Source organism: Copadichromis virginalis, linkage group LG5, assembly GCF_057382275.1.
Source record: "Copadichromis virginalis isolate Kocher_CV1m ecotype Utaka linkage group LG5, C_Virginalis_male_GT1.1, whole genome shotgun sequence".
NCBI classification, from domain to species: Eukaryota; Metazoa; Chordata; class Actinopteri; order Cichliformes; family Cichlidae; genus Copadichromis; species Copadichromis virginalis.
In genome coordinates this window covers 7,564,122-7,625,069 of record NC_140622.1, presented here as the reverse complement: position 1 = coordinate 7,625,069, position 60,948 = coordinate 7,564,122, and the positions used below count along the sequence as shown (strand labels likewise).

General features: G+C 42.4%; 1 protein-coding gene across 3 annotated transcripts; it reads right to left on the bottom strand.

Annotated features, from left to right (window-relative positions):
- Positions 1 to 17,122: 17,122 nt before the first annotated feature.
- On the bottom strand, positions 17,123 to 49,574 carry blacat1 (BLACAT1 overlapping LEMD1 locus). Of its 3 annotated transcripts, XM_085455686.1 has the most exons (3): positions 49,118 to 49,574; positions 47,367 to 47,512; positions 17,123 to 26,386 (listed from the first exon to the last, which is right to left on the bottom strand). In XM_085455686.1, exon 3 carries the CDS (start codon positions 26,353 to 26,355, stop codon positions 26,221 to 26,223), a length of 135 nt encoding a protein of 44 aa, XP_085311812.1. In that variant the 5' UTR covers positions 26,356 to 26,386; positions 47,367 to 47,512; positions 49,118 to 49,574; the 3' UTR covers positions 17,123 to 26,220. The 3 variants fall into 3 exon arrangements, with proteins under 3 accessions (XP_085311812.1, XP_085311813.1, XP_085311814.1); XM_085455687.1 differs by lacking the exon at positions 47,367 to 47,512; XM_085455688.1 differs by lacking the exons at positions 47,367 to 47,512; positions 49,118 to 49,574 and adding an exon at positions 45,489 to 46,041.
- Between the last annotated feature and the right edge of the window lie 11,374 nt (positions 49,575 to 60,948).

Sequence of the window (60,948 nt, the reverse complement as noted above, 5' to 3'; positions counted from 1 at the left end):
GGTCACTACCCACAGCTTGTGGTGAGGGTAGGAACCCTTTATATTCCTCACTGTAGCCAACACCTCCCTTCGTTTTTCCTCACAAGAGCCCAAGATTCTTGAACTCCTCCACTTGAGCCAACAACCCATTCCCAACCCGGAGTGGGCATAGCAGCCTTTTGCGCCCAAGAACTCGGGCCTCGTATTTGGAGGTTCTTATTCTCGTCATCTGCAGCTTCACACTCAACTGTAAAATGATGAAGTTGATTGAAGAATGAAATAAAGTAGAGCACATAGATCAAAGGTGGATGTGCAGAATGATACCTGTCCCCTGGACAATATAACAAACATTCACAAGCTAATTGAAAAGAGTTGTTGTAGTAATTTTAGTAATCACCAGCATCATTGAGTCTTATTTCTACTTGTTTTTTTTCTATTAGTGGTGCTGATTGAGTCTGGTGACTCACATGACTCACAAAGAACCAAATCTAAATCTCGTGATGAGATAGTTGCACATGACATGTAAAGAAAACCTTATTCATCCACACACATTAGGCATATGCTGTTTTGCGTGCCTCCCAGAATCTCTGGAAGGTGGTGGAGACAGTGGATAACTTCTTCATTGTGCGTTATCTGGTTGTTTTTCTGAACACAGCAAAATAACACAGAATAATGGAGTTACCCTGCAAGTTCAGGCTTAAATAGAGGGCAGTAATAATTGCTGTGTGGGCCAGTGCAACAACATTATGGTTATTGCTAAAGTATGTCTGTCATATGGCCATCGTCGTCATCATCTCTAAAAGCCAACATGCAATTCCTGTGGAAAGCTGTGGACCTTGCAAACTCAGAACAGTGGACCTGCATGCTGCCGGTGTGGGTAAGGAGACACATTCCACACTGGAAGAAAGAGGGCTGTTTTTGGCCGGTACACAGCAAATCCAGCATGTCCAAATTAACACTGTCAGATTTGATTTCAACACTATTAAAGTGTCTATATGGGTCCACACCTACGGTGGCCCCTAGAGACAAAGCACGTACAAACTCCAAAACACTTGCAAACTCCAAAACACATGCAAATTCCAAAACACATGCAAACGCCAAAACACTTGCAAACTAAAAAACACATGCAAACTCCAAAACACGTACAAACTAAAAAACACATGCAAACTCCAAAACACGTACAAATTCCAAAACACATGCAAATTCCAAAACACGTACAAACTCCAAAACACTTGCAAAATCCAAAACACTTGCAAACTAAAAAACACATGCAAATTCCAAAACACAACGGAAGTGCTCCAGGACGCTAGGGGCAGTGTTGAGCTTTTGTTACCTAGTAACTACACAAGCCAGGAAGTACCAATGACCGGATTTGGGGTTTGCAGCCTTAGAGGCCGAATTTTAAGGCCGATTACGTCACAGCGACAAGAGAAGGCTTTCCCAATTCAAAGGCTGCTCGAAATGCGGCCCTCAAATGCGTCCATAATTTCCCTGAATTTTAAGGATGGGTCGGTGTAGCCTTCATGGCCCAACATATCCCAGACTTCATAGTGCGGTGGTGGTGTGGATAATTTTGCCGAAAAAAAACGGTGGAAGCGGAGCGGAGGAAGAGTAAACTTTCAGAAGTAAGTACTGAATATTATGTCACTTATTTATGCGCAAATATTTTTTTTAATGAAGAACATTAAACCATTATTGTTGGCCACATGTCGGGAAAGTTATGTGACATTAGTCATGTCTGTACTCTCAGAATTAACTTGGTTTTAAAGCCTTTACTTTAAAATATATATATATAGTCGACCTTAATCTTACAGAGATTGTGATAATTTGTGGATAATTAAAGTCAGTCATATATCCACAAACACAACAAGCTGAAAGTCAGTGATGCTGCTCGGTTTGCAGTCCTGAATATCACGGCACAAGCAGGATTCACTGCACTGTTAATGTTAGCTATGTTACATTGCTGCCTCTGTTCGGTGGTGTCGAGCCAAACGGACTTTAACGTGTGTTTGAACGAGCTGACGGTTCACTCGTTAAGCTGAAAGAAAGATGCTTTAATCACAGGAGTCACACATGTGTCCACTGTACCATCTGGGAACTCCTCTTGTTTCGTAATAACACAAACACTAAATCCTCCTTCTTTTGTGCTGTTTTGTAGCAGTGTGTACACCTGAGACTGTCACCTGTCTGTCTGTCCTGCACTCGCTCTCTGTTTCTTTCTCTCTGATTGTGGAATAAAAGTCTGAACATGTATTTATAAGTCACACTTGTGTTTGAATCCTGCAGCTTATCACACATTTGATTTCCATGTGTGACAACTGCAAGTGTCCAGAGTGAGGACAGACTGAGGGACCCACTGCTGCACATCATCTGTGAGGCTTTGCACCCCTGATGATCCACCAGGACAAACTCAGCAGTGTGTGAGGAAGAGGAGGAGGAAGAGCCAGCAGCAGCTGACAGATGGAGAGAATAGACAGACTGTTCCCTGTTTGTGAAGGACTGCTAGAAAAGTTTAACATAACTAATTGTCTGTCCTGAATCAGTCTTATTAGGTAATGTTCAAATAATTTGATCATCCCAGTGTTTTCAGTGTGGGAGAAAGTACTCAGGGCCTTCAAGTTACACACTATGAAAGGCAGCAACAAGTTTAATATTCAGAAACCTAAAGTATGTATCAGCAGCAGAATGGAGCTAAAAATAAATGTTTGTTTCAGTTCTATGAAGCTTTGAGTATTTTGGATTAGTAGTACTGCTGTGTTTGTTGCATCATATTGCTGTAATTGCTTATATGCTTTATATATTCTGAGGTAAGTTGATCTATAGTGTTACATCCTATTCTATAAGGATGTTATGTGTTTGTAGACTTTCTGCCCAGTTTGACCCATTTAGCAGAAGTCAGCCTGTTTAAGGCTCTGATATCTATTCTGTATGACTTAAAGCAGTTATGACATGGTCTGATTTTCTCACCCAATAAAGGAATATTTCATATATCAGTCTACTCTTCATTTTATCAGAAACAGTTATCACAGCTTGTACATTTTCTTTTTATAAATATATGTAAGCAATGAGCCAAATTTAGTAATGCCAACATGAAGGAACAACATTTGTCTCTTATATATGATACACCTATATATGCACTGTCAAAGATACTTGTCTTTGAGTGAAGATTTAAGGTGATAAGACATATAAATAACTGCAACTTGAATCTGTACTGAAGCTCAGTATTTGACACAGAGTTCATGTTCACTGCTGTAATAGCTAATAATGATTAATATAATAACTATAATATTGGCCATATTATATTTACATTACCAAAGTGATATGACTTTAGTCTCATGAACAACATCAGCTAATTCTTATTTACTAATTAATCTTGAAATAACTGTTCAGTACAGAAATGAAGCCCAAAAATCATGTTTTACTGTCCTGTGGTCTCAGCCTCAGATACTTATCAAATCACACAAAGCTCTTGTAGAAACAAACAAACGAACAAAATATGTTCTCCTTCATTTCTGTCAAACCAAGTTGTATGACACGTTTTCAGCGGTTAGTATCATGGTTGCTAGGCAACCTGGGAAGCGCGACGGAGACTAGACCGTCCCATACAGACAAACTTGCCGTTTATTTTGCAAATCGAGCTCAACACTGCCCCTAGCGTCCTGGAGCACTTCCGTTGTGTTTTGGAATTTGCATGTGTTTTTGAGTTTGCAAGTGTTTTGGAATTTGTACGTGTTTTTTAGTTTGCAAGCGTTTTAGATTTTGCAAGTGTTTTGGAATTTGTACGTGTTTTGGAATTTGTACGTGTTTTGGAATTTGTACGTGTTTTGGAATTTGTACGTGTTTTGGAATTTGTACCTGTTTTGGAATTTGCATGTGTTTTGGAGTTTGCAAGTGTTTTGGAATTTGCAAGTGTTTTTTAGTTTGCAAGTGTTTTGGAATTTGTACCTGTTTTGGAATTTGCATGTGTTTTTTAGTTTGCAAGTGTTTTGGGTTTTGCAAGTGTTTTGGAGTTTGCAAGTGTTTTGGGTTTTGCAAGTGTTTTTTAGTTTGCAAGTGTTTTGGAATTTGTACGAGTTTTGGAATTTGCATGTGTTTTGGAGTTTGCATGTGTTTTGGAATTTGCATGTGTTTTGGAGTTTGTACGTGCTTTGTCTCTAGGGGCCACCGTAGTAACAGTATACATGTTCTCACTTTCATTAGAATTTTGTTTATCAAAAGGTCTGACATGGTAAATGCAAATAACAGCATTCTCATCACTTATTTCTTCAATACAATATGCATGTCCTTCATTCATCCCTTTGTGGAACTTCAACGCACTTCTTCTCTCCCCCACATTCAAACCTCACAAGCATATCCTGTGTGGAGATTGAAAAAAAATTAGTTGACACTAATTAATATGGAACTCCAAAGTGTTCAAAATTAAATAAATAAATAGGTCAAGATGAAATAAATAACTATGTGAATAAATAAGACACAGATATGTAATGTGAGAATGATATTGTGAAATCATGGAACACATTTTGAAAAAAATGCTCATTATTGTGAAATATATTGCATTCTGCTATATACATTTACTTATTATTGTGAAATATTATTTCATGGTCATTATTTTTCACAATAACAGAGATTATTCCTGAGGCATTTTATTTATTTCCAGCCGTTTATATTCCAAAATGTCCTTTTTTCAAAGTCAGTCTTTATTTCAAAATCCCGTTTTTCCCGATGGCCTATTTATTTCATAATGCGACTTTTCAGCAGAATGACTTTGTCTGTCAATCAAGAGAGACAGGGCGGAGCCAGTTGTGTGATTGGTTGCTCCTTTATTCAGACATAAGTAATAGCACATGAATTGTCGATTTAGGTTTAATGGTGCAATGCGTCTCCTATGCAGCTGGCGGCAGTATGCAGCTCAAAATAAACTTAAGGCACCGACAAATGCAAAACACTGGGCGCGAATAACGTTACAGGTGTATCAATTCTTGTGAAGGGCATGGCTGCAGGAAACAAGTCCGTTTCTGAGTTACTCAGAGAACTTGCTAACCGCTTAGATTGAACGTCTTCACCTCAGTCTGAGTATTGCAGCAGTGTACTGGAGATGAAGTGGTCCCTGGTCCAAGTTCTCATCACAACCGCACAGTATTAACGTTAGCAAATGCTAACGCTATCACAGCTAGCGCCACTCCACGAAACGCTGTTCAGGGTAAGCAACGATATGTTATTATTGCTTGGTTAGTCTGTCTGTCTGCCAAATATGAGCTTTTTAAACAGTTTAGTCACAGATTTTTTTTAATACTGTTTTTTATCATAGCAAAGAATTCTATAAATTAGGTGAGAGAAAATAATTGTCTTCTGGGTTAATGTCTGTATTACTATTTACATTGTTGTAGGTAATAGTTATTCATGACTGTTTTAAAGTGGCTTATCTTCTGTGCTAATATGGAAGACAAGTAATCTATGTGAAAGAAAAGAAAGCAATTTTAGTTCAACGTAGTGATTCTGTAAGTGGGTATAATTTGAAAATGCTTTTACTAGTACAGTGGATGTTCTTTAAATATTTAACATTTAAAGTGTGTGTCACTTTACAGACTCCAACTTCAGCTTTGGTTTGGTCTCAGAGTTGTAGGTCATAACACAAACAAGTCGTCAAGTCAAGCAGCTGAGGAAAGGGCTTAAGGAGACCATGGTATGGCCGCTTCTGACAGAAAGATCAGACATCATTCCTCTTTTCTTACCAAGGGAATCAGAGACTGCTCCCTGTTGTGAGGTAAGGTCAGGTCACATCTTTTAACATCTGAATAGTAAAAGGTATTTGGTTAATTTATGAAGGATGAACATTAATTGTTGACACAAAACACCAATATACTGTTTTGTATGCTTGGGTTAGTTGAACAGCTGGGTTACATTTAATAAAAATACACCTAATGTTGCTGATGCTCTTAAGACTACAAGATAAGTAAAGCTATAAAATGACTGTGGCCTGCCACAGAAGATGAAGATGAGGAAGAAGAGGAATGCTCTCGAGGCTAAATGCAGAGTGGCAGGTTACCTTCGGTCCTTCATTGAAAATGGTAAGTCTGCTGCGATAGGTATTTTGCCATTGGTTTTCTCTGATTATACTTTGGTAAATTACATACAGTCCAGTGATCTTGGGTCATTAACAAAGTACACTATAGTAGAGCTGGGCGATATGAGATTTTTTCATATCACGATATTTTTTATTTTTTTTATAAAAGGACAAGAGCGGTGAGGTCTATCACAATAGTTTAATTTTTCTATTGAGAAAAAGTTATTTCGCAATACATATCGTTATATCGCCCAGCTCTACACTATAGTATAATTTTGTTTTGTTATTTGCTCCATGCAATACATAAGAGTGGTGGCATTATCAGTTGCACTAGAATTGTATGTAGACTACTTTTAGCTTTGTTAACATAAAAATATCTATAAAAGCTACAACAGCAATTTGAGTGGGGCAAAAATGTCTGGTGCCCTGTATGTAAGTGGTCATCTTTTATGGTATTTCTCCATAAAAGATTCAAAATAATGAATATAGGATGTCATTATAGTTTAAAACAATCTTCTGTTGCAGCATCTTGTGCACAACAAAAAGCCCTCATCAAGTTTTGGACAGGATGGGAAGTCTTGCTGAGAAATGACTGTGGAAGTGGTCAACAGCAATCTTCCAAAGGCTTCCACCGGTTTTGATGTACTACGTCTTCCTGCACACTACTGTACCTATGAGTCATTTCTAATGGACATTCAGGTGTGTCTCAACTCTGACTCAGGTTTTGGTCTGGTTTACGATTGATTCCATAACCACATGGTAAAATTAGACCATTTCTTCTTTCTTGCATCACATTACTGTACTCAGTGTTCAAAGAAACGGACAATCTAGTGAGTTCTAGTTCTTTTTAATACACTTGACAGTGAAAAATACACACTACAGGTGAGCATTTATGGCTTTTTTTAATATAAACTGATGAAGAGTTCAGATATCAAAATCAGTTGTTCACTGTACATTATAAATTACACAGTATGTTTTGTTTATACTCGCTACTGATACAAAAAAAATTTCTAGAAAAAATTATTTGAATTAAGATGTTACACTACTGTACTGTGTTCATTGTATTAAATCTGCTCAGAGTTGACATGTACTGTATATCCAACCAAGAGATGAATATCATTAAAGTGACAGCTGTATAAAACAAATCCTGTTTTATAGCCACTCACTGTTTTGTTGAAAATGAAATTGGTTATGCTGTTTTGAGTCAGTATTAGCTACAAAGCTGTAGAAATTAAAAAAAAAAAAAAAAATCCTCCTGACATAGAAACTGATTAAATGTAATAATGTCTTTCTACAAGTGATTTTGAAGTATTGGTAGCACAGCAGGGTCTTGTTCATTCAGTGCATCTGGGAGCTGAATCTCAGGAATGGTGATCTCATTTGATGGGCGGCGATTATGTTGTCCTGTCCAGTCCACACCATAATCCTCATCAACCTGAAAGAGCATGCACATGTTTTAAATCTAAACTGAAGAGGTGTTTCCTGCAGCTGTTCCTAGATGGACTTATTGAGTCTGCCAGGGCCTATGTGAGTTGCTTAGGCATTGGCTACCAACTAATTATTCATTCACCCATTCTAGGTCAGGATTGGTTCTCTTCAGGTATAACAAATTTAACTTTGTTTAAAGTATTGCCATCTATACCTGACAGGTGGGATAAAAGAGAATGGCTTGGGAGACACACAGCAAATCTCAAAGTTTTCCAATTAATGCTGAAAGAACCAAGGATGTAAATGTATTCTTGTTTTAGCTTTACCGAAGACACCAGAGAAAGTATATCTATAATGCTGCTGAAATAGACAAAACCATTTCAATAAACTCGCTATTTAACATCAACCTTGTTGTGCGTTATCAGAGAACAATCAACTGCAAACAGCAATGAAACATTCAACTATGTACTATTTAAAGCACTAATGACCCTGTTGTCTAACAAGATGTGATAAGTAAGTAGACTGTGGAAAGCTGGTGGGTCTACTCTCTGTGTAAAAGGTTCCTACAGGCTCCACTGACCCCAGTCTCCGAGTTAACACACTAACAGCTAACACTGCTAAACGTGTCTCAACGCCGAGATGGCGCCGATAGCTTTAGCCGTAGCTGCCCCACTTAGTTTAGACAGTAACAAAAAAAAGTAAGCGATAATAATTCATTGTCAAACGTCATAATTAAGGTCAACATCTAAACAATGCTGTGTACAGAATCACACAGGTGCTCAATTACAGCATAAACTTACCTTAGACCATCCTCCGTCATTTTCCTCCTAATTGTGCTCGGAGACACAGAAAACGTATCGGCAATTACCCCGATGGTTATCCCGGACAGCACTAAAGTCCTGAGTGCTGCACCGGGATTTCTAGACGTGGACGGCCAACATTTGAAGACTGTTCTTCCTCGGCGTATTCCAAACGAACACGGTGCTGAATTGATCTTAAACCTTCGACAATGCTGTCATCGATGCTAACGTCTTGAAGAGCAATTATCATCCAGGCATTTTAGTACATCATCTAAACGACTCAAAACAGTATCTACAGGTAAATGATCCCTCTCTATCTGATTTGCTTAAATGAGCAGAACTGGCTGAAGTTCACACCAGTCCGCCATCCTCCGTGACTTTTGACCTAGCACGCTGTTGCTAGCTGCAATAGCCGTCCGCGGAGCCGGTATCCAGGAAAACTAGTCGATGGTAAACGATAAGCCAATAGGTGCAAAGGTCCAGCCCACTTACATTGATTGACAGACAAAGTCATTCTGCTGAAAAGTCGCATTATGAAATAAATAGGCCATCGGGAAAAACGGGATTTTGAAATAAAGACTGACTTTGAAAAAAGGACATTTTGGAATATAAACGGCTGGAAATAAATAAAATGCCTCAGGAATAATCTCTGTTATTGTGAAAAATAATGACCATGAAATAATATTTCACAATAATAAGTAAATGTATATAGCAGAATGCAATATATTTCACAATAATGAGCATTTTTTTCAAAATGTGTTCCATGATTTCACAATATCATTCTCACATTACATATCTGTGTCTTATTTATTCACGTAGTTATTTATTTCATCTTGACCTATTTATTTATTTAATTTTGAACACTTTGGAGTTCCATAAATTAATGGCACAAATAATCCAGTAAACAATTGCAGCACAGAAAAAAAAAATCCTCTTTGAGCCATTACTTGTGTAAAGTATTTTCCCAAAAGACAAGGACACAGACAACAGGTAATACTGAAATGTAAATGTAAAACCTCAACCTTTTTCATTTTTACCTAAACCGTGTGCACAAAACTCTGGAGGGATCTATGCTAACGTAGAATCCAGTCAGGATGTCTGCTACTTTTTTTTTTTTTTTTTTTTGCCTGTCCTGTTTGGCTCTTTTGCCATCAGAATTGTTGTCTAAAGGCAAAGAAAGATGCCCAACGGATTTACTTTACCAAATTGACCATCCCAGCCTTGCCGTAATGGTCCATTTGATTCACCTTTTATTGTTTATTTTATTTTCACTTACTGAATACGGGACAGACTTGACTGGGGGAAAGAAGGGGAGAAAGAAAGAGGGAAAGAGAAACAGCTGAGAAGAGGGACGGGGGAGAAGGGCAAAAGACAAAAACCAACAGAACGGGCAGAAAAAAAATGCATATATCGATCACCTGGGTCACCTGCTGAGAAAGAAAAAAGAAAACAAGCAGAAGAGAACAAGAGTAATAGAATAAACAACATCACAATGATATATGGGAATATGACAGTAAATACTAAATATTAAACATTATTGTGCGGCACATAAGATCAACAGAACACAGTGTGCTTTGAGGTAGGAGCCAAAAAGGGTGTAGTTTGTGGGTGTGATCACCCGTGTGTACACCTGTGAGCATGGACGCGCTTGTTTTTAAAAGGTTCCTTCATGTAATGATCTGCTAGAGGGTGTGGGGGGGCCACAGCCCCGTCCTCCAGGGCATGAAGCAGGTATGGAGGAGATCAAAACTCCAGACATCCAGAGGCCCCCAGAACACAAGAGACCAAGGAAGACCAACAGAGGGGCAGCCGCGCCACTGTCCCAGAAAGAGCTGAGGAGAGTCCCAGATGAGGGCTCACTCAGCAGCCGCGGCGCAGAAGCCAGGGGGAGTTGCAGTGACGCGCCCGTGAGCGCCGCCGGCAGCCAGCCGTGCCTGAGTGACCGAGCCCCAGGCCGAGAGGCCGAGGGCACCCCACCTCCGAAGTGGCCCGAGCGAGCCCCAGGCTCCAGTCCCCGATAAGCGGCTGCCAAGGAGTGAGCCAGTGTGTACCTCGACGCCCATCCCCGGACACAAAGAACCACCAACGCACCGATGTCTGAGGGAGTTCGCCACTGGCAGGGGAAGTGGTGGTAGGGGGAGATAGGCCTCCAAACCTTGGAGGGCCTGAGATGTCCCCAGAGAGGTGGCGCCTGACACCCAACCTGACATATAGACACAGACATACAGGCACACACAGATACAAACATCCATTCCCACCCTCATGCTCTCATATGCACTCACTCCACACTCAACCAACGTGGAGACAGACATAAAGAGACGCTGTACACACGATCACACTCCCCAAGCGTACTCTACGAACCGGGTCTAGGTGCCCTCCCCCCCTGGAGGGGGGAACTGCACCCAGACCCAGGTGGTGTTACCCTTTTCCCTGTGGTGGGGGGAGGCAGACCGCCCCGACTCCGCAGCAGCAGGAAGGCCCCACACTCCAGACCGCAGTCGGACGGCCAACTCCTCCTCTTAGCCCCCCCGCTCCAGCAGGTCGCAGAGAATGGGGGTGAGAGAAGACTCCAAACCTCCCTCCACCCGCTCATTGTAGTGTTGATGCATGTGTGTTCTAAGGTGCATTTAAAACCCAGGAGGGCATGGAGCTACCTGCCAGAGAGCAGCAGGTAAGCGCATGGTCCCTGCTGATAGCCCTCAATGTCTACGTGTATTTAAAATTGAGAGGTGGGCAACGACGCCAGGGGTGAGGTGTACACCCTGATGGTACTTTGGATTCCGTGTATCGTGCCCACCCCCAAGATCCTATATGTATGTGTAATGAGAGTGTGAGTAATGTGAATGTCTAAGTTGTGGGATAAAATTGAGGCAGAGGCAGCCAGAAGGGGACAGAGGGGGGGGGGTAGCCTCCTCTGCACCCTGGTGACATACCCCTACTCCAAGGCCCTGCATGTGTGGGTGGTTGTGGTGGAGCGGGAAGAGGGAGGCAGCTGGAGATGGGGAGGGAAGGAAGGGAGGGGCAAGTGACCCCTCCCTGGGGCCAGCTCCCCCGCTGACCCCAGTAGGCACCCCCATACTCCGCGACCCGCCAGGGAAAGGGGGCCCAGGCCCATCCAGACCGGGGCCCAGTGCAGCAGCGCCTCCCGGCCCCACAGAGCCCGGGACAGTCCACCCAACCCCACCACAGAGAAAACTGCACCCACCCCACCATCCACTCATCTTCCAGACTACATAAGACAATAAACACCCAGGCTGAGATCTTCCTCCACCTCTCCTGTATCTCCCCCTCCTGCAGAGGGAGCTCCTGAGGAGAGGAAAGCTCCTGCAAGATGTGACAATCTTCCCCACCAGTTGAAGAGCCCCCCAGGTGGCTCGATGCACCGGCGGCACCCTGTTCCAGGGCTGGGCCCCCATGCACCCACCCGCCCACAACCCCGGCAACACACCAACCAGGACCCAAGCCCCCGAGGCCCGGTCCGGGTCCCAGCCCAGAGACGGAGCGCCCCAGAACCTCACGCCCATCCCGGACCCACCCAGGGGCAGCCAGGCTACCAGGTCAGTAACCCACGTAGGACGTCTGCTACTGCTGTTTGCTCGGTTTTTTTGTTTTTGTTTTTATGGGAGATCCTTTTCAGGCTTCAAGTAGCACCATTATACCAACATTTCACATTCTAGACATTGTTTTAGGTGTATTTGACCAAAAATGTGACTGAAAATTCACATGCAAGCTTTTTTCAAGGTTGTGATATTTGCCTGCAAACAATACCTTTCAGCTAGCTAAAACAGAATATTATGCTATCACCGAGCAACATGGCTAATGCCTTTCACACAGCTTTGTCTCAGCTCCAAAGAGCCACAGAAGTAAAAGCTCATAATAATAATTGAAACAATCTTTGAAAAAATGACTTACCAACCATGGCAAACAACTCAAATATGTAGAGCAAAATGTTCTGAAACGGCTTCACTTCAGCTTTGATTGGAGCCGTGCTGGGGGCGGAGTCTGTGAATTTACTCTATTAGTGTCATAGCCCCTGTAGGAGTTCAGAGTTAAGAGGTCAAGAGTTAATGTTTCCATTGTAACACCTCCAGATTTGACAGAGAAACACTCATTTTTAACACTCGATTTTAACTACTATCATTTTACACCTCAGAGTTACATTAAAAGAATGTGACTCTACTTAGAGTAAAATTAACTCTAAGACTACTAACACCAAAACATTTAACACTTTTGAATTTGCTGTGTACAAAGATGTGGCACAAAATACAAACATCACATAAACACAATAAAAATAAGCACTGCAGTTGAACATGCATGTTTGTTTTTTTCTGTGTAGATAATGTGAAAAATTACTTTCTATGGCTTTTCCAACATTGTCAGTTAACCAGCTCTGTAGCATTTTAGGGTTGTGCATATGCTCTGTAACATCAGCGCTACAGAGCATATGCACTCAATATCTAATAAAACATTATCTACAAGTGTTCCTTGTCCTATCTTGTCACTAGTTTTACTAGCAGAGTTACCAGTGCAAACAAGCATGTAATCTTCAGATTTTTTATGCGGCCAAGCAAGCTGTCTGGCTGGCAGAGAGGAATTGATTTTGTGAGGAAATGTCACTGCAGAGCGTCACTTGAAAGAACTCGGGTCGCATACAAAGTGGAACCGGATGTTCCGCTGACATAGCATATTATTATCACTTACATAGTGTTTGTTAAAGTGCAGCCCCACACCCAGGAGACACAGGGATGGATGTTAACAACAGAGCCACCTCCCCCAAACTGCACAGTATTGACTGTTCTCCCTCGAGTCAACAAAGAACTCATATCCCAGCAATTTAAGTTGCTCTCACAGGCTGTCTTTGATGTTTTTTTTCGTCTTGTTTTTGTTTGTAATGTTTTTCTTTCCCTCCCGTTCTCTCTGTGCTGCTGGGTGGGTGGAGGTGGAGAAGTAATGTGATGCAGAGAAGCGACCGGAGCGAGACGGCGCGCCGAGAGAAAGCCCAGGTTCACACCAGGGTGGCTTACACTGCTGCTTTGCTCACACACATGAACACACAAACACCTGCACATGTGCACACACACACACACACACATGGATATTCACTAATGCACATGCAATACGAGGAGCATACACACACACACACACATTCAGAGCAGTTTACGAGTTGTGCACCTCAATACCAGCTGCAGTACAGCCCATCTGTGAAAAGGTAAATTGAATTTTACAGGCACAAAGCTGACTCCCCTGCGGTCTTTAGAAAAAAAACCCACTTTGTGAGTCTAAAGCTTTTCTAAAGCTTTCGTCTCTTCATCGCTTTCTCCTCCCCCCTCCCCTTGTATCCTTTTCTCCTCCTTCCTTTCTCTGTGGGGAAAATAAAGGTGTGAGAAACACTGATCAATATGCTCATTAAAGAGTTGTGTCTTTGGGAGGCCTGCGAAGGGTCTGCACACAAAGAGCAAGGAGGCAAATGTGGTGCTGAAAAGTCTTGTATACCACCACAGCGGCATCCAGAAACTGAACAGCATTGCTTTTTCTTGATCACAAAGAACGAACAGAGAGTGGAAAACAAACCCTTTTTCTCCCTCGTCTTCGTTTTTCTCAACTTTTCCCTCCTCCTCCTCCTGCTCTCCTCCCGCTGCCTCTTTGCTTACTCTGAGATGTAGTTAAAGCACTTTTCTTCTTCCTGGGCAGAGGATTTTCCAATCTGTCCATGTCTCTATTATTAGATACTCCCATACATAGCCTGTGTTTCTGTGTTGAATTAACACAAACAGCTATGCAGCTAGTCACTCTGCCCACACAATTAACCCCCCCACACACACGGAGGTACTGAGAAAATGCAGTTTGATACGTTACATTCTAATTAACTACAGCACTACCACCTCCGCTGTTCTCCCACATGTGTGTGCGTGACTGTGCGCCTGTACATGTCAGGCATAAGGGATAGACACTGACAGGTGGAATGAAATTGCCAGCATGAGGTATCCGTCTGTGCAGGTTCCACCATATGCATTTGAAAAAAAACTCTGCAAGGTTTTCATGCCAAATGATAGTGAGAGATTGACACAGTTCCACCTGGCAGCACGGTCTACAATTGAGGTGGGAAAGGTACGAACAGGGGTGGAGAGCTTGTTACAATGTCTCACTCAATGTGAAGAGCTGTTTGGCTGAAATGTCTTCTGAGAACAGAGTAAAAATAGCACATGAGTCAAATGTTTGTTAGAGAGAAGTAGCTCATCTCAAATAGAGACTTTTTTTTTTAAAAAGCCACTTTAAAAAAAAAAATTGTGCACTGCTGAGGACTTTGAATGAATAGTTGGCTCATTCATATTTGTGCAAGGAGTAAAACCAGACTGCCTTTCTATTTTCTGTCAGTGTGTTCATGTTCGGTGCTACTGCCAGAAAGAAACCAGTTTAGCTTAGCCTAGCATAAACAATGCTAGCCGAGCCTAGTCGCCAAAAAACACCGCAAAACTACCACAAAACTGCTTAATAAAAATACATTATTACTGTGCTTTAAGGAGATTTTTCAGGTGTCAATACTTCATTTGAGTATTTATTTTTCTGACAACTTTTTACTATATTTTAACATGAATATATATGTATGTTCTAATCCTTATATTTTTAAAGCACACCTGTCCTATACACAGGGGCTGGAGTGAAGCGGAATGGCATTTTTGTCCCTAAGTTGTGGTTGTGATACTTTAGCATTTAGCTAGTGTCTGAGAAGAGGAGCTAACCTAAAGGGAGTAACGTTTTTTTTTATGTGTCAAGTAATTTAAATGCAACATTTCTAACAGTAAGAAAGACAGATACAATAAGCAAATCCGGATAAAGCAGCAACAGAGTGTGGCAGGAACTGGACCTGAAATTACAAACGAGTTAGCATTTTGCTCTTTGGTTTCTCTCTACTAAAATTCTCAAAATTTGTGGGTTGAATTGGGTTTTGGTTTTTGGGTTGTTGTTTTTTTAAGATACCAGGATATCTTTTGGGTTGACTTGCAAAAAATCATCATCCCAAACCATTAAGCCTGGACACCATCCATTAAGTTGTTCTGAATGATTGTTTTTAATGTGTTTTAATGTGATTTTATTGTTTTAGCTTCTAACAAGGGTTTTAGCCTTTAAAACAGGAAAGCGTTATTTCTAGCCTGATGTCACTGGTATCTTTCAGAAGAACCGTTTCTTACAAGCCACCATGTGCTCTCATCCAAGTTAAACACATGGAAGGTTTTTGGAATGATGTGTTTGACGGTGCTCTATACAACTGCCATCATCAAAACAAGAAAATATATGTCTTCAAGAAGAAGGTTTATCCTGTAGTGTTGCAGAGACTTGGAGAATTAATGTCAGGAGTGACTGAAGATGCCCTGGCTGCATGTGATGGTTAAAATCTTTATTACTTACCTTGTGAGCATGCGGTGTCCCTTACTTTCTCAGTCAGATCTGCCACCCTCTGGGACACCACAGTCTAACAGGTGATGTCACAGCGCTCTGTCTTTTACATACAGTTCATGCCAGCATGTACCTTGGTAGACACTGTAGGTGTCGGGGTGCTGAAGAAGTATCATTCACTCCATGCTACAATTAAAAATTGTGTTTTATTAACCATAATCGCAGTCTTCATGTGCTCTTAGTCACTTGGGGCTCAGCAAGCTTAAGAGAAAACAGGAACTCAAAAAAAGATTGGCACGGGTCGTGAGAAAGGAGGCTGATGGAAATTCAGGGTTTTGCAGAATTGTGCAATATGGTGATAAGGTTGCATTAGCATAAGACATGTTTGTGGCTTTTAAGGACAAAGGGTTATGTGCAAACTTTCGATGGCTGGCAGTTGATGTCGGAGTTGATTTTGGCTGGCATTAAAAGCGCTACTGAGTTTCATTACTGAAAAAAAAGTGAAGAGCATCTACACAGCGCTGTGTTTTTTCACCTTTTCCTCTTTAATCACATGCAAATTTATAACTTTCTGTTTCCTTGAGAAGAGGCTGCAGACACTTAACGTTATTCAAAATTCACCAAAGTCACCCATGTGATTCAGGAAACAAAAAATGACTACGAGTACACGTTAATGTATTTCTCACTTATGGTAAAAACTGCAAACCATTGCTACACCCTTGGGGCGCAAATTCGTTTGCTCAGAGCCGTGAGTACTGAAGCATTACTGTGAGGACTGGGAGGAGAGCTCTGTTCGTGCCTCTGGTTCCCATAGTTGGACCGGCCAGCTCTGGTTGCCTGGGTTACTGTATCCCTTGCGGATGGTCATCTTGCTGTTGCTATGCTAATGAGAGAATATCAAAGCCACAAGCAGCAGCGGCTGCCTGTCGAGTTTACGTGAGAGAGTTTGTGCGTGTGTGTGGTTTATTTACAGTCTGACACCTCAGAGGTCGCTGAGAGGCCAGAGCCTTTAACTTAAAATGTCATACCAATTAAGAATTTGTGAAATTAAGCAGGCAATATCAAACTTTGCATTTTATTCATTAGACATGGAGCTGCTCCTAATGGGGTTGCTCTCTCTGGCTCGTCTCTGCTCTCACCTCCCCTACTGACTCTTCCTTTTACTCGCTGCTGTTTCATTATTTACATCCCCATCTCTGGCTCTTTTTTGGCACAGTTTATCAGTTTAATCAGCTTGCGTGGGGATAGCAGGAGGAGGAGGAGGTGGGGGAGGATGTGAAGATGGGAGGTGGGTAATGCATCTTTATTAGGCTCCCAACATCAGCCCAGGAGACGAGTCTCTGCTATCACTGTCAATTAGCAGGGGGAGACGCTCAGAGGGGTGGGGGTGGGGTGGACTGCAAATGGCAGGCTTCTCTTTATTAATATCTGGAAACAAGCACACAGCATTCAGACGTACAGAAAGAAGCTTCGTCTTTATTAAAACACACTTAGTGCAGCAGTGCAAACCATACAGCAGAATGTCATCAGGCAGTGTAAGGTACAGTTGCAGAGCTTCAGGTTTCATTTACTGAGAGAATTAAGAAAAAAAGAGGGGGTGCAGGGATGGCTTGACTTTATTCGGCACAGGGACAGATATTACATTATCATTTCATCATGGCTTCCTGGCAATATGGCTTTTTCAATCAGCGAATACAGACATTATTTATTCATCGATGCATTTTTAAAAAGGCACACAAGATACAGCGTAGCCATTCTCCACAGAGTTGACACAATCAAATATACATGAATATAATATTAGTGTGAGATTGTTGGGTGGGGGGTGGGGGGTGTTAAATGAAACTTTATTCAAATGGAGAACAAGGAGAGGAAATGGGGAAAGGGATTAGAGCGCCGCATTTACCCGTCTACATTTATCTCTGCACTCGGGTTCGATTTTGTCCGGAGCTGCTCCTGCGTGTGTGTCCCTTTCTGTTAGCCTGAGTGAGTCTGCCTGCGTGTGTGTGTGGTCTGGCAGTATATCCTTGCTTTAAGGCAAGTGTCTCTTTAATGAGGCTTTGCTGCAAAAGGAGCTCCCTAGGACTCTTGACGTGTTCTGCATTTCAAACCAGTAGCACACTCTCTCCTCCATCACACACACACACACACCCTTCATCACAGGTTAATGTGTGTGTTGTGCCAAAGCATTGATTGGTGGATTTCCGTCAATGACGGACAACCTTTCTGAAGCTGTGCGCTGCCTCTCAGCTGCTTTTCCCTTGTACTCGTTCGTTCTCTCGGCTTTTTTCCTCCCTCCTCCGTCTCTCGCCGCAGCACTCTCTGACCTCATGTTTATGTATCTCACTATGTCGCGCTCTTCATCAGAGCTGCTCTGTCAAAGGTCCCTTCCCCATCTTTTCTCTCCTCTCTCTGCCTTGCTTGTTTTTCCGCTGCAAAGGCACTGGGATATGAATAATATAAGAAAGAAGCAGATAGCATTGCTCACCCTCAGACAAACAGGCTGCTCCACGTGTTGTTAGGAGACAGAGGGCAGAGAAATCTGACGGGGGTGAAAGAATTTGTAAGGTGCTACAAACGAATTCCTGTCAAAGACAACTGAGGCTCCCGCGGGCAAAGAAGCGGCTGACGGACGGATTCTGCGATTGCTCTGGCCGCGTACTGGACTGAAGGCACAGGCTTTGTGTCAGTTTAGACAAACTGTATCGCCAGATTAGTAAATGAATAGGCTCCAACGGGTGGATTTGCAGTCAGGAGCTCAAAGCTAGAGCTTCCCAAGCAAAGAATCAACCGGCTATTCGTCACTGATTTGGAGCTGTGATGAACTCTGGTTTTCCAGTCAGGGCAAGTTTCTCTCGCGCTTGATTGTTTTTCAAGGAGGATGAAGTGTTCAAGAGCAGATCAGCTCATTAGCGGCCATGCTGAATTGCTCTTAATGAATGCTATCAGCCGCTAATGAAAAGTATTGTTCTCGAGCGCAGCTAAATCAAAAGGTGTTTAAAGCGCACGCTCGCTGCTCTCACACGCACTTCATCAACGAGCGTTTGGCGAAGAGGTCCCCGATGGGGACTCAACACCATGGTTACAGGGGCTAACACCCCCCACGAGAAATCAAACTCTCATTTGGACCACAGCCACTGCTCAATACCCGCTCCGGTATCGATCGGCCTCGGTGGGAGTGCTTATGTGCGCGAAGGAGAGAGGGAGTTTGAGAGAGAATGGGAGGCGGGGCGGGATGAAGAGGAAAAAGCAGCGAGGGATTGATTTATCTCCCATTGATGATGGTGATTTGGCATCAGATATGTGGGATGCCTGACCTTATTTACAGCCCCCCCACCTCCTCCGCCTGCCAATTAGAAAAGTTTTCCTCTGTACGCTTGAAAACACAGCTCAATAACACAAAAGTATAAAACAGGGGATGTGTGGAAAATGGCACGTGTAAGAGAGCAGACAGCCTGAAGCGACTGAATCAGTTGTGGAGACTTATGGAAGAGTCCGTTAAAAGTGATGGTGGGAAAAAGCGACCATCTCGCTGTGCATCTCCTTTAACCTTCAGCCCACTAAAACTGAAGGCCCTGGGGTGTTTCCAGCATCTCAAATAGACATCAATTTGATATTTTGTTGGCAGGGCTGCTGCTGAGGCTGCTCTTTAAAGAACATTTCTCATTACCCTTACTAAATTCTGACACTTAAAGACCATTAAGCTAAACTGCTCCGAAGCCTAAATTGTGCCAGTGAACCAGGTTATATTCTGCAAAGTGAGCTCCCCAGTGAAGCTCCTGGTGCAGTGAAGTATACAAAATAATCTCACATCTCCAGCGTTAGCAGCAAATGTTCCAATAAACGGAGCCTCCCGCCACCCTCACCCCCACCCGGTCGAAAAATAAGGCAACTGAAGTGGCGGAGTATCTTGCTAATTTGTGAGGAAGAGTAAATACACCGAAAGCCTCTGCTTGAAGATATTTTTTCATTTCTCCAGTTAGCGGTGAAGGCTGAGGAGATACACAAGGGAGAAGAGTCCAAAGAGTTCATTTTCCTGACGCTTTGATGCTGTATTTGTACTTGCAAAATATAGCAAGCGGACCTTGAGGATTTTACTCCAGCTTACAATCAACAAACTAAAAAAGTTAGTACAAAAAAATCGGGCTGTTGGTTTATGTGTAAGGCAAATCATGCAGCACAAAAGGACAATTATGGAGTTTGTGTAGATGAGCACCAGGGCCGTAGCCAGAAACTCTAATGTCAGGAGTCAAAGCCCTCGCATTTTACCCACCCCGCATTTCTTTAATTATACATATTTTCTTTTTCGTAATTACTTATCACATCTCTCAATGTATGAACTCAGCTATATTTACTGGGGCTCTTTAGGGACTTTTATCTGCTATTTCTCTTGAGTTGCATGATGGGAATTGTAGGCCTTATCATTTTCTGCTTCTTTTCTTTACTCTGCCTTTTGTCAATTACCCTTTAGCTCAAATTCACATCTTCTTCTTCCTAGCGGTTTATATCCCGCGACGCAGGGTCCGCTATCTTGCATGGCTTCCTCCACTTCTTCCTAAGCTCAAATTCACATCTATTATCTGTAAATAGTATTCACAAATGTTAACATCTCTGTGTGGTGAAAGCCATATTTCTGTTTTCATGATTTAAAAAAAAAATTCTTTGTTGTGATTTTTGGACGATTCTTTGTGGTGTTAATTTACCCAACACAACATTTTCTCCAAACCATCACTGAATATTTATGGAAATTTTTCAGCAACTGTGAACAAACTATAACACTGCTGGGAAATGAATGAATTTCTAATTTGAGGATTTGAAAAAACAAGTATATTTGCAAATACTACATTTTAAAAACAGTGCAGCACATCTATTAATAAGCCACTCAGGAGTTTCAGGAACCTGGTGGAAGGTTACATTCTATCTAATAACAAACAGGTTGTCACCTCAGACTCTTAAAGAAGACTACGTTTCACTTATTTTCTGTTCTTAGACGTTTTAAATGCAGACAGCCAAAGGTCAAGATTCACACTTCTCTGAGCACTAGGTTTGAGACAGGTTTTTCTGCTCTTGGCTCTGTATGATGTCACTGAGAGGCGATATATCTGACTGAGGCACCAGGCATAGTCTCCACCTTTCACTTCAAATGTGGCATGCAGCGTCAAAATGTTTGCTAGTACAAAAAATGTTGAAAAAAAAATTGAAAAAGCAAATCCATAAACAGCAGCAGCGAGGACTTTATCCCCAGGATGATGGATCTCGTCCTCTACAGCACCTCCACTACCCTGGCCCATGAGTCAGGCAGTCACTGACGCCACCCTAACAGAATTTTTCTGTAAAGTCTTACATTTTCAGTTATGCAGTGCAGCCATTTGGGTCTGGCAGCATGCTAAATTGCCAGGTGCAGCTTTAGTAGTGATTTATAAATACATTTTTACTCAACTTAATTTCATAACTCCTCAGGCATCGACCTCAGCTCTCGAGGGTGTCAGAATTGCTCTTCTATCACGAGGAGCACATGTGTGGTTGGCAACTCAAGGACTGGTTGGGCCTGGTGGAGTTGGGGGGGCTGGTAATGACCAAGGCGCAGACCTGAGGTTGGCACAGCAGGCTGCAATCTAATCAGCACCGTGCCTTATTTTCATGGAGACGTGGGGGAGAATTAGATATTTAATGGCGACAGTTTTATCTTTCAATCACACGCCTGGGTCTGCACCGTGGACACCTTGTTAAGGGGCTAGATGTGCCCAATCAACAGGCGTAGGTGGGCTGTCAGTGTGAGTTTGCGCCCGTCTGTGTGATTGAGTGTGCATGGGTGCTTTTAGCTGGTTACCACTCTCCAATCAGAGGTGTTTGTGTGTCTCACTGTGGCTCATATTGTGTTTGATGTCTGAAGACTGGCACAAATTGGCAATCAGGTGAGGTTGGCATGGACGAGGGCCTCTCCTCACCAGGATCCTGACTCCAATTGGCCCCTTCTCCGCTCTCCCATCCTCTCATCCCTCTCTTCCTCTCTCACCGAAGCCATTTTAACTTGACCCTGACAGGTGCTCCTGACAAAACCCATTACAGTCTCAATTACGCTATATATCTCTCCCTCCTTCTCCTTCCACTGCTTGTTTTTATCCCCCATTTTTCCCGCTCCACTCCTCTGATACTCCAGAGCCGGTGGGAGCTCTAATCGGCCGGCGTTAGCACTTCCCTCTTGACTATCACCAGTCTATCATCACTGCGCATCTCATTTCTCCTAATTAGCCTTAGTGGGACCATCACTTTTCTCTTCATTAGGAACAACACAACAGATGTGGGTGAGAGAAGCAGAAGCAATGGTGGGACAACAGTGTGATGAATGGTAGGGTATATGTGCGTGTGTGATGTGTGTGTCTATCTGCATGTGGGGATGTTTGCACAGAGAGATCGGGTCTGCCACCTAAGTGTATGTGCACGCTTACTGCGTAATTTTTTATTGAGATTATTCTTTTGGAATTTTGCCTTTTATTTGACAGTGACACATAGGCTGGTGGCCAGAATCAAATTGTGGCATATTGCAGGTATAATGCATTCATCTACAATACCAGGCTACTAGAACACCCATCTGACTGAACAGCTTGCAACTGTGGTGCAACCATGCGAGCTAGCTTCACTGGTTTTCCCTGAATACCACACAACTTTATGTTAGTGCCAGCAATACTGTCATTTGTCTGGGGTCTACAAAGGTCTTCTTTGATTTATACATCACTTGCAAATAGATTTGATCCATCAGCTCGTGTTGATCATGACTTGTCTGAACCAGAATAAGAACTTCTACTACAACGGTCAACCTGTGGTGCAGAAATTGCAGTTCCTATATTGGCCACTTGAGGGTAAGTCAGTAACTACAGACATATTTTCATGGCCAATTTTTGCCATGAAATTAGCACATTTACAGCCTGGGATAGTGAAAAGAATGTTTTGGTCTCTATGAATAATTTAATCTGAGGTTTCAAATACAGAGTCAAATTGGTGATATCCATCTTTTATATAAAGTCTGTGGTTGAGTTTGCTAACCCTGCTATAATAATCATGCTGTACAGCTAACTCCACCACAAACCCCTGTAACATCTGCAACATCATGTCATTTCCTTAAGCTGCTGGAAATGCGGACACATATGTTTGGACTATATCTGCAATATATATATATACAGTATATACGTGACACTGCACCTACTCATGATTTGTAAGTAGTCGCAAACCAACTAAGACAAATCTTGGGTTGTATCCAAATGCCCAACAATGAAAATATCTTTGGGGCGATCGATTTTTGGTGATTCGTGTTTTCAAATGGAACTTAAATAATGTGGTTCAGAAGTCTCATTTTAAAGATTAACTCGCTCCCCTTCAGAATAAAGCAGAAGTCCGACATTTGGGAAATGACACTTTCGTGTAAAGACTTCAGTCTGCCCTTTTCTTTTTGCTAACAATTAAACGTGCAGACAGAAGATTAGCCATTTTGACACAGGAGCAAATAAGCCTACTGTGTGAAGCTTCTCCTTTAAGCTGGGGGAACAGAGCTTCTGATGCAATTCAGAAGTAAGTCCCTTTCATTAGAGTTCATTCCCTACTAGTATCATCCACCATTTGAATTTATGTATGACCTCATTATGCAGCAAAGGGCCTTTGAATCGGATGACATATATTAATATTATATCTAACCTAACTGAAGTTCACTCTCTTTTTTTTGCCACATTTCAAATTTGCCTTTTCTGCCCTGATATTACATCTTTGTCTTTCCGGTGGTTTACCGTCTTTTCTCACCAATTTCTCACCCTTTCTCTGGGCGTCCTTGTTCCCGGCGCCCTCCCCTCTCCATCTCCTGCAGGTGTGTGCATGATGTGTGGGAGCAGAGAGGAGGGGCAGCAAGGTGTTGAAGGAGACGCGTGAGACGTACAGGGAGCAGCAAGTGATGAATCTTCCAGCCGTCTGTAACACTCTCCGCTTTGCCGGCTCTTCCCTCGTTTCTGACCCAAATCTAATGCGACAGGACTCGTTTTCGCCGTCCCCGCGCGCTCACCACCTCCCACAACCCGCCCTCCCCCTCGCCGCTCTCGCAGGAGTCATGCACCACCCCTCTATTTTTAGCTGTTTGTCCTTGAGTTACAATCCCCGAAAATTGCCATGATCCATAAAGGGGTTGTGGTGCTTGAGGGAGAACATGCTCGCACACACACACACACACCGTTGCCAGTGCCAATTCACCCTCCAGCCCTACCCCCACCCCATCCTCACTTGCCCCACCACCACATCGTACCACCTCTGTGCATGCGTGTGTGTGTGTGAGCAACAAATCGTTACCAATTTAAAGTCTTTCTCCATTACTGGAGCGAATATTCCTCTCATTAAAGAGGTGAAATGGAGGGAGTTAAACGAGTGCAACGCCGACAGATCAGGCTGTTCTTTTCGCTGCCTCCCCCCCACACGCACACACTCTCATGCCCCACCTCAGAAAGTTATCCACTGTAGCCAATTAGCATGACTGCTCTGTCTAGCATTAGCCCCCCCTCCACACACACACGCATCCAGCTCGTGCTCTCATTACCGTCTTTCTCTCTCTTCCTCCGCTATCGTCCCTCCTCTCATTCTCTCTCTTTCTCATTAGGGCTGCGTCGTAACACAGTGAATCATAATAGGTGCTCTACACTGTGAAATGGCTTTAGCTTTGTCTCATTTCGCCGCTTGTAGCAGGAGAATGAGTAAACAGACAATCTATTCCATGCAGGCGTAGACACACACCAACAGACACAATCAGGGCCGTTCATTAATCTGTCGTAAAGCAGCTTTTTGCCCGCCTGAAGGAATCCCTGATATTCGCAGACAGAGAAAGAGAGACGGGTGGGGGCTAATCTATGGGAGCTGCCATGCAAGGCCATGTACTATCCACCGATAATAAACAGATGAATCCGAGCAAGGAGAGAGTTTCGGGACACGACGAGTGAAAGATGGAGCAGAGGGAGAGATAGCAGGAGGACTTCGGGCGAATGAGGTGGAAGGCCCGAAGGTAGATCGGAGAGGGGAGAGAGGATGGCAGCGAAGAAGTTGGGGAGGGGGGCGAAACAGCGTGCAGCAGGGGGTGGAGACGGCGGCACTGAGGCGTATTCTAAGCCCTGAATGTAAATATGCGTGAGGGGATTATCACAGAGTGCCAGGCGGCGCTTTTGGGGCTTTGTTTCCGTGACACCATGACGTTGGCTTTGTTTCCCTGACAGCAGACGTGTGTGTGTGTCAGTGTGTGTGTATGTGTGCCATAGCATGTGTGTTTGTGTGTGACATCCAGGCATCTGTTTCCTGCTGGAAAAGGTTAATTACATCTCCACTGCCTGACTGGACGTGCCATGCATAATCACACATGCTAATGAGACCTGTGTGTGTGTGTGTCTTTTGTCTTTGTGTCTCCATGTGCATTCTGGAAAGGCTGTACTGTAGTGGCTGAACAGATATCTTAACCACTTGTTTCAGCTTTGAAAAGCTATTGTTGCAGCCAAGAAGAAGCACAGACACACACACAACACTCGCAGAGTCCTACACTCAAACAGGTGACAGCTGGAAGAGCACCGCAACGGCATTTACGGACAGACACTCCTCTCCCAATGGGGGACATTAATTGATGGGTCTGCATCCATGTGTGCGTGTGTTTGTAATTACTCGTCTGCCTGTTAATGAGACAGAGATGCTACGCCGTAAGCGGAAGGACTTCTCCCAAACTCCGCTGCTCACTCTGACCCCTGACTCCTATCTTCACACTCCAGCTAAGCTGCTGATTGGACAGCTGCTTGGCTTTAGATGGAGCCCAGCGCAGCGTGAAAAGCCGAGATGGGCTCCGGCCCTCCATGGGTGACTCTGGAAATTACTGCACACTTTCTCACTCAGCTGAAGTTTTCACTAAGTTGATCTGACATAAGCAGGTAGGTGAGGAAATGCAGAGCTCAGTCGAGCTTTGGCTCTAATTCAGCCCCCGCGGAGGAGCGGTGAGGAGTGCGACTCAGAAAAATAATGGATTTCTAGAGTCCATCGCCTCTTCGCACCTTGTGAGGAACGCCAGCTATGGCAAGAAATTAATCAAACAGATACGATTTTTTTCTCTTTTTTTGGAATCACATCAGCAAAAGCAAAGTTCTCAGTCAGCTGCCAAGGGAGAAATGAGAGTGCTGCAGGGATGTGTAATGGGCATGAGCGAGGAGTTCGCAGGCTTTTATTTTCAACTTGAAGAGCGTGGCTCAAGACAGCCTTGTGCTTGTTGAGTTTAGCCAGGTTAAAAAGTACAAAAGAAGAAGTGTTAGTCACCGATACTCTGGGAAAAATACAGTACCTGATTCGAAAGCACCTTTTCTTTCTTTTCTTTTTTTAACTTTAAATAAAAGCCTGTGCTCGTTGAACCCCCTTTACCATCTCTGTTATAATGTCGCCAGGCAGCATACCAGACAGTGTAGGCTGTCCTGAGCAGTGATAACCCAGGCCACACATTTCGGTCCATTAGGGATAAATCCCACAGAAAAGGCGAAGACAGCTGGGCTGACAGCAATGCTGTCACACCTGTGTCTCCTGATCCCTCCATTGCTCTACCTCTTCACACTCCTCATCCTCCACTTGATCACTTTTCTTCTTCCTCCGTCTGCGGCAGAAGCCATTAAGGCCACAGAAGCAGGCGCAGGTGAAGGGCATGTCCTATCTGATGCACCGCATCTACGTGAACCTGTGAATGGACACAGAGGGAAGAGGGGGAGAGAGAGAAGAATAGGTAAAGCATTAAAACAGTCCTCTTTCATCTAGTGCTCATGATAAGGACTTTTGCTTGGAACAAACATGGATATCTGCAATAGAAGAAGCTGCTTCCCTTTCATGCACGTTTCAAGCAAAGCCAGTTTTCTGGATGGAACTTAGCAAAGATTAAGCTAGTGGCCATTTCTTTATGTGCAGTGGACTCTTTAAGCAGAGGTACCATCTAAAACAATAAATGCTTCAATGATTAGCATCCTTTTTATGCTTGGAACACAAATGGGGAGAGCCTCCCCAACTAAATTAAATTTCACTGTAATCAACATGAATCTAAAGGCTCTGCACAGACCTGTAAGCTCTTAACCCTCAGAGGTCAAAGTTATCATCGGAAACAATCCCAACTCTATCTTTGAACCTGACCCTAATCAAAAAGCATTTTCACTCGCTGGGCCCACATCCTCATTTTAGGTTTGACAGCATTTTAGTAGATAAAGGTGAATGGCTTGGACGTGAATTGAGCTGCGGTTTGGGGAAGGCCTCGAAGGGGGCTGGCGGTGGCTCCCAGACCCGGCAGATCCCAATGTACTAAATAGAAGTGAAGAAGTTAAAGAACTGAAAGGTGGAGGGAGGGTGGGACACGTAAATGAGAAGGAACAGCTTGTAGAAGCCTAATTTCCTTCGGGATTAATAAAGTATTCTGATTCTGATTCTGAACTGGGGAACATATATAGATGGGAACCGGAAGGAGCGTGTTTGGAGGCAGAAAATTTAAGACGGCATCAAGAGATGATGAGATGGTCCCAATGTTTCCAAATAAGATGAGGAAGAAACAGATTCCTAACCCATCCCATTCTTGAGACAAGGGAGCAGCAACAGAGAGAGTTTCATGGATTGATCCAGGAGATGAAGCTGTATCACGAGCACTTTCATACATATTTCAGGATATCAGTGGGGCAGGTTGAACTCTTGTTGGCAGAGTTGGGACCCCATCTGAGGAGGCAGCGAAATAATATCAGAGAGCTGACTGACCCGGAGCAGCTGTGTGTCTAAGGTAATATTTGATCTAAAAGATATTTAACCATTTCCATATCATTTTATATTCACGACTGGTTTATTTTAAGCTACGAGTGGTCTGACTGGTCAGATCTGTTTATTTGGATCCAAACAAAAATCGAGCTTGGTTCAAAAAAAATAAATGTCGTAAATTTGTCCAGTGTACCAGCCATGATTCTGATATTATGGATGAAAGACGAGAGACTAACAAAAATCACCCTCTTTTTTTAAGCATACAAGAGCCTTTTTTTCTTGTCAAGTGGTAGGGGTTGAGGTTAGGGGTCGGCACTGGCTGTAGTCTGCGAACACTCACTCTACAAAACGAAAGAGATACAGCCAATCGACTGATGGAAGTTCCTGTGTGACCAAAACTAAATGATCTTACCTGCAAAAACACTGATTAACTTCTTAATCTTTTGAGATTTATCGTCACTTATATGGTAAAGGTGTACAGATGTGCAAGTGATGTTATTTCAGTAAATCACAATAGGCAGCGTGTGTGACTGTGTAGATATCTGCATGTGGTTGTCTCCACATATTTGCAGTGCCTTATACTTGTTTTATGCTGCTGCTGTATATTTGCATAGGTATTTGCCTACAGAGAGAGATTTTCAGTCTACACAAACGTGCTCTCGTGCATGGAATTCATCAGGAATGAGATCAAAACCAGAGTTTGAAAAGCACAGACAGCGGTTTTTGACAGACATTCAGTTTTTTGAATGTTAGGACTTTGCTCTTCTCCACGGCTGGCTGAGCGACCAACAGCAGCACATGCAACAGTAGCCCAGAGACCAGTTTAACACATACTTAGGACATTGCCTCCATCTGGTAACAGACGCTCCCTGCAGGTAGACGGTCCAAAGCTCCCTACGATCTGCCAACACACCGCCAACGGAAAACCATGTTCAGCCCATTAAGCAAGAAAAAACTCCATGTAGATAAAGTTACAGGGGTTCAGTCAGTAGGTCATTACACACACACACACACACACACACACACACACACACACACACACACAGTCTATTGAGCGCTGTCACTCAGCAAGGAGAAAAACTCATTTTACTGCTACACTTCTCATATTTTTCAACATTTCTCCATGTCTGCGCTTCAGTTACTCTCTCCCTGCGCAACTCTGTCTCCATCTCTGGCTCCCTCTCACGCAAACAGATGGACAGACAGACGCACACACACACATACACACGCATGTCTTAAGGCTCACTAAACTCCAAGCGTTAACATTTTTCGCCAGTGTTCGAGCAGCCAATCACAAATGAGCTCTGAGATTAGGAGACGCGAGGTGAAACTAAGAGCTTCATTAAATACCAACCTGAGTCAGCAGCACCAGCAGGCCTGGCTGGGGAGTGCGTGTGTGTGTGCGCTGTGCAAGAGGGAGTGAGTGGGTGACAAAAACACAAGCACAGATGGAACATGAAGTGTCTGCATTCACGCGTGTGCTTGAGTGTGTGTGTGGTTTAAGGATTGATTCAACCTGTCTCATATGGGGGCAATTAGCTGAGCTGGGCTCTGGGCTGCCTGAGAGCAGAGACAAAAACGCCTCGGGCCATATGCAGTGTGTGTGTGTGTGCGCGCATGCATTTGTGTGTACTATATACTATTAAACCTCCATGAGCTCTTCTTTTATCCCTTTACTGCCATCCCATATATCCATCTAATCCTTGTCTGCAGATCTCCCACTCTGTACCCAATGGCTTTAGACCCTATGTGACATGCCAGAGAAAATCACATAGGAATAGAAAGCCATAAAACACAGCAGCGAGCCATCACGCTGGTAGCAAGAGTAAACTTTTCTTTCCACACAATGATGCACGCGCAGTGTGTGTGTGTCTGTGTGTGCAGCTCTCTCACTACATGCCTTTAACACCCTCAGCTTGTCTGACAGCTTACAAGGCCCTGCAGAGGATTTACAGCAGTGCTGAGACACCCATCTCCACTGCGTATCCTTCTTGTCTCCCATGTATCCTCCAATCCCCCACTCCTGGCCTTCTCCACTCACTCTCCCCTGTTTTCCTTTTGCTTCTTCTTCTTCTCCCACTCATCCGGCTCACCGTCTCTCTCTATCTCCAGCCACGCTGCCAGCCATCGGAGTCACCGTCTTGTTTGGCGATGCGTAATTTCTAGAGGTTCTTTCACAGGCAAGTGTAGAGATGAGATAGATGAAAATACAGCCTGCAGACCCTCTGAATTATTAACTGGCTGAAAATGGATGAGTCAACGTTAACAGAGAGCAAGGAAGAGGGAGGGTAGCATAAAAAAATAGCCCACGTGCGTCCACAAATATGCACATAAAGTACAGCATGGCACTGTGCATGAACCAGCCGTCGTGGGAAACAAACAAGGGTTAGAGCGTAAGCTTTTGTTAGTGAAAAAAGTAGATCGGCGATGAATTTGAATTATTTAACGCTCTGATAAAAGTTTCACTCGTAAATTATTGATTACAAGGCAGTAATATGCCCAAGTATCCCTACAACTAAATAGTTCGTTGGCTTAGTCAGCTCTAACTAGAAGTAACTTTTGAAGTTAACAGAGATATTTAGTGTTGCTTGTAAAGGCAGACCAGGAACAATACCAGATGCTGGGAGAACAAGTCAGGGTCTGGCTTACAGCAGATGATGAGAAGGTTAGTAAGAAGGTTTCATATATTAGTATTTTTGGATGTCATGAGGTGTCCCAGGCGCTGAAACGGTTGTCTTCCACAAAATGCAATTTATTTATTAATCTTCAAAAATTTTATTATTCTTTGTTTCTCACAATCTCATTCAGGTAGGGCTGCCACAAACGATTATTTTAATAGTCGACTAATCAGATCGTGCATCCATTGGACGTAAAACGTACAGCTTATTGCACCAACATGCATCTGCTCTTATATAACTATCATTAGCTTACAGCTGTAAGTGTTTAAGGTGCTAACTAAAAATAAAGACAAGATGATAGTTTATTAAATTTTAATGAAATTTGCAGATTGTTTCGGTGAAGTTTAATAAACTCCTTGCTATCTAAAATATAACAGGACACTGGAGTATATTCTCGAGCATCTCACACTTCTGATAATCAGCTGTCTGCTTGACGTTTACTCAGCTGTGTAAAAACTATAACTTTAATCTCAGCCTAACCGATTTACTCAGGAACAAATAAAATACTAAAAAAAGCCAAACAATAACATTTTTAAGTTATCTAAGTGACTTATATATCATGTTTAACCTGAGTAGCGAAAGACGGCGGTGGGTTTGAAAACGATTTGCCGGGAGTCCGGTGCTCTCACGGCTCTAGTGAGCCTTGCCCCCAGCTAGCTATCGAGCTAGTGGGTAACAGACGTCTCCGAAAACGTCGGAGCGCTTTTGAAAATATGTCGTGTCTTGATAAACTGAGCAGATATTTGAGGTTTACACAGCTACATTCTCGCCTGACAATATGCTAAACGTTTATTTTGTGACCCAGAAAGAACTAGAAAAATTTGCATTTCCTGCGAAAATGCAGTGTGGATGCTTAAAGCTGAAGCTGTATGCAAAAAGTAGCTGAAAAAGCTGAAAAGTTGCAGAAATTGTAAAAACTTTGCAGAAGCAAAAGAACTTTGCTAAAATGGAATAACTTGGCAGAACTGCAATATCTTAGAGGAAACATAATACTTGGCAGAAATACAATAGCATAGCAGAATTTAGCAGAAATATTGTAACTTACCAGAAACATGATAACTTCTCAAACATACAAGAATTTAGGAGAAATAGTATAAGATAACAGAAAGAATATATTTAGCCAAAAATACTTAAACATTACAGAAACACTATGATTTAGAAAAATAGTACAACAGAGCAGAAATATTGTGATTTACCAGAGACACTGTGATGAACTATGAATATTGTAATTTTAAATTAAGACTATGTTTTAGCACAAATATTATAATTTGGCAGAAATACTATAATTTAGCAGAAATACTATATTAAGCACAAATCCCATAAAAAGCAGAAATACTGTACTATGATTTAGTAGAAAAACTATAATTAATCAGAAATACTACATTTAGCAGAAATACTATATTAAGCACAAATCCTATGAAAAGCAGAAATAGTATGATTAAGCATAAATACTACATTTAGCAGAAATACTATATTAAGCACAAATCTTATAAAAAGCAGAAATACTATATTAAGCACAAATCCTATAAAAGCAGAAATAGTATATTAAGCACAAATCTTATAAAATAGCAGAAATAGTATGATTTAGCACAATAGTAATAAGTTAAACAGAAAAATTGGAAAAGCAAAATGGACAGCTGAAAAAATGCTGAACATGCTGAGGTTCCCTCAAATATACTAGTTAAATGACAAAAATCTGCAAAAAAATTTATGACAGCCACACAATTACAAATATGCACACATGAGGAAACACACATGCACAGAGAGACACACACACAAGATCCAATTCAGTCAAACAGTCTAAATATATTGAATTTGAATCTTACAATGAGATCATCCCATTAAAAGGCTTTCTCTCTCTCTCTCTCTCTCTCTCTCTGTCACACACACACAAACACACACACACACGCACACACAAACACACACAGACAGACACAGAGGGAGAGAGCTGCCGAATTTAAATCCACCAATCAGAGTGGCTGTTTACGTTTTCCCGCCAAAAAAGGTGCATCTTTTTACACACGCAGCACAGAGAGGCACAGGATTATTGCAGTCTATTTCTCATAGTGAGGACTCCCCTCAAACAAATGACCATAATTTCCTAACTGTAGGGGCTAGAGCGGTCATTCTTACACCGTTTTGTTCAGAAGTGATTGGGGAATCTTCAAGTGTTGACAATTTATCATTAAAATATGAATTTTTAGAGATATATGACGTGGATGACTTATTGACTTAGAAGCCACGAATTCCCCAATATGCAAATTTGAATGGCTGAGGCCACATATATGATTGGCTGGCTGGGAAGCCGTGCAGGCCCTGATTTGTGGATTTGAATTCCTCAGCCCTCAGATATGATTGGCTGGCTTAGAAGCCATGAAGGCCCCAATATGCAAATTTGAATGCCTCAGGACACATATATGATTGGCTGGGAAACCGTGCAGGCCCTGATTTGAAAATTTGAATTTCTCAGTCCTCACAGAGGATTGGCTGCCTGGGGACCTGGCAGAAATATATAGAAATACTATGATTAAGCATAAATACTACATTTAGTAGAAATACTATGTTTTAGCACAAATCATATAAAAAGCAGAAATACTATAATTTAGCAGAAATACTATATTAAGCACAAATCCTATAAAAAGCAGAAATAGTATGATTAAGCATAAATACTACATTTAGTAGAAATATTATGTTTTAGCACAAATCCTATAAAAAGCAGAAATACTGTACTGTGATTTAGTAGAAAAACTATAATTAATCAGAAATACTATATTTTGCACAAATCTTATAAAATAGCAGAAATACTATGATTTAGCAGAATAGTAATAACTTACAAAATTACAAATATGGAGGCATATTGAAACACAAATGCACAGAGGGACACACAAACACAGGCTCTAATCCAGTCAACCAGTCTAACTATATTCAATTTAAATCCTACAATGACATGCTGCCAAATAAGGGCAGGGTCCTCTCTCTCCCACTAAACACACACACACACACACACACACACACACACACACACACACAGAGGGAGAGAGCTGCCGAATTTAAATCCACCAATCAGAGTGGCTGTTTACGTTTTCCCGCCAAAACAGGTGCATCTTTTTACACACGCAGCACAGAGAGGCACAGGATTATTGCAGCCTATTTCTCATAGTGACGACTCCCCTCAAACAAATGACCATAATTTCCTAACCGTAGGGGCTAGAGCGGTCATTCTTACACCGTTTTGTTCAGAAGAGATGGGGGAATCTTCCAGTGTTGACAATTTATCATTAAAATATGAATTATTAAAGATATTTGGCTTTTAATGCACCATAACTGAGTAGAGCGAAGCAAAAACTGCCTTGACTTGCCCTCAAACAACGCTTTGTAACTCTAAATCTATTTGGAGTATCGATATCATTCTTTCACCGTAAGAGACAGCAGGCTTTGGTGAACAGTCATGGAAATTTTCAGGTCTCTGTGGAAATCCAACAAAAAGTTATGACGAGAGAAAAAAGTGGTTCATTTCCAGAATTTGAAATCTGAAGAAATCTGAACGAAGGACGAATTTCCTACCCTCAAACAAGTCCAACTCATTTCAGAACGGTAATAGGTGAGAAAGAAATTCTTGAATTGTGAGCGTCAGGAGTGTCTGAAGATATACCGGGACAAGCCTCATGTCTTAACTTTGCTTCGTTAAGGAGATATGACGATTCGAATATGCCTCTCATTACAGAAATCCAGCGATGATTTTGAACCAGCTCTTCATTCACTTTATATGGAGAGTTTTCTGACATTGTGTTGGTCTGAGGAGATTTGCCAAAATTCTATAAATCCCACAACAATGATAGTGACATTTCCTGAAAGCCAGCAAAAATACCTACGTTTTGATGTATAATTTGTGGAAGTTGAGTGAAAATTGAGCAAGTAGCAAACAGTTGTTCGGACATGAAGAGAAGACTGCAAAACCTTCAGTGACACACTGGAAGCCAAGAGCATAGCAACCATAACAACGCATGTATTTTGTGAAAAATCACAATTTTGCAACTCAAAACTTTAAGAGGCATAAAAGTAAAACAGTAAAAGATTTGAAAAAGCTGAATCATGCCTGAATAGCCCAATAATCTGTGAACATTTTAAAGTTTGAATGGTTGTTCTAGGTGAAAATATGAGGACGTAGTTAAGTTTCAAAAACAAGCAAAATTTAGCAGAATTTTGGAAGTTTTCCATTCATTTCAATGGGACAAATTAAAGGAAAAAAGCTTAATATTTTAAAAAGTATAAAAGCAAAAAATAGCAAAAGTCATAGCCCGCATTAGCAGAAGAAGCAGAATAGTTTAAAATTTGAACGGCGAAAATCGGCTGAAAATTGTGGGACTAGTTAAGTGCCGAAAAACGTAAAAAAAATTGGCAACTAGAATAATAAAGAATAAAGAGAAACAGGAACTCAATAGTGTGGATGCCTTAAAGCATCCACACAATAATAAGAGTAATATTAAAACTTACTAGCTGCCGCCATTGTTGGAAACTGAGCTGGGCTGCGCTATGAATTCTGGGACACAGCTTCTTCTTCTTCAGGGTTTAACAGCAGCTGGCATCCTTGTACGTGCAGTGCTGCCATCTTCTGTTTCAGTCCGTTATTACACTCTTAAATCCTACTACTTATCCCTGCGTTTTTTGTGATCTTACAAAGCTTCAAACGACGCGTCGACTATTAAATCAGTCGTCGACGATTTCGATAGTCGACGTAATCGTGACTAGTCGACTAATCGTGGCAGCCCTACATTCAGGCGAATGTTTTAAATTCAGATTTAATAGTCGTCCTATATGGTAAATAGACTGCTTCTTATATAGTGCTTTTCTACTCTACTTGAGCACTTACAGCACTTCAAACAAACCGCCTCATTCATTCATTCATACAAGAACCTTTTTCTATGCCTAACTGCTTTCTGTGTAACATTAACACTTGGATGTGAGAGCAACTTGGGGTTCAGTATCATCTTGCTCAAGGACACATTGGCATGCAGATTGGAGCAGCCAGGGGTCGAACCACCAGATGTCCCACCATCTGATAATTGATCTAACTCAGCGGTCCCCAAACCCCGGGCGACCGGTACTGGTCCGTGAGTCGTTTGGTACCAGGCCGCGAGACTTGAGACTCAGGTGTGAAATTTATGGTTTTCAGGGTTTTTATCGTTAACTCGGTTTCCCTGGGTCTTTTCCCGTGTTGTAGTTGTGCGTCTTATTTTGAAAGAAATATTTACGCGTTACCATAGTGACCAGAGAGCATTAAGGGGCAGAGAGGAGGATGTTACTCTCAATGTTGTTGCCGCATTTCAGGCGGACGCTGCTAATAAAGTTACACAACGTGTTACACAGCGAAAATATTGTCTGACATTAAATCGGCTTGTGGCGCAAAAAAGGTTGGGGGCCGCTGATCTAACTGGTATGTGACCTGCTCTACCGCCAGCATCACGAGCTGTGGCACAAGCGTCACGAGCACAGCCTTTATAGCTGAAACTCTCTCTCACCTTCAGTTCTGCTCACAGCTCGGTCTGTCTTTGAGCAGCTTTGGTAAGTTGACTGTTATTTTTTTATGAATTCTTTCAGATTATCCAACTCAACTGCATAATTTCTCTATACATGACGTTTAGTGTGTGCAACCATTTTTTATGGCCTGTTCCCACAGTTTTTATGGTACCTGCTGTATGGCAGAAATACAGCTGAAGCCGATCTATTGAGCCAGGCCTTGGCTGCAGTTCAGTCAGGGGATGCAGAAGAAGGTACTTATGAGATGGGCCTCACTGAATACGAATGAATGAGGATACCTGAATACATAATAGAATAATTATTTACACCTGCCTTGACATAAAAGGACAAAAAAGGATTGCATTAAATCTTTGGAACCCTTCAGAGTTTCAGAGGTATCAGTTTTTGTGATGTATGTTTTTTTATGCTAAGCCATGCTAACTTGCTGTTAGCTGTAGTCTTGTATATGTGAAAAAGTAGCTAATGTGCCAAAAAAAAAGTGCTTGGAAAAGATCAGTGTCAGATTATTTCTCTGATATTTATTACTGCGATCAGCAGAATAGTATATACTCATTCAGCTAATAACCTCAATCACATCTAAAGTATGTGGTACCTTGTTTGGTGAACAAAGAGCTACTTTTCAGACTGAAGGGGAATCCCCTCTTTTTTCAGCAGCCTGCTATATCAACAGGCATGGGAATAGGAAAGTCAGAGGGCTGCAAAGACGTGCCGGAAAGATAAGAAGAAATGAGAGATAAAGGTATCAGGGCTTGAAAATGGAGCAAAAGGGTCACTCAGAAAGAGTTTGAAACAGGTGGGATTAATGTCAAAGTCATCTATCCTTGTTTTAATCCGTTTTTTTTACCACCGTCATTCCCTGTGAAAACTCGCACCGCTTCCTTGTGTGCGCTGTTTGTAGATATTTACGCGTATGTCCGTTTGTCTGTGTGCGTAAGCTGATTTGTGTCTTATCGAGATCCTCTGTGGAAACAGACAATGTGGTTTATTTGTTATCTTCTTGTTTGGACAATGAGATAAAGCGATCAGTGTTTGCGAGCGCGTACGCAGACGTGTGGGAGTGTTGGCGTGGACGTGTGTGTGCATTTGTGTGCGTAAAACACAGATAAGCCGAGTGTTGTGCCACAGTTTGAGTGACGGAATCGTAATGCTGATCCCAATGGTCAACAGCCCAGAGACATAACACAGAAAACTTATTAGACCTTTATCCATTATTTATATCGGGCCTGCCTTCGGACACATACACACATACATACAAAGCAGGAACCTTGTGTGTGAGCGTGATTCGTGCTGACACGTGCCTGACTTCTTCTCATGGAAAATAAGTAGCCACCGAGAAACCTCCCATCCAGAACATTTCCCATCAAGCGCCTTACCTGCTCTCACTGGTGCAAGAACCAGAAGCTCTACTCGGCAATGGCCAAAAAAACCCTGAATTCCACAGCACTCGTTTCATCGAAAGTTTTACACATTATTAACCTCTTGGGGTTCACCGGGTCACAGGCAACCCATCTAAGGTTAAGTGTAATTAGATCAATGTCCTTATCCCCTTTTCATAAAAACCAAATAGCTATAACAGAAAAAATGCAATGCCAAACTGAATGCGCGAGACTTCATTTAAAAGGAAACATCTTCTTGTTTCTGAATATTTGCCCGAAATGAGTCGCGGTTGCACAACTAGGAAGAAACACAATATAGCTCCTGAAAGTCACGAGTTCCTCTTTTACAGCTCAAGAGATAACACAAAATTAGAGAAATACCTGAAGATTTTTTATGTATACTTACAATTATGCACTTTTCCAGGTCACCGTGAAGCCACAGAAGAACCAATTCCTGCCATTTTGTGCGACTGACTCCAACATACAGAGCGCCTCCTGCTCTCTTTTCCATCTGAATTCACGTATTCGGTTCTGGTACCTGCACAAAGCTTTTACCTGTACCTGCAGCCCTGCCCCCTTCTCTGTTTCCCAACCCTCTTTCTCTTGTTCTCACACAAAATGTCCTCTGTCCAGTTTTCGTTAAAAAAAAGAAGAAAAACCCACTGACCCCTCCCCGCATCCCCTCTCCCAGATAAGTGAAAGAAAAAGTCAAGGTAATGGTTTTCTCTGTAGTTTCAACATAAAGACACCAAAGCTGAGGGCTGAGCGATAAAGGGTGGCATATGTATGTAGACAGATTAAAACCTGGAAAGCAGCTACTTTGAAAATGGAGGAATGCCTTTTCGGGCTTAGGTATTTAAATTGCATGTGTGTGTCCGCAGGTACATTATGGTGTGTATGAAGTGTCAGTGTGTCTCATGGCTAACTGTGTCCCAGGATCAGTGAACAAAGAGCCTATTGACTTCTAAACACAGAGGAGCTCTCTTTCTTCTCCACAGGCCACTGCTTTGTGTTTCACCCTCAATCCCTCCACACACACATCTTTGCCTCCTGATACACACCAAAACCCATCCTACTGCTTCACCTGCTCCTCCACCTATCCATCATTTCTACAGGATAAGTTTACACTTCTGAATTGAGAATCATAAAATATCTGTTTTTACAAGTCACACGGAATAACCTCTGCAAACTATGCCGACAGTTCGAGGGTGGACTCACTGACACACTGTATGTTCATACAGTAGTAACTTTTCTAGCTATGAGGCCTAAAGTGTGTCTTGCTTCATCGTCCATTTTGACAAACAGGGGACTACGATTTAAAAAATGAGAACCATGATGCAGCGATTCCCAGAGTGTGGGCCGGGGCCCCTTGGTGGCCCTTGAAGCTACTGCACGTGGGCCGCAGTAACAACAGAAATTCACTTACATATTTATATTAGTGCTGTTAGCGTTAATCTCGTTAAAATGATGTTAACACCATAATCGCATTAACGTGGCAAATCTCTGTTAGCGAGTTATCGCGGATCGCCCCGTACGTGGGGCTGTACCGCATCAACGCATTAGCGCGGTTAGCTCGTTAACGCATTAGTGACGTCCAGCCCCACGCACGGGGCGAGCCGCGATAAATCAAGATTTGCTGCGTTAATGCGATTATGGTGTTAACGTCATTTTAACGAGATTAATGCTAATAGCGCTAATTTATATAAATGTATTTATTCATTAAAAAGTGAATAAAAGCTAATAATTTTTTGCTTTTGTATTGAAGTTTGTGTCCCAGTGGCAGGTGGGTCACAGACTGGCCTTGACACTTTGCAATATGACTATGTAGCATTAGCGATTAATGTTTTTAAAAATAAAATCTTCAAGGAAACACATCACTTTCTCTTGTATTTTGATTACAGTGAAGCTCGGATGGGCCCCGTGGGACTTTTAAGTGGGCCACAGCACTCTTGACTTTGGGAATTGCTGCCATAATGCATTTGGTAACCTGGTAAGACTTGAAACTACCAACCAAGACAATAAACTCAGGAAAGTGTTTACTGAGGTCATGGAGCAAGGCAGCTCAAGATCTGTTTTCGACACAACAGGTTTAGTTCCTTTTCAACCATCTTGTTGGACACAAGAAAGAAAGCAGGTTTAAGGAACTTCTACATTGGAAGTGCCTTAAGTCTATGTTTGAATCAAGAGATCAAAAACGATCCAAAAACAGTAAAACACGCCAACGTTTCATACTAACCAGGTTATATATTCTGGCACGTAAAGGATCGCTTACTTCAACCTGCCGTCTTTTCCATTATTGCGGCTACCTTCGCGCTACGTCAACTTTGCACTGCACCACCATTGTAGAGGTCTGGGGAAATGACAAGTTTCAAAAATACTTTGCAAACAGTACATCATGGTGGTTAGCCCAAAAAATGTTTTATACATGAGTCATTTTAAACATTTGTTTTAAAGTGTGATGAAAAGGAAATAGCTAACAGCTATTTGGGGACATCTGACTCAACTATCCTATCTAAAAAAGGATACGGTGATTTTTATTGAAACTAAAAAGGTAAAATGTAATGCCAGATTACTTTGAGGATAATTGCAAGTGATTTCAGTCTGTCAGTTTGCCATGATTCTAGAAAGCAGGCTTCTCAAATGGAAGAGGTGGCTAGAGGTAGAGGCTGACCGACATTAGGGTCTTATCTAGACGCGACGTACCCGGGGAAACTGGTGTTGTTCCTGTGCTCATTGTTTTGGTGTTCAAGAAGGGAATTTGTTTCTCCCAGGAGTGGGACCTGCTGATGGTAAACAGAGAAAGTCTCCATGTGTCCGTGCGTGGGAGTTATCCCATCTGCAGAACTACAACACATGAATTTGTGGTTCTAATAAACACTGTTATTCAGGCGATAGCGTGTTAGCTCCCCAAAACAACTGGAGAGACCAAGAGAACAACTGAGCTTAAGAAAATCAAACAAAAGAAAGAAGACGTTTTTTCGGTATATTTATACAATTTTCACGCTGCTTTGTTCAACTCCTCGATTCCCAGAAAGTGGAGAGTACATATTTAGCATGACCCATGGAGCAACAAAACATTAATAGAAAATACGCCTACTGTCAAAGCTAAGTGTGGTCGGACGTGTCCTGTTGTTCTTGTAAGAGATGGTGTCGAAACAGCACTCACCAACAGCACAATTTAGAGCTTAGCGTCCCCAGTGCTGGTGCTTCTGTGCTATCACTTGCCTTCTGTAGAAGTCTCTGTTGCCTTTTTCTTGGAGCGACACCAGAACTACAGAGAGCAATCGAGATGCTCCCGGACCGCTCAAGGTAGGATAATTATAACCTCCAGGTTCCCAGTGGAGAATAAGGCTTAACAAGGCCCGCGCAGAGAGCAGTGAGATTACGAGGTCTCGGTAGCACTACAACTGTCTGGCCGACCACAGGGCTCCTCGGTAAAGTTATGAACATGGTGAATAATAATGCCGTGAGCATTGGCAGGAGCTTTAGATGAGCTGTGAACTGTGAGAGAGAGAGCAAGAGGCAGAGAGAGCAACAGGGACAGAGAGAGACTGCTTGTGTGCGCTGCAGTCAAGAGATTTCTCGCCTCAGCTGGTTGGACAGATTACCTGAAACTGAGAGCAAGGAGAAAGACAGCGAGTGAGAGAGAACGCAAGAAAAAAAGAGGACAGAAAGGTCACAGTGATCTCAGGATAAGGAAAATGAATGGAGAGAAATGAAAGAGGGCGCTTTTATTTTGCCAGGCCAAAACTGTGTTAAAACTGTCCTTTCAGTACTCACAGTTCATATATATTGGTTAAAACCTTAATTCACCATTTATCCAAAAAGGTATCTCTTCTTAGAGCAATGACCTGAAAGGAAACAGGACAAAATCCAGTCCTGTCTTTAGTTTTCTATAGAGCAAAAAATGCTAAACTTAAGGTCTTAGCAAATTAGCTTATGACGTTAGCTTACAACAGAGTAACTAAAATTTGTAGTTTTGTTCAAAAAATTATTAAGATGTGTGGCCTGACCTGAGAAAATGCAATTTTTACTCCATACTCAACAGTGGCGTTTTTGCAGTCTTTCTATTGATCTCAGACATCGAATGTGTTTGCTCATATTTGTAGCACGTAGCAAGCTAATCTTGAACGCACCAAACCTGTTTGCCTGTATTTGGATGTCTCGTTTTAACCTTTCAATAGTGATAATATTACTAAAGTTCCCAGAGCCCAGGCAACAACTGCAAAACACTAATTTTCTCATTTCATAATACTTCTAAGGGCTAATTGTGTAGCTGTTAACCCTGCAGTGCACTGTGTTTCTGTTATTATTTGAACATTTCCTGTATTTTTCTTCTTCATCTTCTTGTACTTTTATATTATTCCATCAGTTTGTATTGGTTAAAATAATTTTGATCCTTATTTCCACTGATCTTTGTAGGATAAGCCAAACAGATAAAAATACTCACACTAAGCTAGCAAAATGTGCTTCATATTAACACTCACACACATTTTTGGTGCACTTGATTTTCCATTGAAACACCTGCTCTGCGCTGCACTTTATGCTCAGAGGTGTGCTAGGAAAAGCATTGCACCATACCCAGCAAGCACAGGAGGAATGATGCCGTGGACCAGAAACTCTAAATAAACAGAATGTATTGTGCTTTAAGAAGAAAAGAAAGGAGTGCATCTTTAATGCTTGAGAAATCAGAGAATAGTAAAGCAGCGGTGAAGGGAAAAAGGAGAACTACCCTGAGTCAGAAACAGACAGAGAGAGGGCACCCTGTCCTAGATAGCCGCCTGTAAGCTGCTCACAATGCAGACATGGCAAGGCGAGCGCGGGAGAGGAGATGAGAGGAGAGCGGAGAGATGGGCAGAGGAAAAAAAGAACGAGGGACAGAAAGTCAGGCCAGAGAAAGGATTAGTGATCAAAGAAAGCTAGCGGCCATCCTGAAAGCCCTTTATACATGTACGTACACACACACACACACACACACACACACACACACACACACACACACACACACACACACACACACACACACACACATTCATAGAGAGAGGGAGAGAATAAGTGAGATTAGAGGGTTTTTTCCATGGGGTTTATCATTTACCTTCCTCCATCCCAGCAGCACATTAGCTGTGAGAATGAGCACGTTATGCATAAATCCATTTGTATTAGCCCCAGAGTAAATGTTAGGAGGGCAAACATATACATGCACATGCACGCTCATAGATCACGGTGCTCTAATGAAAATATATGTGAGTCTGACTTTCTCTCTAACTAGTTAGGCTTTCCCCTGGAGCTTGAAGACACAATATGACATCAGCTTCTCCCTCCAGCAGAAATTCAGAGGTGCAAACAAGACTTTTGAAACGCTTTTAAATTCCTCCTCAATCGCTGTCTCCTTCACTGCACCGAGTCACCATGAAGAGATAAACAACCGGCCGCAGATACCAATTAGGCCGTCAAATTGCAGTGCAACAATCTTCAGCAACGCTCAACTTTCCCAGAGCAGTGCTGGTGGGGAGAGGGAGGGTTGGGGGAGACAGTAACAGAGGAAGGAAGGGGAAGTTTGAGCAGTAAAAAGCAGGAGGAGAAGAAAACTTTGCTCACATCTAATCAGGGAATCCTCCTTCTCACTTTCACCATGCAGCACACACACACACATAAATACACACATCCCTCCTGTCAGAGGCTTGACCTCCACTAGCTGATCTCGTTTCTCGGTATTCCATCGCCCTCCCACCGGCTGACCTGATTGGCTAATGACGGCTCATTTATCTTGATGCAGCACCTGCAGTGCCTACAAGGTGTGTGTGTGTGTGTATGCGCGTGCAAAAAACGACATGTTTCCAAGCACATCCCCACCACGATAGCTTTATCTACACCTGTACTGCTCCTGCTGCAACAGCTTGCACACATTGGTTCATCTCTGGGGAATGCTAGAGAGGAGAGGCTGGAGTCTGATGGGAGGAGGCGAAGAGTAAGAGGAGGGAGACTATGATAAAGGAGGAAATGAGAGCAGAAAAGAGCAAGAGCAGGAACAAGGAAGGAGATGAGGAAAGCAGCGCAATAATAGTGGGTGGGGGGGCAGATGAACTGGAGGAAAGGAAGATGCCGGAGAATTACATCAGGGTGGGGGAAACAGAAAGGAACAGACAGTGAAAAAAAGATGGAGGAGGGGGTTCGAATGAAGGGAAGAGGGATTGATGCATGTTTTATTCACTCACTGCTAACGCTTCTTTAATTACCGCAGCTGAAATCGCTGGCCGGGTGTGATCACTGCATGTGTGTGTGTGGAGTCCTATTTTGTGTAATAATCAGCAACCATTAATTATCTGGTGTAAGTAAGGCAAAGGGAAAACCAGTGCAATCCTGTTGATGCTATACAATCCACAAATTAGCCAGTTAAATCTGTATGTAAGCGTAACTACTTTTGCTTTCTTAACCTCCTAGGACCTGGCGTCCACATATGTGGACATCACATTTTGGGTTATCTAGATCAAAATACTATTTTTGCTCTACAAGGGCCTGATATCTACTTAAGAGGACATTATAGTGCCACTGATCTATCAACATTTAAAATGAATGTCCTCATATGTGGATCTCATTTTTCTCAGAAACAAAAATCAGGTTAAAAAAAATGTCTGGTAACACTTTGTTTTTACATTCATCAGGTCCCAATCAGCCCAAATAGCAAAGAGAAATTAAAAATGCATGCCATGAAAGAGTTCAGAAGGTTAAGTCATTCCTCTTTATATCTGCAGCAGGACTCCTGCAGGTTAGATTTTTAACAAGCATCTGTGTAATAATGGGGTGAACATCCAAACAGGTCACCTGTCTATCACTTAGAGAGAGACCATATCAACCTGTTAACCTGAGACGCATGTCTATGGACTGTGGGAGGAACCCGGAGAACGTGCAAACTCCACCTCCAGTCTCGAACAAGGAAGTTTTGTGCTAACCACTGCACCTTTGTGTCAACATCATTCAAACCAAATGAGCTGAAAAAAAAAATGACTGTTTATGTGAATGAACTGCATGGCTGGTAACATTAATAGTGTTGTGTGTGAACATATTTGCTAAGAAAAAGTTGGCTCAAACAATCTGGCTAACCTTTGGGGTTCCTCTGACTACTTCAACAGTTTTTGTCCAGTCTGTTCTTTCCAGTGTCTGAATTCTTTGCCGCTAGCCTGCTTTCAGACAATAATAGCCAAATGGGAAGCACAGGACAACCCTCTGCTGAGCAAACTTTTCAGCGTACAAAATACAAATATGAAACCACTACAGCTACAACTGTTTTAGCTAAAAACAGCTCAAACTGGAGCATTAGCCTCACATTTGTACCAGTTTGTTAACCAGGGAAATACACTGCAGCACTCACTGTATGAGTGATAATGTTGGAGTTTATACAACTGAAGATGAAGCAGCGGAGGGAGCGGGTAACTCGCTGTCGTTCTGGGTTTCAGACCCAGAACGACATCACAGTGAACAGTCCAAAGAATTTATATCCCAAAGAGAATCAAGAACAAAATAAAAGTAATCATTCTGGTCGACTGAAACCACCTAAGCTCCTATTGAAAGATGCGACAAATTAGCATATGTGGCCGTGTTGTTTATTTTTAATTCAATTTAATTCAATTTTATTTATACAGCTCCAAATCACAACAACAGTCGCCTCAAGGTGCTTTATATTGTAAGGTAGACCCTACAATAATACATACAGAGAAAAACCTAAGAATCATATGAGCCCCTGTGACCAAGCACTTTGGTGACAGTGGGAAGGAAAAACTCCCTTTTAACAGGAAGAACCAGGCTCAGGTTTACTTAACTTTACTTAAAAGTTCATTAAGTAAAGAACTAACCTTTAATCTAATATCTCACTATATGAACTTAAAATGACTTCTACTTAGATGTAGCTGCTACTGGTTAAAGCAGCAGTTTGCCAACATCTCTACTGTTTGTTTTTGTTTTTAAATTAAGTAGAAGAGATATTACTTTAAACAGCACACTTTAAATTCTGAAGTGATCGGTCGTTGCTCTTGGTTCCAACTAATTATGGTCCAAACATACGTTACGAGTGCAGTTCCAGGTCGCTGCGTCCAGATTAAAGACAACAGAGAGAGTCTGGAAACAGGACGGCTCAACAGTTGTTGGTAAGAGATGAAGCACAGAGTCACCTGAGGGTTTTTGTTTTCAATGTCACCTTGTCTTATTAGTGCAGAAAGTCAGTAAGACAACAACAGCAGAAGGCTTGTTTGTCTGCACATTTTGAAAACTTTGGTCTGTGATCATGAATAAAACTCTTTTTTTTTTTTAATACCATTTCACATCCAGGAACTCACCCACTGATTCACCTTCCTTTCATAAGTTTGACATTTCTGGAGCAACCACACAGCTTATTTTTATTTATTCCTTTTTTATTTTATATAATTTGATTACGACAATTGCCTTGCATGTTGCGCCTTACTCATACCTCTCTCCTCTTTCCTGTCTCCTCCTCCTCCTCCTCTCCTTCCTGACTGCAGAGAGAGGAGGGCTTGCATGTATTATGTCTTCTTTTGTTCTTTGCTGTCGGCTCATTGTCAAAAAAGAGAAAGAGGAGAGAGTGAAGAGGAAGAGGGCGGTTAGCGAGGGAGACTGCGGGCGAGGAGAAGTAGGAGACAGTAGGTAGATATCGGAAGCTTAACACACACACACACAGACACACACAGACACACACACACACACACACACACACTCCTGCGACCTGCCACCTCCCCTTTTCCCCACATCTCTCTTTGTGTGTTCTTATCTTTTATTTTCTCTCTCAAACCAGGTGCAGCTTATCCAGCCTTCAGCACATCTTATCCCCCCCCATTCTGCCTTATCTCACACACCGTCATCACAAACACACAACCTGACACATGAACACACACACACCCTCTCCTTCAACCTGCTCCCCCTGCCGTCCTCCTCTTTTCCATATCTCTGTCTTTTCCTCCTTCTCTCTCTCTCCTGCGCCGCTGGAGGCAGCCAGCAGGCCGTGACCTATCCTATCACCGCTCTGGAATCAGGCCCGACTCACACAGACACGGCATCACAGACAGACAGGTAGGCGGACAGACAGGCAGCTAGAAACTCATCAACTCCAGATCTGTATCTTAACTCCAGTTTTAATCCGCCCGCAGCCAGCTACTGTAGCAGCCAAGAGGCGGAACGGGAAAATCCATACAGCTTGAAACTGTCCAAAATCTTTTTAAAGTCAAGTTTCTGTGAAGCAAATGAACCGTTTTTTAAAATCTGCTTTTTATTAATGTTATTGCTTCAAAATAAAACTGAAAAATAAAAATAAAGGAAGTCTGATTATCAGCATCTTTGAAACTAAAAAGCTCTTTTTGTCTCCCCGTGTTCAGCACTGAGGCTGATGTGGATGAACAGCGCGGGGTTTGGCGAGGGAAGAGTTGCTCTTCTCACGCTGTCGCAGTATATTTCACTGGTAAAACTCACAGCAAATCTTTGAACTTTCTTTTTTTCTTCTTCTTCTTTTGGAGTGCAAGTGTTGTAGCTGCTGGCTGTAGCAGAGGGAGAGAGGGAGGGGGGGTGGTGTGGCTGCCTGAGCCGAGCTCTAGTCCTGATTTAGAATTAGATCTATTTCTGTTCACCCTCCAACCCCGCCGGGAAATATTTAAATCTGCCGTGGAATGTGTGTGTGTGTGTGTGTGTGTGTGTGTGTGTGTGTGTGTGTGTGTGTGTGTGACAGAGGGAGTGACAGAGGAGATTATTTCAACATATAAACTGGTTGTGTGAGAATATGCATTGAGCGCACAGCTTTGGCGGTGCGGTTGCCTACGAGCAGGTATGCCAATTAAGACGCCCGACTCAAATGAGACGGACTGAGAAAAGAGAGAGACACAGAGGAAGAGACGGAGCGATGTGAAAGTGTGAAAAAAGAAAAGAGAAAGAAAAAAGCACAGAGGAGAGGCTATCTGCAGGCTCCTTGTGATCTAGCAGGGAGCAGAACTCAAGCCGTGGTCAGTAATTCATAAGCAGAGCACGTACAGACTGAGCCGAGCTCACCCTCTGGCAACGCACACGCACGGATACACGTACACACACACGCTCATAACACTCACAGTCACACCAGCAGCCTGGGACACAATCTCAGCTCCATATCCAACCTTGCTGCCATCCAAATGTCACCGGCAGAACCTCTGACCCCTGTTAACGCAAACACTCACTCACACACACAAACACCAATAGTTCAAATAATATGACATACACACACTTTACAAACTTCAATACACACAAAAACTGTGTTTTAAAAGAAAAAAGGTGAGTTTGTGAGATACGGAGACGGCGCACAAACACTCACCTCAGAGTGAAAGCTGGTGCCGGGCTGCGCTGCTGCGTAGAAAGACCGGCCGCACACACACCCCCGTCCTCATGCACGCACGTGTACGCAACACTCTCAGTGGCGAGGTGTGTGCGCGTTTGAGAGGACAATGAGCTTGGATGGAGCTGAGCAGCAGCAGGAGGAGGAGGAGAAAAGGGAGGCGGGAGATGTGTGGTTGGGCGGGAAGGTAAAGAGGAGAGAGAGTGAGAGAGAGAGAGAGAGAGTGAATAATGAAATACAACACAATTAAAAAAAGAAGAAGAAATGTGAAAAAGGTTGTCCCGAAGCAAAGTCCCTCTCGTTCCATCTGAGGCTTTGCGAGTGTGTAAAATGTGTTAAGGTAACTAACTCTGTGTGTGTGTGTGTGTGTGTGTGTGTGTGTGTGTGTGTGAGTGTAACGGCTGAGAGGTCTCCTATCCATCCCTCGGGACTTGGCGCCCTGCCTCAGAGCAGAGAGTGTGCTGAAAAGAGCTTCACATCTCTTCTAAGTGTTGATGTGTGTGTGTGTGTGCATGCGCACGTGTGTGTGTGTGTCCTCCACTCAGCCAGCTAGCCTGTAACTTCGCCAGCATCACAACACCTCTCATGTCTTGTTGGCTCAGAAGCCTCCTCTTCATCTTCTTCATCTCTGTCTCTCTCTCCCTCTCTGCAGGGAAATACCTCTGCCACTAACTCTTCAAAGGTCTCTCAGCCGCTCGAGCTCACTCTCTCTCTTTCTCTCTTTTAGTTTCTGCACTGTAAAAAAATACTTTTGATAAAATACTATTACAATAAATACTTTTTCCCCAAAGAAATTAGCTCACATCCATAACTTGAAGAGGAGAAATATATTTACGTGTGTGTGTATATATATATATATATATATATATATATATATATATCTGTTTTCGTTATCCCAAAAAAACCTCAGCAGAGGATCTCTCTCCCCCCCCAAAAAAGAAAAAGCACAGAGTCATTTAGGCACATTACTTAGTCTATACTTGGCTTTGAGAGCACATTCAGAAGTTGGCAAATTCTTTAAAAAAAAAAGAAGAAAGAAACGATGAAAACTACTCTTTTTAAAAAACGAGGGAGATCTTTGCAGCTCATATTCAAACTCTCTCTGTCTCACACACACACACACACACACACATACACACACACACACACACACACACACACACACACACACACACACACACACACAGCCTGAGCTGCAGGTGTATGTGTGTGTGAGTAATCGTGTTTTCATGTGTGTGTGTCTGTGTGTGAAGTGCCGTGCAGCCTCAATCCTCTGGCTCAGCCACAGAGAAGCCAATCTCCACATCCAATTATTTGCTTCTCAAAGGCAGACAGATGGAGAGAGTGAGGGGAAAAAAAACAGTGAGTGAGGTAGAGAGAGGCAGAGCTGGAGTTATGGAGAGTGCAAGAGAGAGAGATGGGCTCTTTGAGGGTCTGCACAGGGGGGGATTAATTAGAATGAAAAAGAAATGAGGGGTATAGAAAGTCTCGTCTTTGCCTGAGTCCGGAGAATAGTTTCACAATTAGCCAAAGTCCCAAACAGAGCCTGTGGACACAACTCAGCAGAGAGAAGGGAATAAAGAGAGAGAGCGAGAGAGTGAGAGAGATCAAAACCCAAAATGAAAAACGCCAAAAGGGACAGAAGAGCTGAAGTTGTTAGAGAAATGATTGGCAAAAGCATGTCATACATGGGTTGTTTTTTTTGTTCTTTTCATTTCGTGTTGCCGTACCCTCCTGAGGCGAGCGCTGGCCGTCCCGTCTTCTCAGTCCTGTTATTCTTCTTCTTCTCCTTCTTTTTCTTCTCCCTCCTTCTGCCCTCCGCTGTCCGGGATATTCCATCAAAGAAGAGTGTGGCTCATAGCAGATGGAGGCATCGCTGTGCTCCGAGCACACTCCAGTCTTCACCGTCTTCTCCCTTTGACTCTTTTCACCGTTTTCTCCTTTCGCTCTCGTGTGCCGGAGCATTTTTCTTCCTTCCCGGCAGTGGTGACACACAGCGTGGGGGGGAGTTGAGAACAGTGGGGGGGTGGAGAGCAAGACTAAGAGAGAACTAAAAAAAATAATATTAATAAAGACAAACTGAGATTTAGAGGGTGGGAAAGAGCAAGTGTAGGTAGATGGAACAGTGAGCGGAGAATGACGAGAAGAGGCAGGTGGAATGGGTAGTGACACATCGCGGAGGTGTGCGTCTGCATGTGTGTGTGTCAGAGCATGGGGGCCGTCCTTCTAGCCAACACACCGCCAACGAGGAGGAGGAGGTGGTGGAGGAGGAGGAATAGCTGGATGGCTAGATAGATAGGTGGATGGAGGGATGGATAGAGGGAGTGATTCAGCAAGCATGCCACCTCCTCTCCTCCTCCTCTCCACCCACACACACACACACACACACACACACACACACACACACACACACACACACACACACACACACACACACACACAGTTAGTTCATTATCATTCACTGGATTTCACCATGACACACATGGCTAACCTACTCACGGAGACAGAGCCGAGCCCTGAACTGAATCCTAATGGATGGGAGGGAGGATGGGGGGGGGGGATGGGGGGGTGCATATCAGGCAAGCAGGTGTCCCCTCCACATCTATTGTTTCCAGTAAATGCTCTTCTCAGTGTGTGTGTGTCTATGTACGTACAACTACAAGCACTTTTTCTTGTCGAGAAGTAGCCGAAACAACATGTGCATCTGTTTCAGCTAAGAGCTCCACGTCTATTTCAGGTTTCAAACTGCCGTCAGCCAAAACTTTTCAAGTTGAGATGAAGCAAAAAGTGTGACCAGAACTCTCTGTTTCCACCAAGAATTTCCCCTTACAGGATGTTAAACGTCTCTGTGTTTGACAGCTCGCATCAGTTTTTCTCATATATCTAACAGGGTAGTTTTGTGAGGCTGAAATGACACAATTCAACGTGGAGTACATTATCTTGTCATACTGGATTCTTGCACTTTGGGAAGCAGTGACAAAACAATTTTGGGGAAATGTTGCACATGCTATATGTATTGTGATGCTAAATTTATAAATTGCCTAAATGTTCCAAACCAGTAATTTCCACACAAGAGCGAGAGGTGACTAAAAAAGCAAAAGTGCAAAAACTGCCGTTCCTCTAATAGACATCCAACTTTATAGCATTAGCACGCAATCTTAATCAAACCATCACCAGTACTTGTTTATGATCTGCTAAAACAACTACTTATGATAATTAGTTATTTGCTCATTATCATCACTAAACTTCACCTCTCCACCAAGTTTGGTGCAATTTGAAACATGCTAATAAAAACTGTCTCACCAAGAACATGGCTCGATGTGTGATACAAATTACACAGTGGAACTCTATAATTTTATGAGTCTGTTAGTTAGCACTATTTAGCTTACATGTATTTTATGACTTCAGCTCGCTAATCAAACTACATAATAACATAATTTAATTAAAAAACAAAAAAACATCACAGCTGCCAAAGCTTGCTGCATCCATATGGTATATGTTATCCATTGCTTTAACATGCCCGAATTGCAGCATTTAACCACTTAAGTTGAAAGTAAATACTTACATACCATAAACCAGTAGCATGTACAGAAAATTAGCGGATGTAACCCCCTTCATGTCTCTGCACTCTATAGAACTGTAAGCAATGCTTTAGCAAAACAAACAACAGAATAGTATAAAAAAACTTGACTACACATGCCATACTCTACATATACATACTTCTATACATACTTCAGAACTGTATTACTGGCAAACATTATGTAAGATAATGAAATGAAAGTACTTCTCCTGCAGAAAAACGTTCCACATTGGTGTTATATGGTTTACTGTGTTACTGTATTCCTACAGTATTACTAGCATTACTATTGCTGAGCATTGAGCTTCTTTTAAATAATTCATATTCTGTTCAGTGCACAGTAATGCATCGCATTGTGCTCATCGCTTGAGCACTGTGTGACATAGCTGTCGATATCTATAGTGGGGAAAAAACTGAATGAAAAGCGAAGGTGGTGTATTAGCAAACCAGCTGAACTTTGTAAATTTGGTAAACCAAGTGACAAGTTAATCTGAAATTCTACATAAAGTAATGAAATGCTGGGGGAACCTGCACCTATTCACCTGGTGGTTTTATTAAGCCAAACAGAGCATTAGTTCCCCTCGCCATCATCATAGTTTTCATTATAATGTTCTGAATGATTGATTCAAACTTTCTTACATGTTGGATATGTTGACCAAAGTGGTTAGTAAGAGAAAGCTCATCTTTTATCATGATAATAGAGTTTCCATCTACTTGCCAATTCCAGCTCTGTTTTGTCACTAAACACAGCTCAGATCAGTAGATGCAAAGCCAGCAGCAGTTGGCCCTGCATGCTAATCATCAGACCAGAGGTTTATCCCCAGTGCACAAGCACAAACAAAGAACTATAAGCTGCTGGCTCTAAGCTTGAGAAATTCCAGCCATCGTCAACCAGCCATGGACACTTTCATGAGAACGCCTACTCCATACTCCTACCATGCAGAAATAATTCTGTTTCTAGTAACAATAACCATCTGTGGTCACAAGATGGCAGTAATGCATGAATGCAAACAGCCATGAGAGAAATTTAATGACAGAATGCTATGTGTAGTGAAACAAGATTGTTTAATTTGGTATGCTTTAATTAATGTCTGCTTTTGATTTCACTAGACAAGCACTGCTTGCCTTGCATGCCCTGAAAGAACGCCACTGCCATAAACTAGTGGAGTGCGGATCAATACTAAATATAGATATAATACAAAATATCAATTACTCCGATACCAGATATTTCTGTTTTAGAATCGATTCTCATAAAAATATACATTTTGGTACTTTGTGGTAAATTTGTACTTTATGAGTAACAGGAACACAGTAGCTGTATTACAGGGATTGTCTAAATGATTGGTAAGAACTACTTCTTCTTCTGCCTGTCATAGTGATCTGCGAAATACAGCTGTGTAAATGCGTCACAGGTCACTTGTGCTCGCTCACTCAGTTGATGAGTGGAGTCATGTGTGGAGCTATTTCAGCTCCACTAACAGTGACAAATGTAGCAAGACTGCAAACCTTGTCAAACAGAAACAAAAGTAAATTATAACACAGAATATGATGATGAGTTTATGATGAGGCAAACTGAAGAGGAGGAGAGGGACAGGTGCTGCTGGGGCGAGACAAACATAGCTCGCGGAGTCCTTTGGTGCTGCAGGCAGGCACTATCTATCCAGGTACAAATGAAATGTGGAGCTGTTGGCTGCGTGTAGCACTGGTGCTGAATTTTGGAAAGTGACTTATGTCTAGGTTTTTGTGTCTGTGTTTAAATGACGGGAATTCTTCGCATCTTTAAAAAGACAAAGTCTCATTTGTTGAAATTGTAGTGCATACTGATACAAAGTATCACTATCAGATCAGTATTGCCAATACCTGCCTGAATGTTACTTGGTATTATACATCACTACTGTTCCATAAACCATACTGAACTGAAGTAATCTGGGAAAGTACAGGAAATGATAGAATTTCATCATAATATCATGTCTAATCTCTCTCTTTAAAATGCTAAAATGTTTAGTCTGTAAAAAAAACAAACTTGTTGTTCAGTTGTCTAAACCGAATCCCTAGAAATCGAGCTGTCCTGTAACAGATCTCACCTGATTATAAAACTACTTGATGCAACAACTGCAATAATTAATGCAATAATTTTGTCGAACCTCTTCACTCTAAGCTTTACAATCCATACCTTGGCTGTTTGATTTTAAATCTGCTGTGTTTGTGTGCAGAGGCCAGATTAAGAAACGAAGAAGAAAGCAGATTATAAACAGAGCCAGCGGGAACAAAGAGAAACATGGACAAACCAGCAAGTTTAATTATGACTGAGGGTTTCTGTGTAACTGCACCGTGACATTACTAAAGGTCAGAATAAGCTAAAAATGGTGTTCAGTTGTTGAACACAGGGAAAGAGGACTAATGCTGTTTTCACACCACCAAACTGTGGTTGGTACAACTCTTCACTTATTTATGTTTGAAGCTCATGTTACATCGCTGTGAACAGTCAATTTACTGCATGGCTCTACTTTAATGACATTACATAGCTAGCAGGCAATCACTAAATGAGTGGAATTAATTAATGTAGGTGTTAAATGTACACTAAAAGCATTTGTTAAGTGCCTATTAAATGTTGTAAGAATGATTAAGCTGCCATTAGTGACCACTTTGTGCCCAACAGCTCCAATGTCAGCCGACAAAAGCCGTGCTTTAGTTAACAGAAGAGCACGTCGGCCCAGTGCTGAAGATGTAGTCTACAGGTTTATAGGGAGTTGAAGTTTAGGGCAAGTCGTATTACGTGGGCTGTAGCAAAAGCCTATATGCCTAACCTTGAATTTACTGTTTATCAAGTAAGCTTGCTGTGTTTTTCATGTGGAGCCACACCAAATCCTGTGTGTTTGTGGTTTAATAGTCTCAGAGGGAGGCAGCTGCTGGGAACAACAAAGAAAAATGGAGTTCCTATTGAAGGTAGGCATTTTAACTTTGGTGATAAAAATTCTTTACTCTGCAGTAATCAGTAGGGAGAAAATTTGAATACTGGAGGGAATTCATCCCCAGTGCTGTCAATGGACAGCTCTACTGAAACGTTCAGTAGAAAGAACCTGAACTGCATCAAGATATGACGCTGTTTTATCATATGGTGCCTTCACCTCTTCGTTTATTGACCAGCTGCAGCTATACTGGCCATCCAGAAATAATGGTCCTATTTTAGAGACAAAAAAAAAGTCTGCCTTAGGAGGCTGGATGGGATGTAATGGCAATCTGGTCTTTAAGTGATGACGTATGAACCCTGCTTCTGGGTCCAAACTACTCTGCGTTTATTAAGGCTGTTGTGTTTTTAACATGTGTTAATGCTTTTAATGTATTTTGTTCTATTTAATCTCAACAAGCCCCTAAAAAAATCAGTGATCACAGTCAGCCTCTCTCGGTTTTTATTACCACTATTCATTTCATAGCTCAGTTTTTAAAACCTTACGATGTAACTACAGCCCAGCCCATGCAGCAGTATATTAATGACTAACCTTATCTCAGTTGTTCTCCTTTCATCAAGTGGAAAAAAGTTAGCGTTCATCCTCCAGCTTCACTGTGCTAATGTGTTTATGTTATGCTAACATAGCTGTGTCACTAGCTAACACGTGGCACATCATTATATACCAGCTAGCCAAACTTCAGTAACCCTACAAACGTCACTGCTGTTTAGTTTTCTGTCTTCATTTATTTATGAAGTGATAGCAGAGCTGAATGTTTTAATTTTTTCAGAAATCCCTCAGTCAGAACATGATATATTATGTTTAGGTGGAAACTAGTGAGTTAACTTCCTGCTAACTTCTAACTCTGTTAAATTTAATAAATTCTGTTTTCATGGATGCCTGGATGTTAAACTTAATTGTTACACCTGGTGAAGCAGCAACACTGATGATTTTATTAAAGATGAAACAGTTTAGATAGTTTGTAACTCTCAGTGATGCCGCAGTGTTCGTTTGACTTTGGGACCTGAAGCGGAGTTTGGACCCGGAAATGACTAATGACGTCAGACTTAGACCGGATAGGCACAGGTTTGTCGTGGTCTGTCTTCTTGACATCTTTGTGTTTTGCACCTACTTTTGTTTGGTTAGGTTAAGTGACTGAAAACTATTTGGTACTGACAGTGGCGGTCCTAGCCTGTTCAGCGCCCCGGGCGAACACTCCCTCTGTGTGTGAGACTTTAAATCATCAAACTGTAAATTATAAATTTCAAATTGTTATTTTCTTACTCTTCTTATATTTATTGTTTGTTTACTTGCACTGCTGTAACTGGAGCCTCGTCGTCTCGTCTCTCTATATACTGGACTGTATGTAGCGGAGATGACAATAAAGTTTACTTTGACTTCAGCAGCGAGCAGGTGCACCGAGGGCTCTCGCGCTCACTGTTCGCGTATAGAATTTCAAAAAAACATCGGTGCAAATTATAAGTCTGTATCATAATGTCTGGTGTTTTCGTGTTTGTTGTTTTGTTTTTATTTTGTTTTATTTTGCGAGTTGGTTATTAGATGCTGCTCCAGCCAGCCAGAGACTCCCCCGCCGCCCCGCCCTCTCCTCCCTGTGCCGCAAGCAGCAGGCGCACCTCGCAAAAGGAGGGCGCCCTTACTCCCAGCAAATGGGCGATAGAAAACCGATCGGTGCCTGTACCATTCCCAATATGCGCTGGCTGATGTCGGGGCAGCATGAGTACGAGCAATTTTTTATTTATTTATTTTTTTTGCCGATGCCCGTGATGCCGCCCGCCACCACGATGCCGCCCCGGGCAACCACTCGTGTCGCCCGTATCAAAAACCGCTACTGGGTACTGAGCAGTAAAGGGTTGGTACTGACAAATCCATCTCACTGATGCCTTAATGTAGTGGGTTAGGATGCAGGCAACAAGCAAAAATGAACCAGACCAGAGGCTTTGACAAAACCCCACCGACTGGCACATGGCGACTGAGACTGGATTGGTTCCAGCATGCAGCACAGTGAAAACACAGAAACACAATCTTAAATCATCTTGACAGATTTGTGTCTCTCTTCTTTGTCCACGTCTGGCAAATGAAAATGAAGTAGAAGAGTAACTGTTTCTACATGCATCATTTCAAGAAGATGCATGCTATGCAGACGCACAAGTGTAGGTGCCAGAACAGGATGATCTAGAAATGGCAGCAGTGCTGAATCACACATGCTCTAAAACATGACCTTGGAAAAACCAAAGTTAAGTCACAGGAAAATTTGGTTTTGTGTTTCCGAGAATACAAAACGGTGGTGTGGTGATTAGCACTGTTGCCTCACAGCACAAAGGTCCTGAGTTTGATTCCACCACCTGGCTTGTTTGCATGTTCTCCCCATAATTGCGTGGGTTCTCTCCGGGTACTCCGGCTCCCTCCCACAGTCCAAAGACATGCAGTTAGTGGGGTTAGGTTAAGTGGTAATTCTAAATTGCCCATAGACATTACATAGGTGCAAATGTGGGCGCCAATGGTCGTTTGTCTATGTGTTCACCCTGCAACAGACTGGCGGCCTGTCCAGGGTGTACCCTGCCTCTCGCCCTATGATGGCTGGGATAGACTCCAGCCCCCTGCGACCTTGACATAAATGTTGTGATTACAATAACAAACACTGTTCTGAACAAATTGCAAATGAAGCTACCACTTTAAAATAATGGCTTTGATTAATAATGATAATAAGTGATGATAATTCACTTGTTTTAATTTTGTTAGTGGGGTGATTAATCACATTCAGTTTTATCAGCGAGTCATTACTGGACCCATTGCCATGGAATCTATTCCTTTGTTGATCACACCAGGGATTAATGAGTCAGGAAAAGACTAGTTAAAGATCCCAGATTCCTTTGTGAAGGCTTAATGGACTGGACACCTGCTTCATACAGGCTGACCCATGTTTTGAAATCTGTCCATTGGAAAAAATGTTAAAGGAAACAAAAATCCCTTTCTCCCTCAACATCTGTGCTAGAGCTACGATTTTCTTATTAAACTGTCAGAAAGTGTGCAATGTATACACAATATATGTATTTAGCTTTTTTTGTTTTTACCATTTATCAGAGAAAAAAGTAGAAGACAAAACATTGCACTGAAATATGTATATTTTTCACAGCTTTTAGTCCATTAATGAGTGATAAGCTTGAATATGTTAAGCCACAGCCGTAGGTGTAGTCTTACATTAAAAGCTAAAGCTGAAATATCTCAACTCAGGACTAGCACACAAAAGGCTTTATATGAGCCATCTGAAAAAACAGCAACAAAAAAACCTGTTTGCACTTGTGTTCGTGGTAAGAGGTGTAATTTCATAACAAATACAAAAGTAAAACCACAGCTGCGCCACTCCAAGCAACTCAGCGCAAGCAGGATTGTTTTGAAGCCTCGAAATTACCGAACAGGTGCAAGAGTAAATAATCAGACTCCAACCAACAAATATGGCAGTAGTTCTAGTGCCACACTCTCTTTACCCAAGAGGAAAAAGCACCGTGGCATATAGGAAGGGATTTAATTTGTTTGTGGGAGCAGTGGCTGTGTTTAGAATGAATATGAGATGTGCTTGGTGAGTGACAGTATCCAGTATTAACAGAAACCCAAAGACCAAACATAAAAAAACCCCAATCCTGACCCCATCATACGTACACCCAATCAAATACAAGACTAACTGAAAAATCACAGGGAAATGCATATGTGGACATATAAATGGTATATGGACTGGTTTTTAAATCGTGTGTACTGTGAATTACTGGTTCAAAGCTTCCTTTGTCTTGCGACCCCTCAGCCAATAAGAGCCTAGTTACAAAAATACTGACTGAAGTGATTTCTTTGCAATAGTTGAAATGCACTTTGCATTTGTACATCTGCACTCGGAAAGGAAAAGCTCAACATTGGAACCTCTCATCCATTCCTTTCACCCGACTTATTTACTTGATTACTTTTGCCTAAATATTTCTGCCAGTTTGAAACACATCCACTGAAACTGACCAAGGCAGAGCAACAGACAGGTGATTAGATATTTACTGAAGATTAGTGTCAAGTCCATTTCTAATCCCATTCAGCTGTTTGTTTTCAGAACCCATTTAAACCCATTTAAAATTGCTCTTAGTTACTTAAAGCAGAATATGGAGTCTTTGTAAGTCTTTTAGATGCAGTCCATAGTAGAGTCAGGTAACTGTTCTGAGGCATGTCTATCTAAGGTCTGTAATACAGCTTTTGTTTTTCAATATTTACAATAATTATTTACAATAAGGTAGAAACCATACAATAATTTACTATAATTATAAGAAGTAAAGTAAGTAGTACAGTTTTATTTGCAGCTCTTGCTGCAAATAAAACTGAATGCAATTACTTATACAGAAATGTACATTAGCAGAAATATATAGAAACAAAGTAACCAGTGCAAATCTGTAACTCTCAATTTTTAAAGGAATAATCAGAAAAGTTTTAATAGAATAAAATACATCCATCTTTCTTTTCAGCGTGAGAGCTACAATAACTGCCTTTAAACATAATAGAATCGTGTCCAACAAGCTAACCTTCTGAATGGCACATTCTCTTCTAACATTTATTGTTACAGGTGTTAGAGTGTGAAAGTGTTAACATTTAATCATTATAAAAGTATTCCCAGTATGCCTTCAACCATTTTACATGAAAATGCTAATTACTACTACCATTGTTGGAGCAGTGCACTGTGCTCTGTTCCCACTGAACAGAATACAGACCATAATTTAGCAGCTCTAAAGAGTGAAGCTAAAACCCTGCACTGTGTGAAGAGAGGCATGGGTGACAGTAGAGACAGACATCGAGTTCATCCTCTTTGGAGCATGAATCTGGTTTTACGCCATTATATTATGTAATTATTTTCACCCTCTGTCTGTTATAGGAATCGTCCACTGATGCTCTCACTGTTGGGATGGGAGAAAAGTGTGGTATGAATACCTGCCTCATTTAATATCCTAAAGCGTTGCTGTAGAAAATCATCTCATATTTGTCTCCACGGAGGCTGATCAACACTCCATCACATTCTGTGATCAAAGAACAATATGTACCCAGTGTTTTTAAACTTGGACTCACTCTCTGTGAAATGCTGCCCTGGAAGCTTCTCTTTCTTCTTTTCTTAATAAGGCGTGGTGGGTGGCTTACTTTGTTCTCGCGCTGGGTTCAAGTCTATGGGATGCCATTTTCAGTTAGTCATTTATTACGTAGGCTTTATCAACCCCCCCTGAGATTATAGCAGTTAGTAGGAGCTTCACAAATATGCCTCAGTTTTTCATTTCTGAAGCTGGAAGGCCTTTGAAAAGCACTTCTAATAAGTTTATCGCCTGTTTACTGAAACATGACACAAGAAGCAAGGCTAGCTTTTTTTCTTCTTTATAATCATCTTCTCTGCTCACTATTTGTCTTACAGTTATCTTCTCTGCGTCTCTCCTGACACGTCGAGCTGATATTCCCCACCAGGGTCGTTTGAGCCTGAACTCGTCTGACCTAACAGAATCTGCAGCCCAGCTAAGGAAACAAGTCAGTCGCCTGGCTTAACTGCTGTCATCTTTCCTTATCTCGTGACACCTCAGTGACACCCAGAGTGGCACTCGGAGTCGCCTACACCAACATCCACCTTTCAATCACACTTTCAATTGCAATTGCCTAATTCTGTGCTGGGATTTCAGTCCACGGCGAGGATATGAGATTTGTCAAGCACGAGCCCGGGGGAGAACCTGCATCGCATAACGCGTAGATGTGCGCCATTTCCTCAGCATGTGAACTGCAATTCATTTTATAAATGTCAGATGAAGCCTGGCAAGCCATCCACCCACACACACACACACACACACACACAAATAGCATGATGGGTAATATTCTTATTAGAGATCATTTTGATTGGCTTCCGCTGCCCTTTTCATTGTGTGAGCGACAGTGAAGGGAGAGATGATGAAGTGTGTGCCTAATGTCTGTATATATATGTGTGTGTGTGTGTGTGTGTGTGTGTGTGTGTGTGTGTGTGTGTGTGTGTGCGTGTGTGTGTGTGCGTGCGCGTGTCCGTGTGTCGGATGTTGAGGGTTTGAGGGTTTATGTAAGTAGAGATTAAAAATGCAATAAACCTGCCACATGGAGAATGCTGCTGTCATGTCGTCAAAACCTGAGTTTGCTGTCATTCGTTTCTACCTATTTCACACACACACACACACACACACACACACACACACACACACACACACACACACACACACACACACACACACACAAACTTTTGATAAGAAAGGGGAGAGGATTACAGCTGGATATTGAGCATCTTAAGCCATCCTGACTCTCATGTCATTCTGTACCAGTGTGTGTGTTTGTGTGTGTGTGTGTGTGTGTGTGTGTGTGTGTGTGTGTGTGTGTGTGTGTGTGTGTGTGTCTGTGTGTGTTTGTGTGTGTGTCTGTGTGAGACAGACGAAGTAGAGTCACAGGGGCTCTTGAACAGGCAGCTTGCTTTCCCATTTCTTGCGGTGCCATAGCTTATTTCACGGCTCTTCGTCTGCTGTTTATATGAGAGCGTGTATGAGAGGCCTCCCAGTAAGAGTCATTTACCATGCTTTTGGTACCTGATTGTGTGTCTGTGTCTATATGTGTATCTCTGTGTGCATGCATGTGTTTGCACCATGGCCGAGGCCCTGATGGGTCCCTAGACACAGAGGATGAGTTAGCCTCTGCCCTGGTTTCCATGGCAGCTGCTAGCTTTATTAGACTCTCGCTTCAGCCCCCACAAACACACACCCACTTTCTCTCTCACACACACACACACACACACACACTTCATTGTACACTGACGGGGCTACACGGCCTCCCCGCCCTGAGGCGCTCACATTTTGGAGCAGTTAAGAAACTTGTCAGGAATGAGAGATGGGCGATGTGTGGCTAAATGAAGCGCAATGGAGAAAACGTCACGCGATTTCACACTTGAGTAGCCTCCGGCACTGCTGCTGCCCCCCACACACACACACACACACACATACATACG

What these genes read in the sequence shown, in the direction of transcription:
- blacat1 (XM_085455686.1), bottom strand. Translation starts at nt 26,355, where the DNA reads ATGCCCTTCACCTGCGCCTGCTTCTGTGGCCTTAATGGCTTCTGCCGC.